At 35.9% G+C, this 72,089-nt stretch overlaps 2 protein-coding genes and 1 long non-coding RNA gene across 3 annotated transcripts; 2 read left to right on the top strand and 1 right to left on the bottom strand.

Moving 5' to 3' along the window:
* Nucleotides 1–32,804: 32,804 nt before the first annotated feature.
* LOC123546160 (solute carrier family 22 member 4-like) lies at nucleotides 32,805–51,692 on the bottom strand. Its single transcript, XM_053550539.1, has 7 exons — nucleotides 51,661–51,692; nucleotides 50,892–51,110; nucleotides 37,825–37,959; nucleotides 37,006–37,088; nucleotides 34,810–34,927; nucleotides 33,884–33,956; nucleotides 32,805–32,852 (listed from the first exon to the last, which is right to left on the bottom strand). Exons 1-7 carry the CDS (start codon nucleotides 51,690–51,692, stop codon nucleotides 32,805–32,807), a joined length of 708 nt encoding a protein of 235 aa, XP_053406514.1.
* LOC128559509 (uncharacterized) lies at nucleotides 41,974–43,300 on the top strand. The gene is made up of 3 exons (XR_008372417.1): nucleotides 41,974–42,128; nucleotides 42,817–42,916; nucleotides 43,278–43,300. It is a non-coding gene; the product is annotated as an uncharacterized LOC128559509 (long non-coding RNA).
* Nucleotides 45,330–46,817, top strand: LOC128559508 (uncharacterized). Its single transcript, XM_053551334.1, has 2 exons — nucleotides 45,330–45,490; nucleotides 45,825–46,817. The coding sequence occupies exons 1-2, from the start codon at nucleotides 45,435–45,437 to the stop codon at nucleotides 46,276–46,278; spliced, it is 510 nt and encodes a 169-aa protein (XP_053407309.1). The 5' UTR covers nucleotides 45,330–45,434; the 3' UTR covers nucleotides 46,279–46,817.
* Nucleotides 51,693–72,089: the final 20,397 nt, after the last annotated feature.

Below are 72,089 nucleotides of genomic sequence, written 5' to 3'. Positions count from 1 at the left end.
AGTGATTTGCCTGATCCCTGAAACTGTATAGCTCATAATAAGAAATCATTTACGAATCACTGGTACACGAATCATTTAGGCAAGATAGCCAGAGGAAAATTCTATATATGAGATATTTGGTCTCACAAGCTCTACGGTTTAACAAAGGACATTCTACATCGTTTGTCAGCTAGTCTAAGACATAGTCACCTTAGCGATTGGACCCAAACCATTGTTCAAGATACTAAAGACGTAGGCACTTCCCTGGGTCATATAACCAGTATCCTGACAGTTTTACTGTTCTTGATTGTATTTATATGTAAAGTTGACGCAAGTCCGAAAAAATACACGTAAATGTTGTTTTACGATTCATTCGTCCCCGTTCAGCTCGTTCCCATTTTTACAGTTGGTCCGAATCTCCATGTAGAAATTTACACATACTGCCTTTTAACATTGTCAGTTGGTCCGAATCTCCATGTAGAAATTTACACATACTGCCTTTTAAACATTGTTTTTTATACAATGTGAACAAATTAGTTAAAAACAAATAAATTGGCAATTTTTATTGACTATCCTAACTTTTCCGAGGAATACATGATCATTATTTGTAATTTAATATTCATTTATTTTCTGTTTCATTTTCAGCATACTATGAATTTGAAGAATAATTAAAGCTAAGTCATACTCACCAAAGCATTGGCATCACACCTAATAGTTAAGTCTTTTGATCAAGTCTGCTTTTTGAAAAAAAAAGAAGAACTTTTGAGATTTATAATTAGATGTGCGCCAACATTTACTCCAAATGATTTCAATATATCTTGTAATATCTAATTGATTTACAAAAAAAAACATCTGAAGAAATGTCAAATTGTCTGCTTTAAGATTTTTTTCAAGCGAAAACAAATTCTAAGTCAAACTTTTTTCTAGGGGCATCCGTGGCCGAGTGGTTAAGGTCGCTGACTTCAAATCACTTGCCCCTCATCAATGTGGGTTCGAACCTCACTCGGGGCGTTGAATTCTTCATGTGGGAAAGCCATCCAGCTGACTTACGGAAGGTCGGTGGTTCTACGCACGTGCCGGCTCGTGATGAAATAATGCACGGAGGAGCACCTATGGTCTTCCTCCACCATTAAAGCTGAAAGTCACCGTATGACCTATCATGTGTCGGTGCGATGTTAAATCCAACAAACTTTTTTCTAGAAGTCAGAAAATTTCAATGTCAAACTTTCATCTCTGACGAAGAAACAGAAATTCTAAGTCCAACTTTACGGCTCTGTTTGTCTTACATGAATTGGTTGCACCTGATATTTTAAAGATTATGCATGGTTTTCTTGCGATTTACGCCCGTAAGTATAATAGAATTACCTGTCCTGCACCTTTACGCCTGGTTCTTGTCACATAACAACCCATTACGCCTGGTTTACGCTTCAAAACCAGGTGTAGTACGTCTCATTATTTCATAAGGGTCACTGGGTGGTTTAAAACATAATTAGTTGGAGAAAAAAATGGATCTTAGAGTAAAATCAATTGAAATATGCCTCTTCTTTGAGCCTTTCACACAGCACCCACTTGATAAAAACAGCACAATTGCAACAACATCTACACCACACATCAAAAAAAGTATACACATTAGAAAAAAAATAGCCTTACTAAGGTATATCTAAATTTTTAGAGATATCTGTGATATCTAAACAAAGAAAAATATTCAAGTGACAAATCTTGTGTGCAACTGCTAGCCAGATTTTACAATAAATTTACACAAATGGTCCTTGTGTGTCTCTCTACCAAGATTGTTCAAAACATTTCCATTAGTCAGCAAACCAGTTAAATTTATGTCACAAAAGAGGTCCGCCAACATTTACTGCAAAAAATATCTTGTAATATTTAATTTATTTAAAAGAAAAATCAGAAAAAGTCAATTTGACTACTAAGTTTTTTCAAAGTATAATGTCTCTATCTCATGAAATAGTCAAGAGTCAAAATTTCCGCAAATGAAAATGTCTAAGTAGAACTTCTCCGCATTATGAAATTGTCAAGAGTCAGAATTTCCCTAACTGAGAAATGTTTAAGTGACATTATTCTGCATGTTTTCCGTAAAACCAAAAATTATTTTCCGCAAATTTTTTTTTTGACAGTATGGTGGTTTTTGTTGTCCAACTTTGTGTCATTTCTCTGATAACATGTATTTTACTAAATAGTAATTTGATCTTTCTGATTTATTATTTGATCACATGTTTATACTAAAAATACATGTAATGAAATAAACACGTCTGACATCCCCAGACATTGTCAATCAACTGTGCGTTTTGTGTTGAATTCAGTATTAGATCAACCAACTGACATTTGGTATGACACAAATTAACAAAGAAGGAACTTGATAGGCAAATATAAAATATAGAGTAAAACTTGACTAGATTTCAAAGTAATGTTTTTCATTATTCCTTTGTATCCATACTTCGTTTTACTCTTGTTTTGGGGCTTGTAGGAGTGTACAAATTTCTAAGTGGAAAAAGTCCGTGTTGTAAAAATTACTAAGTGCCAAAATTCCGTCTACAAAAGTCGAAAAAGTCGGTGTCTGCCAAAATGACGTGTGGTTTGCAGCTTGAAAATAATGAGAGTTCGCACGGAAGACTAAATTTATCCGCCCGGAAAAATGAAAGTCTCCGTACGGACTCCAGAAAAAAATCCGTGTCCGTGTCAATTTCACACGGAATATTGCAGTTCCTGCTCAGTTCCTGCCCAATGGCGTGCCTTTTCCAGACGGATTATACCTGGACTTTTCGTACAGGTTGGTTTGATTGTCTCTGCTGATGCGACGAAATGAAATTCACGCTCCTTGCACTTGCTTAAACAGTGTTCTATTATAGTAAAATTGAATGGATTGTTTAAAATTGTTTCAAATCAAATCTGTATCTAAGATATTGTCAAAATGTCTGAAAAATATGAACTGCACACAATTTGAGGCAGTTGTGTTACATGAATAACTTTCTGCACGTCTTGATTAAGATGTGATTTAAGATATTTTAATATAACCTACTATACAGCATATCTGCTCTCTTGTTGGTTAGCTGTTATGAATAATGTGTTGCTTTATAACCTAGTATTTATAAAATGGAAAGCAAGTGACAAAAGAAGATCATAGGCTATCAAAAATCACATTATTTTTTATGAATGGCATTTTATTACACTTTGATCTTGAAGCAATTTTGTTACATTTTATATTATTATAACTGCTCTCAAGTCTCTTGCTACAGTTTGGGATTTTGACTTCGATACCTAAACTAATTGACATTCAGACAGTACTTATTATGATCATATGGTTTCTGTTAGTGTTTCTCTTAATATTCCAGTATATCCAGGAATATTCTACCACATAGTACAATTTGGTCTTTCTCTGTGCAATTTTAAATGTTAAAAACATAATTTGTACATACTATCATGCTTTTAAACATTTTCAAAATGACTACAATAGTCTTCTTCATTTCATATTTATCAAGTTAAATGTATTTCTTACATTTCACAGTTTTGACAACCTGGTAAAAATTTTACATCTAAAGGTCTTACTTTAAATACTTACTTTAATTGTTTGTTAGCTTTGCAACAGAAGTTCAGTCATGTAACGATGAGCATTTAATCAGTGTTCCTGAAGTCTGTACCAGTACTAATCAGTTCTCTACAAATAAGTGCTAAGTTCTCCATATTAAAAAATAAAAGGTAAGAGGGGGTAGACAAATCGCAATAGAGAGCAAAGGCCTAACCGGATATCTTATTCAAGACCCTATGATTTTTAGATCTGTATTCTCACTATTGAGCTAATTGGGTTGGTTTTGTATATTTCCTTATAACGCCGCTATTTCAGAAATTCAAAAAGTACTTTTCATAAAACTTGCTTTTTATTTACAGGAATGACTGCCCATAAAAGCTTTATGATCGTAGGAATGTCAAGATGGCATCGTGTGTTTAATTGAAATCTCATCTAAAATAATAGTAACATAGAATATGTAATATATATTTTAGGCATTTTCTGAGTTAACAGAAGGAAAATATATTAAAACTTACCACTAACAGTTTATACAAATCAGTATGTTTCAATTTCTTCTTAGATACTTTGTAAAATCAATGGTAGTGGTAACGTATTTTAAAGTGTGTTACGGAAAAAAAATCACACTGTCTGACAAGTAAAGAAGCATATTGTATTCTTATAGCACCAAATAACTTATAGGGGATGAAAATCCCCGAGACGGTAACGTCCGTATATAGTTATTCGTCTTTGTTGTCTGCATATACTGAGGCAATTTTTTCGATGTTTTCCGGTTCCGGTTTATGCACACAACGCAGACTGGTTGTCTGCAAGAACATCCGAGCACCCCGAATCAGTCACAGAAATTCGTAAACCGCGCCAACATGATTCGTTTACTTCTTTTTCGTAATGAAAACTGTACTGGTTCGGGTCGTAAATTCGGCCACTTTTTGCAGTTTTTCATAAATATTTCTTTCGTTTTACAATTGATTTGTACAAAATTTCTACCATATGTGCTTTAATATAAGCAACATTGATTATTATCATTAACGGCCGTTTACAGTATGGTAAACAATACAACAGCGCTTAAAATAACAGACAGGTTTAGCCTCCACATTTTACCTTCTAGAGGTTGTAAATATTCGGCCACTTTTTAAACATTTTCATGGGAACATTTTTTTTTATTACAAAAGAGCTGGTCCTGCCAAACAATTTGTTACCTATGAAAAAATTCTAGGGGGCGGCGGATAGTAGAAGTTTTTGGCCCCTGTACTATATCTTATGTGGCTGACAGTCAAACAGACATACGGACAAACGAACAGACATGCAGACAGAGAGGTAGAGAATACATTGTAACATAATTTTCTGCTGATCTTGCCTTTTCATTAAAATGGTGTTCATCTTCTATTTACTTAAACTTGCATTTAATGCTTACTCTCTTGATAGCGGATTAACTGACGTACTATCATTGTTATAATTATAACGCATGAATCCAATGGCCGTTTGTTGTAAGTCTACATGTCGCTATTAATTTTTGAAAATAAAGCATAAAGATCACACATTTTTATGACTTGAAATGAATTTTGAAAGAGAATGTAAATAGTTTTGGTGTAAATCTAACACGAAGTATTTATAGATATATAAACGTCTACTTTATACATGTTTGCATCATTGTTGTGCAACAGTGAGCACATAAGAGGATAGAGGTGTAAATTGTAGAATTTGAGGGTTTGTTCAAGTTGCTATTAAACAGTAGTAGGAAGTGAGTTTAAAACAATAGAGAGTTTGAGATTTCAACCTTCGCCTTCCCCTTCAACGTCTCTTGCGAAGTTAACGTATGAAGTTGAAGTTCGATTAAAATTCCTTGAGATTTCAAACATTAGAATGAACCTTACTTCTTTTAATCCGCCCATTCAATTTATCCGTAATTATGATCGTTTTTTTCGTGCATTTTGATACCAATTGTCTGAAAGGGCAGGGATTTTACAAAAGGTTTTAAAAATGAAAATTAAATAATAAAAAAAAAACATTTCAATTAATATAATCATCGCATGGATATTAGAGCGGTTACCTACAAAAAAAAAAAAAAAAAAAAAAAAAAAAAAAAAAAAAAAAAAAAAAAAAACGATAAAACAATGTGAACAATGTAAAAACTCGTTAGTGTTGCTGCAAACATTTAGGTTTTATATAAAATTATGTCAGTATAGTCAGTATACAATGCACGATTGTAAATCATACACGAGAGGAAATAATGATTATTACATACCAAAAATTATTTTCCATTGGGTTTCAATGGACCGCGATCGTGCAATACTTTTCCATATTATGACGTTGAACGCTTTCATATCGAACTAGTCCCAATCCGTGACTCTAGTTACCTCCCCTGACGGTCCGTCCATTGCGAATCTCGTTTCTTTAGATTTTTGTTGCTATTGTGTGTTTGTTTAATTTGTAATTTATGCAACATTTTGTTTACTTTTACACTTTGATTAATCTGACCTATTAGATACTGGCACGTAGTAATTTATCAGACTGAAATGAAATGAAAGTTATAATTACGTCATGAGTTGGACTAATATAGGACGTGGAATGTTTTCTTAACGTTGTAATGGAAAGAATCGCGTGACGTCCATGGCGTCCACGCGCACGTTGCGACAACAAGTTGACGTCATTTTCGCGGAAAATATTAATGCGCGTCAGTTTGATTTGTTTATTGCGTTTTCGGAGATTTTTTTTCCGTATTTTTTCCTGTCTTTCGTGACAGAACGATAATTTAGATATAAATTAATCATTTGATAGTGGATATGTAATAAAAAGGTTATCAACTTTGTATGTGGATACATGCACTCGTTCTTTCGCGGACAATATTGCGCTCCTAAAATCGCGCAGTATTACCGCTGCAGAACTCGTGCATATATCCACATACAAAATTAATAACCTATAATGATCATATCAAAGTGATAATGTTACTCTGTATGACTCTGTATAATGCCAAACTCTCAGACAGCACAATATGATTTTAATATACTATTTTATAAGTAAAGCATCTGCGGATCCAGGACTTTTGGTTAGAGGGACACCAACATTAAAGAGGGGGTCACCCATTTCAGGGTGGGGGGGGGGGAGGGGGGTAGGGGTAGGGTAGGGTCACACCGAGTTTCAAGACCGACTTTCTTTGTAAAATGTAAGAATCAAAGGGGGAATTAACCCACAATGTCCCTCTGTCAGGCTCTGGTTCCGTGCATTTAAAGAATGGAGTTATCCCATACGGCTAACAGGAAACGTCTTTCATCATGATATCATAGATCTGAAATTGTCTGATACTTCAAAAGAATTTTCCGTCTTACTAGTACCATTTTATGTTTATAATTAAAACGCAATTGTCGTATTAAGTGTCCGACAGAAACAGATTGGTTTTATTTGGATGTGAAAATAAAATGTTCCACCAAATGATAATCGCGCGTAATTATTTATTTTTCAAGTAAAATGACTGTCATGCCATGTGCCTCCATCCAGATTTCAGTCTTTGATGCCGAGTATGTGGACAGAGAAGATGTAAAAAGAATGAAGTTTCGACTTTCGTGATATCACATCTTCGAACGTTCAAAACTTCACTTCATGCGACAAAAAGGCCCATCTGGTATAATCGATACCGCCTGGGGACACAAATATGCCGTAGAAGTTAAAGTTTGAACAAAATCTCAAAGTTTCTCAAAATCAGTTGATAACTTCATACTTCCAGGTTCAATTCAATGTATTTAGTTAAAATCATTAGCCATACAAAACTTCATTATTCTTATACCTATTGATAGTGTTTCGCATCAAATTTAGTCTAATTATATATATGGATAATCAAATAACTTAATAAGCAGAAATCCTGAAACTAAGCTTTTTATTTCGCATAGTAATAAAGAGAAGTCTTAGGCTTACGTGATATTACATGGAAAACTTTAGTAGCAACGTGTGATATAAATAAAATACACGCATGTCGGTGACGTTTTACCCAAAATATATACGAGAGGCGTTGAAGGGGAAGGCGAAGTTTGAAATCTCAAACTCTCTATTATCTTAGTCCTTACACCCGTACATCGATCTGTATAAAAAAAAATATTTTTGTGTTGATCAAAATTAGTTCGAGACTTTGTTATCGAAATAACGTGCAGAGCTCTACACAGAAGCTAGGTTACTTCAAAGAAGTGTGTGGGACACAAAAATTGCTAATTAGGAAGAAGCGTGTGGAACACAAAAATTACTAATTTTATCACAAAGTTACTGGCTAGAGGCTGTGATTCTGTTTGACCTTTAAGACGATTTAAGATACCTACATGGCAGAGCTCGAACCTGGGTAAGCCACGATACTGTGTGTAGTAAACGAATTCTGATTTTGTCAATGTAAACTAACAAAATTCATGCGTTAACATTGTAATTCCCGTATTAGACTTTCTTTAATACGATATTCCAAACACTGATTAATAATTAATATATGTTATGTTATATATGTTTTTCTATGTTTAAGAAATAATGAATAGACAATCGTGTTCAACTTTGTTAAAACACAGAAAAAAAGGATACACATCCGTGGAATAATTTCACGAGATCGAAGCCTCATTGAATTATATGGCAACGTATAACCGATGTTTTATTGTCCTAAAATAATTAAATAGGATTTTGCTATACATTTTTTCGATTTCGATCCAAAACAGAAGATATAATACAGTAGCACTCTTTCTTGGTCGCAACAAAAACATTGACGTCATCGCCCATTAACGTGGCGTTAATTAAGCTTGAGGCGTGTTTAACAGAAGCAAGTATATTAGAATAACATTTAAACAGTTGGACTGAATATAGTCCGTCAGCACCTTCCAAGTAAAGGGTAAAGCTGACTTGGCGGATCAATAGTCGCAAATTAAGGGGTATTGGTTGGATAAGATAATACATACTCGGCATTTTCACGAGCGGACGGGGTGACGAAGGGAATGGCAAACCGAATATAAGATTACGTCCGTATATTCCATATAGTCCCAATTTTCATAACAAAAATTCAATGTATCTTTAACTCTGTAAGTTATCGCAAAAGTTATAATTTGTCACATTTATCTTGTATTTTTTATCCTAGAATGTAGCATTTTTATCATATCAGCAAAATAAAAGGATGAGTATAGTCTTCGTATGTCCTATGTATACACCAAGTGATCGATCTTCTTAAGTTCTTGTAGGATCCACTTTTTTGACTGTCCAACAGACTGACGGACAGCCGGACGTGCGGGGGTTGACTTAGTGGCTAAACATGTCAGCCGGTTAAACACCAAAGGGCTTATGATCAGACATTTTGCAACTTAGTCTCCATTTACAAATTATGGCTCACAACTATTAGCCAAGTGTTGTATTGTCCTTTTACAATTTTTATTAATTCGTACTTTGTAGGCTGATTTTAAGATCCAGAAGACAGGGAGACAAATATATATCTTGCACAGTGAAAACTTTGAAGCATATTCATGTGATTTCATAGTGAACGCTTCAAGTGAATTGTTATATAATGTACTCACCGGAACAAAAGTATAGTGAACACGACTACAGGCTTATATTCTGAATATTATGATACAGCTGTTATTTCAGTCACCAACTCCAGGTCAGAGTCGAAAATAAAACTGGATGCTAAAATGGGCCTAAGTCACTCACCCGAAGAGGACATTAACCATCTAACTATATTTTTCTGCAACGGCCCAAAAGCGCGTTACCATTGAATAAACTTCAAGATAACATTTTTTGTTTTCTCTAGTTTTAGCCCAGCTGAAAAGGGATCAAGCAGAACCATTTGAACAAATTTGGGAGAAACCCTTAAAATGACGTTACAGACCAAGTTTGATGAAGATCCATTAAGCGCTTTATGAGATGTTATTCTACTTTTAAATCCAGCAGCCCCTTAGTGTGACCAAGTGCCCCATCTTGAACAAACTAAAATCGTGGAAGGGACTGTGCGTTAAAAAGGGGTAGAGAACTTTTGTTATGGCGGTGGGAGGAATAAAATGCGGGATAAGAGGTAGAAAAAATACAACCGTCATAAAAGTCAACATACTATATATGTTTCATATAAATAGGTACGGGTTTCAAGAAGCGGACTAATTGACCATAAGTGTCTTACTATGTCACGGCAAGAAATATATAACTCTTTATTGAGTTAGTGTATCTATGCTGGGGATTTCTCGGTAAAGAGAGGTCATTTGTCACCAAACTGACACCGAACTCAGACGGAATTTTCAATTTAGATTTAGACGTTTTTTTTTTTCTTTTTTTTTTTTCGGGAGTTCAACTTTAGATGGATTGTATTTTGAAAGTTGTGAAGCATCTTATCAATCAATGTGAAATATCACTAAGTGTTTCATAAACAAATATCAAAGGCCTGAAGGGCCTGAGAGTCGACTAATAAAACTTTGATTGACATTATACAAGTATTTAAACCCAATATATTTCTCTAAAATTGAAGAGTGGTTCGCAAAAATAAAAATGTTGAAAGTACAAACTACAATTTGACAGGTGACACTAAGATACTGCCCATGACTATAAATATTTTTCCAGTAAACATTTGCCTCCGGCATTACCAAAACAGGCAATTATCGGCTGGTATATATTCGCACATGATAAAATTTGAATATGAAAATTTATATATTGAAATTTTATAGCGCGGATTGCCACATACAATTTGTAACGGATGGACGAAAGAACTGTTCAGATATTTTACAGATAAGGGGCCTGGCAATAACCGTGTCACATGCTAGGTATTGTTCAATCATATTATAAGGGATGTAAATTTAAAGTATACTTACTTTTGCGTTTAAAGATATGTAAAGGTTGCTGAGTGTCAATATATATAGTGTCATGAATGTTTACACTGACAGGAAAATTGCGCATTCGAAACTAAGAGAAGTTACTCGGACTAGCTACCAATTTCGGAAAAGATAACCAATATTAATAAATGCAGTTCTTTTTTAGTTAAAACCATCATTTATTCTATTTCAGACCTGTTAACCCCTTCAAAAACCATGTCAGTAGTCCCCAAGTCTGTGTACTTTCAATTATCCGTTTTGATTCATGTAGACAGACAGGCCCAGACTGGGCTGAAAAAATGTTTGAGCCATTTTTACGTGGTCGGTAGCAGGGTGGGTTTGGGGAGGGGTGTTCCTTCCCACTTTGAACTGCAGTCAGATTTTGAAATGGGCATTGTGGCAGGTGGTAAAAGGGCAAATGTATCAAACTGTAAAGTGGCAATATGGGGGGAGGGTGTGGGAGGATACCCCCTCCTGCAATTAGGGTTTGGGGTATCACCACAAGGAAATTTTGAAAATGTAGACCCTTGATACAGCCTTTGGTGCGATTTCTAACTGAAAATTTTATGTTTCAATTTCTAAATATTACCTCTAGATTCTTTTTAGTATTACAATATTCAAAGTATGAATGACTGTCACTTCATATTTTTACTTTCAGGTCATGCCTCAGCACTAGAATATAAGTCTGATATTGATTCTATGTATGTATTATAAAAATAAATTCTAGAATCATTTCTGTTACAATAATATCTATCATGTCTGTTACTTTAATGTTTAAATTTCATAACACAGCTCGATATTTACCCAAAATATTATATCCGGATATGATTACACTTTCTTTTATACGGCCAAAATCTCCAGTTTCAACAATATGTTTTACAAATTGTGATGATATGAAGACAGTTTAGCAGCAATTGGCAGTATCTGACATTGAACTTTACGGTGAAATTATTTAAATCATTTCATAAAAAAAATTGTTTCATTTCGTCAAAGCACTCTAACATAGACGATCTACTTTCGATTTCAAAAACTACAAGAAAATACAATTTAATGTTTCGCCGATTTGTTTATTTCTCGAAAAATAAGAATTAAAATCATTTTTAATATCTGTAGTAACTAAACAAACCAGTAAGAGCTTCTTCTTCCGATAATTTATCCGTTTACTGACTGTTGTTGTTGTTTCAAACTGACTGCAAAATTCATGTGTGTGTGTAGAAACCCACGCAAAGTTTATAGAAATCATACGATGCGTGTATACGTTCAATGTGGGAGAATTAAGGCTGATCGGGATCGGCTATGTTACCTAACGCATCCAGACGATTCAGATTTTGTTTTTAAAAAAGCATTGTGTGCATTTCTGTAATTTTATATACGTTTTTATACGCTTAGAAATTATTAGACATGCGTATTTGCATTATTTCTATACGTAATTTACGCTAATACGCATCTTATCTGGAGCCCTGTGGAACTATTTTTTGTCTTTCGCTGGATGTTACGCAAGCTTTGTAAGCCTGCGCAATTCATAAAATGCACATTTATGCTTAATGAGTTACATTCGAGTATTGCACAATTACAAGTCATAAATATGACAGATTACATCGTATATTGGTCATAGCAAAGGGAATTCACACAACTTAACTTCATTCATGCAGTGAACTGTTTGAAGTTTGAGAAATCTAATGGAACTACATCCCTTCACTGTGTTATTTAGTCCATTTAGACTTAGAGAATCGCTGGATAGCAAGGACTCGTCAAAACGATTTCATCGTTTAGCCGACTCAAAAATGATGTCTTACAGCATAACGCTTCGTCCAGGCCGTCACTACACTCAACATTGCAGTCGCATTCTGTCGCAAGGGATCCATTCTTACATTGGTAAACTTGATCTGAATTATCTGAATGCAAACATAAATGTTCAATTATTTGTATGATTTCTAATTTTAGCCTCACGTCATTTCCTTCAAAATGGACAGAAAGAGCACATTAGAACATACACCCACATTGAATTCATTAAACTCGTTGAATAAAATCGATAATATGCTCGATAGAGCCTTGCATTTTACTATTTTATTAAACTTGTTTAATAAATTCAATATGAAAAGACACTCATAAAAATCCTCTATATATTAGGAATAAATATCACACATAATGGTTTGATACTGAAAATAAGACTTCCATACCGATCAGATGTACCATTGTGTAACGTTTTATTGAATGTTTAAGGAGTAAATGTCACATATAAACGTTTAGTGCTGCAACAGAGAACTCTTTAATCATTAGGTATATCATTGTGTCATATATCATTGTATTTTTGGAGTAGGAGACAAGCAAATTTGCTTAAATAATAAGACCCATGTAACTATCGGAGGTATAACGCTGTAATGCATCGCCTAATATATTTGGAGTAGGTGACAAGCACAAATGTAAAATTTCAGGAGGACCCAGTAACCATAAGTTGCGTATTCCCGTAATTGAACTGAAAAGCTTAAGACCAAAGAGGAAGCCCACATATGTGTGTCATTCTACAATGGATTATTGAATGTACTGTCGGTATGTTACAGTCAGAACTGTATAAGGCTATAACAACTATTAGAAACGTCTTATTATGACAAAAAAGACTTACAGTTATATGTATACTACAACCATGTTTGTTGAATATGCTCAAAACATTTAATTGACTCGCTATGAGCTATGTTGTAGCCATTTTATTTTTGAACACAGTGTCCCTCTTATAACGAAGGTATCCATATGAATCATACGGTTGGGGGAAAATGTTATTTTTAAAATCTGGCAAACGTGATATTTAGATCGGGTCACGTTCTTTTTAAAGATATATATCTTAAAATTTAACTTACAATAGCATCTCTTTACCGGAACTTCGGCGTTATCTTCTTTGCAAACATATCCATCCTCACATGACTGAAGATAAATAGATATTGTGTTTGATATTATTGCAGCTGCAGATACTGACTCTGTTGAAACGTTAAAAATAACACAGGTAGGAAAAATATAATTCAACCCTAGAACAGTATTTCTTTTTAAAAATATCTTGTCATGATTCCGCTTCGTTCGTATCTGCATTACTGATATTTTCGTTTCTCTTAAGTATAGTGAGTTGTGTCGTAATGTGTATTATTGGAGTAAATGTCTTCACGAACGCGTCAGAGAAAATCTGATTGGATAAGAAAATATGAAAGTTGCTGGAGAATTTTCAATAACAATCTGCTGAGTTTTTAAATGTATATAATTATCCTACGATCAGTTGTATGTTTGTAACACAAATGAAGAAAAAACAACAGCACTCAAGTCTTATTTCAACGCCCGATTCAAAACACATTTCGCGGATGAAGTACAACATTAATAGTTACTTCTGAAAGTGTTACGCCAAAATGGGACCCGGCCTTTCAAAACTGCTTAACTACAGTTATTCCTTAAACTTATTTCGTTTTCACGGTTTTTGCCTTCTTTGTGTATTAATTGTAAAAACTTGAGTGTGTCCTGGTAACTATGGATTGCATTACTCTTGCTAATAAATAAGAATTATCACGTTTTAACCTTTCATATGTAAAAAAGCAGACACAATCTACTTTGCTGTTTGATTGTTAGCTGATTCCAACGTACGGGTATTTTTTTGAAAAGAGAGCTAAAACGTTTAAGCGGGCGATCACCTGTTTGGTTTTCAGTTGAATTCTTTATAGTCCTTCTGTCTCGTGTAGGGCATTTTGTCTTGTCGCAAGTGTTAGACTAAGTGGGGCGTTTTGATAGCCATCTGTATATGTTATACAAGTAGGCTACTTTTAAAAAAGAAACCAACCTAGGAGAGGTCCAGTGTTTCTCCTTTTAAAGTTATATCAGGGACATAGATAACAATCTGTCTCTGGTTATATGATAGGTTGTGCTAACTAGTACACGAAAAAAAAACAACAGTTTCCCTGATGCAGATCACTGCTCCGCGAATCCGAGGACTGTAGACCCGAGCATTTCCTAATTATTAAATTCCATTGAAAAATGTTCAAAAGCTATCACTGCAATAATTGTACACCGAAGTCTTTAGCTCCAAGTCCGAACTTGGGCCTGGTGAAAGCTGCCAGATTGGCATCTTACCATTTTAGCGAGAACCTCACCAGACAAGTTTGTTTGTCAACTTCCCCGTTCGTTTAGGCCCAAGAGAATAGCTTCCGAGAAGCTTTAGAATAGCTTGGAAGAAAATTTCAATCGAAAGGACGTCTGTCGGAAGTGAAAAAATATATCATTCTTTTCTTTTTATTGTTAATGTGCTATTTGAAAAAGAAATTCTAAACATTTTATTTGTTCTAGTTTATTACTAAGAGTGTAAGTTTTATATGTCGAATTGCTGCCTTGTTTTGATCACGTGATTAAAATCTCTGCTACCTCTTCCGACTATCGGGTGGAAGACACAGAAGATCTTCACAATCGAACATCCCGGAAGAGCTCTTCTTATGCCGGCAGATCTTCCGTGGCCCAAACGAACGGGGCAAACGAACCGCCAGTTAAACAATATTTTTTTTTTAATTGAACGAAATATATTTTAACGTAATTCAATACATATGCATATCTTTGAATAATACGAACAAAGAATAGTAAATATCTATCTTTGTACTTTGCTATTAATTACTGAACCATTTCCTACATTTGTAACACTATTATGATAATATTTCTTTATTTTAAACGAACAATTATTTTCGTCTTGGAGGATGTCAAAACTTACTTGTGCGCAAGCGCATTGGGCCATTTAAGACTGGCTCACCGTAATTTGCGCTAGAAAGTGAAATTTAACGCCATAAAATTAGTAGCATAGTCTACATCCTCCTAGTTTGAAAGCCAAACACTATGGAGAGGTCTTGATAGACCTCTCCAATAATTCTCCAGTTTTTGTGGAAAAACAGCTTGCTCAGTTTCAAAATCAGCTACCCATAACGTATGCTATTTTAATTTAGGCAATGGCTTTTTGATTCGTGCATTAAACGATTCAAATTAAAATATAGATTGCACGTGCTTCCGCTTAATGAAAATAGTTTACTTGACACACGACCATTTGGAACAATATCTTACTTGACCATAAATCTGTAACGAGCTATTTTTATCCTAAAATGTCTGTATATTGTATAACTGAATTGAAATCATTACACTGTCTTAAACACAATGTATGTATTTCTACTTACAGAGTTGCGTTTTTAAGATTTTGCTGAAGGTTATTAAACAATTGAAACCCTATGCCACCATGACAGTAAGAATTAAAATTCGAACTTTATGCTAATGTATATTCATTTCCACAAACCTTTGGGTTATTTGCTCTGCAACGTTTCCTGCACGTGGTTAGTATGCCATTCAACCCGAACATCAGAATAAGAGAAAGAGAAATATACTTGCCGACTTGTTTGTATTATATTTGAAATAAGATTATATTGAATGAAAATTAACAACTTTATTTTATAAATGGATAAAATGTCTGTGAAAAATGCTTCATTTGACATTAAACCTAATAATGTAGGGATAACGCATGTTTTTTCGTGTTATAACATCTGCAGAATCCAGGGGGATTGGTTGGTACCCGAGCCCGTTAGGGCGAGGGTACCAACGTATCCCGAGGGATTCTGCAAATGTTATCACACGAAATGAACATGCGCTAACGCTATTCTAGCATAAAACGCGTAAAAACTGATAAATAGACACAATGTCTCTCAACTTCATTAATTTTTCACGAAATGCGCGGGAATGTCTGAGTTGTTTTTTACGTTGACGTCATTTCGTTTTGAATTATCCGTTTTGGGGCCGAATGGCGTTTACGCTTTGCCACGGAACGCGCATTTATAAAAAGGTGTTATAACAGCACGCGAGCGCGAGAATCTCTCTGTTAACACACGTTTTCTCTCCTGTTAAAACACCCCCGAAAAGTGACAAGAACAGCAGTTTTATGCTAGAATATGAATTAAAACAATTATCTTCAAAATCCTCTCTGCTTGTAACGAATATCTTATTCGCCTAAAATGACTAATCTATTAGTACCAAAAGAATAAAAAAAAGACTTTTGCTAAATGTATTGATACGTTTATTATCATTAAAAGTCATCATTTAATTTGAACGGATAAAATTTTATAAACTTTTCTACCCGTTCTTTTATCTCATTAACCCCCAGCTTGTCTTTTAACCAGACAACGAATAAAACGCTTACTATGTATAACCGCTATGTTCTAAGTTTTGTTCTCAAATTTCACACCGGAGGTGGGCTACCTTGCCGACTGACACAGTTTACTTGTGTGTTTTTTATATATCCGAGGGTACAAAAAGATCCTAGCGTTTTGCAGAAGCCCAAAGAATCGATGTATCTGCGATTTACACAAAGCGCGGGAAACCGACGTCCGTAAACAGGAAAGACGCCATGACGTTTCAAAGACAAATGAAAAAAGCTTAGGTCCGGTTTTGTTTTATTAGTTACATCGTAACGTTATGAATTTTTGATAAAATAACGGTTTTTTTTTAATCGAGAGATATACTATCAGCAATAAAGAGGCCAGCTAATGGATTTTTGTTCCGTTTTATGAAATAAAATGTAAATTACTACATAAGTCTTCTACATATATGTATTCAGTTCGTAATACGTCATTTACAGCACGAGAGGCATCTTACACCCCGGGCTTTTCAGCACCGGTACGACAATAGACGTCGGACAAAACACCTCTTTTTATTTTTATACTCTGTTATTTTATGAAACCTTTTAACATTATTTGATACTGTTGATAAATAGCAATGAAACTGGTGCTATTTTAGCGGCATTATAAAATATGTCCAGCGAGTATGCATTTCATGCCGGTGCGTACCCGATATTTATCAAGTCATAATTTATGGCTGATTAAACTTTTTAACTTGACGTTTCGGACAACGTGACTACGTACTCTTACAATCACCGCCATGTTTGATATCAGTGAAATGCGTTGCTGTTAACTATTTTCTAACAAATATAACACTCATTGACAGTCGAACAGTTTTCTGTCTTAATTTCATCCCCTATAAAGTTTATCAGCTATCGTTTCATTTGATTTCAATTATCCGATCAGACTGGTTAAGTAACCAAAACATGTCAGTATCTATTTAACATGTGACCTAGTGAAATCCAATACTTATAACAGCGCCTACGTGCATGCAAGCTTAACCTTGAGCCTGCTGGTGGCGAGTGATTCTGCCTTTGCGACCAGTCCAGACCAAGATCAGCCTGCACGTCATAGTACGCACTGTTCGCTATTCAGTCAGTAAATTTTCAGTGAACTCCCCTTCAAATAATAAATGGCATTGCTCAAATTGAATGTTCGACTAGTCCATTTTAGAAATTTAGCAGGCTAAAGGTTAAAGTTCTTCAGCAATAATCCAGTCATAACAGTTAATTACACATATAGGATTATATTTACTGAACCAAATAGCTAACCCGCCATTTGCTATTTTGCAAATAGTTTAAAAATTACCAAAAGTACATTTCTTAAATTCAGGACACAGTTAGATCGTTTTATCAAATAACATACCAAAATTTCAATAGTGTTAAATTAGCAACAATATCATTTTATTCATTTTACTACCAAAGCCCGTTTTTAAAAAGTTAATAAAATACACATAAGGATGCGTTGTTTTAGAAAATTACTAGGGTTATATACAGCTTATTGAAATGTTGAAGTGTAGATTTTGATTTTTACTAGGAAATGTTTAACTTTCACACACATATCAAACACTCGTTCACGACATTTCCTTTCCTTCATAACGTTTTCCGCTAGTTTGTAAATTCTAGATGTTTTAGTGTATTTTTATGACTTTTCAAAGATGGGTTGAATTTATATCACAGCATAATTTGACTTTTTTGAAACTGTGAAAACTTCTAAGTGTAGACTTAATTTCAAAATTGTACATTAGTAGTTTTTAAATTACTGACAAAAGAAACAAGTGAATGAAGTATTGCCATGCAATACAAAGTCCCCTACTGGAAGGCACGCCACCTAAGTTTCTCTACTGCAGAATAACACAATGAACTGATATCAGTCAATGATGTATAAACAATATTGTACAATGTGTTATAACAAAACACTTGGATTAAAATTTACATATACAGAAACAATCTATATAATATAAGTCCACACAAAACTCTTTACAAGGTATAGATATGTCAAAATTCATCTACAAATTGGATGTAACATGCATGTTGTACCACAAAAAAGTGGTCTCGATTTGTCACTACGGCAAGTAATAAAAAATTACAATATAAGCTATTTATATAAAAACAAAGGGAAGTAATTCTAAAAACAAAGGTGACACATGGAGGTGAACATCTGTGCTAAGTTACATCAAAATTTCTTCATGCATGAAGAAGAAATGCTCCGGACAAAGTCGTGCTTGTATCTGACATTTGGCCTCTAAGTGCGACCTTGAACTTTGACCTAGGGACCTTATTCCTGCGCATGACACTCCTACTCATGGTGGTGTATATTTGTGCCAAGTAATACTAGAATCACTTTAAAGCTTGTTGAGTTACAGGCTGGACAGAAAAAAAAAACCTTTTGCCCTTTGACTTCCAAGTGTGATCTTGACCTTTCAGCTAAGGACCCGGATTTAGCGTGTTTTTATTTGTTTATCATACGCAACACTTTTGATGTATAAATAAGGAATCAAAGTTATTTTTCTAATAGCTTTTCATAATTTGATTTTTATACTGTCTCTACAATATATTTGTCTTGCATTGATATCAATAGTCTTTCTGAAACAGACAAATACCAACCGGCCACAATTATGTCGTTCATATTACAGCCAAGAATGACAAAGTAGTGAAAATTTAATTTTTCTATTATATATACATGAATATTAACTGCAGACATGTACCTATCTAACAGCACAGAGTCAAACAACTTTTATATTATAGCCAGCGTATGTAGAGACCTGATATTGATATATTAACTATAAAACAAATGAGCCGTGCCATGAGAAAAGCAACATAGTGGGTTTGCGACCAGCATAGATCCAGACCAGCCTGCGCTTCCGCGCAGTCTGGTCAGGATCCATGCTGTTCGCTTTTAAAGCCTATTGGAATTGGAGAAACTGTTAGTGAACAGCATGGATCCTGACCAGACTGCGCGGATGCGCAGGCTGGTCTGGATCCATGCTGGTCGCAAACCCACTATGTTGCTTTTCTCATGGCACGGCTCAAATATTGTTTGCCGACAAGACCATACAAATGGTAATGGAAAAATGGTAATTAATCTTATATACAGGTAAATTTTACAGATGACAGCTGGTCTTACTGACAGTGTTTTTATCATATTGTGCAGTTTGCAGTTCTCATGATCAATGGAATCAATATTATTGTAACTTAAATAGCGCAAAAGTGAACAAACCTCAAACAGTGGGTACGAACATAACAACTGGTGTCGATAATACTTTATAAATTATTTCAAATATCGTAGATTTTCAACTTGTAAATATTTTAACAACCATGTGACTCATATGATCTTGATAACACATGTGTATATTGGGCATCCCTTAATTAAAGTTTTCTATTGAAGAAATTTCGCATTGATATGTCTCAAAAGAACCAAAATGCCCATGTGACAAACTTAAGTAGAAACATTTGAACAATGTAAGTGCAGAAAGTGTTTTAATGTCATGGGAAAGATGCAGGTAAATCCTGAAACGCTTAGAAAGTTTAGTATAATATGATCAATTAACGTAAACTAGCAATATTTTACAAGTTCGTGTTTGTGTCTCAAAAGAAGCTTTTGAAGTGTTCTTTAATGTTGGGAGGAAGTCACAGGGCGCCTACTTCGGTCATAACTTTAGCCATGAACTTGTACCTGGATAAAGCCATGGATTTTTTACAAAGCAAGCATGATCGCTTACTCTTAATTAAAAAATATAAACATCGTGAGGGGTTTTGAACTACAAAGATACGAGCGGATACGAGCTACCGACCACATCTCAAAAGTATATTAGATCCAAAATTTTAAATTACACCATATAGTCTATTTAACAATACAATTAACAGTGCATTTGCAGTAGGTTTAAAACAAGACAAAATGCATGTATAACTAAAACAGTATAAATATTTATTACTAGTACAAGAAGTCTAGCCAATTATTTACATTTAATATACATGTATATAAATTGGATGTTTTTTTTTATTTAGAGCACCACATCAGAGTGCTACAAAAGCCAAATTGCGATACTCTGTAAAAAGAAGAGATTCTATTGTGCAAATCATGTGAGGAAGCCCTCCAGCTGGTTTACGGAAGGTCAGTGGTTCTACCTAGGTGGCCACCCGTGATGAAATAATGCATGGAGGGACACCTTGGATCTTCCTCCATCATCAAAGCTAGAAACTGGACTACTGTTCCCATATGACCGAAATTTGTGTCGGTCATAGTTATACCCAACAAATCTACTGCACATGCAAGTTTCTACGGCAACGTCCGAGCGCTCGTTTTCTACAAACATACCAACATAACACTATGTATGCCCACTGAACCTCGATGTACTTAATTAGGGCACGTCAGAAATTCTTATTGCACAAAAACAGAACACCCGTCTCACTTTGCTGTTCAAGTTTCAAATGACATGCGTTTTATTGGTAAATCAGAACAAATATGATCATCCGATGTTTTTTTAGTAAGAAACCGTGAGAAAACTTGAACAGTTACGCTAAAGATGATAACCTTAGCGTGATATTAAACATCTTTTAATGGTTGCAATTAAATTTATTAATCTATATCCAAATCTGGAAACCGAAATACCATTTAGCAATTTACGCAGTTTGAATTTGTGTTTGCCTTTACATTTACTAGAAAAAAGCTACGTTTCGCGTGAGAAAACTTGAAACAGTTTTAACAAATTTGAAGTTGCAACGTGTGGGTAGATAAATTATAAGAAAAACTGTCAAAATGCAGACGCAGGATTCATGCATTAAATTAAACATTGAAGAAGATTTCAAAACGATAACAACAAAAAAACTAGCTTCACACGGTTTGAATATGTGATTTGTTCACATGTGAAGCAGTTGGGATTAGTTAAGTGTTTAGATGCAGTTACCCTAACAGACACATTGTAAGATCCCTTTGGCGATACACAATATGCCTGTGCGGGCATTTTGCACAATAAAATATTTATCCTACCACTATGCATTTATCAGGCCGATATCTGCCTGCCGTGTAAGTTTGAGGTTTATTCAGTCAATAGAGGTTTATACCGTCAATGCAACTGATGGACTACTTTTTCAAGTATATATACCATAGGCAGTGTAAACTGGGTCACGAGTTTCATCATTTTATGAGGACAGCCACGGTAAAAAAAAAATAAATAAAAAAAATAGTTGACTCTATCCTAGTAAAGCTCAATACGGAACGGTACGGTGATGGTTTTCAAGTCTGTGTGAATTGACCCTGACTTTGTGTATTGTGGCGTTTTCACTTTTAGTTAGAAATTTGCACAAATTACCAGATTTAAGCAGTCTTTTATTGTAATTATTGGATCTAAACCATCCATGGTGGAAGGAATTTCATTTACCTCACATTGTCTTGCACGGAAATGGAGTACTGAATTTAAGGTATTGTAATAGACGTGGAACCCGTCCATTCCATGAATACACGAAAACAGTCCAACGCGGGAGTTGTTGCATGCTGGGATCGCGCACACAGAGAGACAGTCAGCCATTACGGACTACTATCGAATTCAGCTGAGTGCATTATTCACAAGTTATTACTACAAAGTGTCATCCAACCTGAGTTAGACTCGGTAAGTTACCTGACAATTACTGGGTGTCACTTTAATGGTGTCAGAAGTTAGCGAGAACGGACATTTCGCCTGAAATCTTCGTCAATTGAGGAGAAAGCTGCGAGCACCTGCTCCGTGACGGTCACTGACCCAACGTTGAGAAATCCTTTGTGCAGCTTTGACAGTAGCTGATTTCGATTCAAATCGATCGGTAAAGGGAATAAGGTGCCCTTTATCGATATATTTTGCAAAAATAAGGTGTAGTTTCCTTATATTTTGCAGCAGAAGTCAGCGTGGAAAACAGACAACTGCGCATGCGCTAGGCCGGACGTACAACAAGTAAACATTGCAGGAGCGGATCATCGTGACCTCTACCAGGCTGTTGTGCATCCCCCCTGGTCCTCGCCCATTTTTAAATTAAATTTGGGAACATTCTTGATTTATTAAAGGGGAGAGGGTCTGTGACCTGTATAGTTGTTTGTTTATTTTTGTTTTTCAGGTATATTTCAGAATTTCCAAAAGATGGATTTTTCTGAAATCAGTATGTTTGAGAGCAGCTGGCCAAAGAAGGTGCGCATTAATTTTGCGACACCTACAGAATTGATGCAGATCCCTGGGATAAAAGCTAGGCTTGCCCAGGTGATTGTACAAATAAGGGAAAGCAGTGGGAACATAACACCGGAGATTTTAGTAAGTATCTCTAGGGGTTCAGTGAAAACAAATGCCTTGGATAGAGTTGACTTTCGCCCAAATAAGGCACTTACATCTGGTCTTGACGATGAGGTAAGTCCACCTGCGGTAGGGAGTTTGACTTCCTTCCGTCTGTTCGAAAGACAACTGATATAACAGACACATGGGAACCTTTGAACACTTTGGTGAAGCCCCATGTAGGTGAAGAAGCTTCACCGGCAGCCAAACCAAAGGTGTTTTCATCATTCGCCGGTTTGCCTGAGCCTAAAATAAGTGTAGGCTATTTTCCCACCCTGTCTAACCTTGCGATGAGTGGAAGCGGTGGTGTTGGACTTTCCACTGCGGCTGGCACTTACACTGTGGGACAGCACAGTGTGCGTGCTTCCATGGTGGGCGGCTCAACACCAGTATTTAGCACGGCTACCAGTGGTGTGCCTTCCACAGCGGTGCATCGTACATATATAGTACACACTCCTGTGAGGGACAACACACCGAAGCAGCTTAGATTCAGATATGGTGAATCGAGTTATTCGGACAGTGTAAGCAGCTCTGATGATGAAGTTAGTATACGGCCAGGCCGTAGTTCTAGCTCAAACACACACACAGATGAGGGTCTTCTAGCGCGACGGAAGCCAAGAAATCTTTGTTATGATGGTAAGGGTAACTGGGCTGCATTTAAGCAAAAATTTGTTCTTTACGCAGAAGCTTGCGAATGGACAAAAAAAGAGCGCTTAAATTGTCTGTGTTGGAGCCTCACAGGTACGGCTGCTGATTTCTATGCAGTCCTTACTAATCGTAGAGAGCATCTGTCTTACCACAGGTTGATGCGCAAGCTGGAAAGTAGATTTGGTGCGAAAGAGCTTCCGGCTACAGCACAGGTGCGGTTTAAGCAAGCGTCACAGTCCCAGGGGGAGTCCCTGGAGGACTGGTCAGATAGAATTTTAACCTTGGCAACAAAGGCGTTCCGTGATTTGCCGGAACACTACTCATATCAGCAAGCAGTAACTCGCTTCTGTCAGGGTTTGAGTGATAGGGAAGCTGGCCACCATGTATGTATGTCAGAGCCTATGATCATGGAACAGGCAATAAATAGCGTCTGCCGTTATCAACAGGTTCACCAGGCCATATTCGGCAAGTTGAAACGCGATAAGCGCAAGGTTGATACTGACGAGGACCGCCATGCAGTGTATACGGTGGAGGACAGATCAGCCTCGCACAATAGAGGGGGTACAGGAAGTGCAGGCACTCCTAATATATCCTGTCTTGAAAGCATAATGGGCAAGTTGCAACAGCAATTAGAAAAGAAGTTGCAGCTGGGACTGGAGAAGGTATCTTCTGAAATGAAACAGCAGACTAACAGGCGAAAGTCACCTGTTAGACGCCGACCAATGTCTGGAGCATGTTATGGTTGTGGCGAAAAGGGGCATTCCATAAGAAATTGTCCAAAGGGAGCAGACAATAATAATAATAATAACTTTATTTAAAGAAGGTAACACATAAAGATATATAACAGTATTAGAACATGTTAAACATCTTAAGTTTCAATGTGGCCTTCTATAATATTAATGAAACAGTTCAACACACAAAAATAGATAAAAACTGATTATATAATTATAATACAAGACATAATTTGAACGATAAACATCTAAATACAACATTCATTCTTGACAAACACTCCATTTAATTAGAAAAAAAAATATGTTTACAATCATAAAAAAGTAAAATCACCCAGATATTCATTCAACCGTTAAAAGAAAATAAATAAATAGCTATTGCAGAAAAAAAAAGTTGTAGGTTATTCAGATTCTAATAAGTATTTTTTGTATTTACTTTCGAAAGCAGTAAGTGAATCTACAAAACGAATATTCTGTGGAATGATATTCCATACTTTAGCACTATTATAGCCAAATGATCTTTTCATATAATTTGTACGACATTTAGGTATTAAAATATCATTATGTACAACTGATCTAAGAATGACAAGGGTGCGGCCAACCAGCCGTTAAACAAGAAAGGGTCGAGTTCGAAGGCCGACACTCGATCCGGAAAGGACCAGGCCTAAATGAGGCAATTGAAAAGGACCAGGGTGTTGGGGTGTCACATTGCCAGGCAGTGCACCCTTCCACTCTGGATCCGCTAGTGGCAGATGACACCATGGTGAATAGTCTGCCGGACGATGATGCATTGGTGCAAGACGCATCTGAGTTGACAGTGCTTGGTGAGCCTAGACTACTGGATAGTCCAGTGCCAGGTATCACTGAAGCAGTGTTGGAACCGTTACGCTTAGTGAATTCACAGGTAGCGGCGCTGAAGCGGTTGTGCAAGGGACAATTGACAATGGTCCGCCTGAAGTAGTGTTGACTAAGGATTCTGACATGAAGGGTGCTGAACAGGGTGAGGGACCGAAGGAGACTGGCAGTGGTGAACTTGAGGAGTTCAAGGTTTGCAAGCTGACATCAGCCTCGCAGTTTAGCATGAAGGTTCAAGTTGGGGACCAAGCGGTTACAGCGGTTGTAGATACCGCAGCGCAGGTGACCATTATTTCAGATAAGGTGTACGACACCCTGCAAAGGAAACCTAAGAGGCTACGCACAGCGCAGCTCATGACAGCAGGCCGCAAGATGGGCATGAAGGGTTTTGTAGTGGGCCCAGTTAAACCGAAAATAGGGGAGCAATGGTACAGGGAGCAATTATATGTAGCTCCGATTGAACAAGAAAAGCTTCTTGGTTTCGATTTACTTCGTCGATGGTCTGCCATGTTAAACATGGGCCGGGGCATATTGACATTTGACAGCCAGGTTATCAACTTAAATGTTGTGGAGCGTGGTGAGGTACCAGATGTTGCTCGGGTTACAGTTGTTAAGCGTCAAGTCATTCCGCCAAATTCAGTCATGAGGGTTAAATGTAGCCTGGATCAGAAAATGCCAGACTATGTTGTAGAGCCCGTTGATAATGTGAAAGTCCTTGTTCCACGGGTAGTCCGTGGTGCAGGGGCGGAACCATTAATGTGTGTTATGAACACCAGTGATAGATACCGGTTGCTTCGGAAGGGTATGGAAATTGGTAGAGCCTACCCAGTTGATGGTTTCCTAGATAGCAACCATGATAGCTGTGATGAAACACTGGGGGCGTTTGAGGTCACGGAGGGTTCACCGGATAGTCCGGATGAATCCGATACATTGACAAATGGTATTTCAGACCATTTGCAGCAGGTGTATTTGGACTCAAGCAAGCACTTGAATGAAGATCAGAAAATTCAGTTAACTCAGCTGCTAATTGAGTTTCAAGTTGTATTTGCAAGGGATGGGTTCGACTTAGGGAAGTTCACTAAGATCGAACATAGCATTGACACAGGTGATGCAAAGGCTGTTAGACAGCGTATGCGTCGTACCCCAGCTACCTTTGTACGGGAGGAAGAGGCCCACCTTGAGAAAATGCTCAAGGCAGGTGTCATACAGGAATCAACTTCAGAGTGGGCTTCAGCACCGGTCCTGATCCGGAAGCGTGACGGATCTGTCAGGTGGTGCATCGATTATCGTTCCTTAAATGACGTCACGATTAAGGACGTATTTCCGTTGCCCTTGGTAGATGACTGCCTTGATACTTTGGCTGGCAGGGTGTGGTTTTCTAAGTTAGATGCCAACTCCGCATACTGGCAGGTAAATATCAAGGAGGAAGATAGGAAAAAGACTGTCTTTATCACAAAGTACGGACTGTACGAGCATGTGAAAATGGGCTTTTGGACTCTGTAATGCACCAGCAACCTATGCAAGAGTGATGAATCTGGTCCTAAGGGGGCTAAACTGGAAGACAGTCTTAGCTTTCCTTGATGATGTGCTAGTGCTAGGTAAGACGTTCTAGGAACATCTTACTAATCTAGCGGATGCTCTTGGGCGGTTCAGAGATAATGGTCTGAAGTGGAAGCCAAAGAAGTGCTTACTTTTCCAAAAGGAAGTAGATTTCTTTGGAAGAGTTGTAAGTAGCAATAGTTTGGCGATGTCTGATGTTGATGTGGCGGTAGTGCGAGTTGGCAGAACCACTGTACCGTGTCGTGGGTAAAAAGAAGTTTCGGTGGGACACAGAGCAACAAGAGGCATTTGATGCTTTGAAACAGGCACTCACTGAACCACCAGTGCTGGCATTACCAAACCAGACAGACAAATTTATCTTGGACACGGATGCCTCAGACAAAGCGGTAGGTGCTGAGCTAATTCAGGTTCAAGATGGCGTTGAACGGGTTATTGCGTATGGTAGTTTCGTGCTTAACCGCGAACAACGCAGGTATTGTGTCATTAGGAAAGAACTGTTGGCTGTTGTGAGATTCACATGTCAATATAGACCCTATCTGTTGGGTAGAAGATTCACGGTCAGGACTGACAATCTAGCCTAACTTGGTTAATGCGGTTCAGAGACCACAAGGGCAACTCGCAAGGTGGCTCGAGGAGCTATCGCAGTATGATATGGTGTTGAAGCACCGTCCAGGCCAGAAGCACGGGAACGCAGATGCCTTGTCCAGGATGCCGGCAAGTGATGGACAGTGTGCAGCGTTTGTTGCTGGGGTAGAGCCTGGAGATTTGCCTTGTGGAGGTTGTGACATCTGCGTTAGTGCACATAACAAAATCTGGGGATCGTTTGTCGATCAGGTGGACACTGCAGTTCCATTGGCTTCGCAAGGGGTGCAGGGATTAGCTGCTGACAATGGCAATGTCAGTCAGGGAATCCGCATCGGGGGCGACCTCGATGGTAACTTGGCAGCCCACCACTCTGAGGGTTTGAGGCAAACTGCAAAAAATCAGTTAAGCAACAGTGGCAAGACGGTTCAGACCGAGGGGTCGGACAGCTCAATGGGAGAATCGAAGCAGGAGGTGGCACAAGCCTGTTACGTTGAGGTTGAGCAGGGTGCTTGCGGCAGTGCAGATGACGAGGGGTATCTGTACCTACCCTGGGATCCAGGCGGTGCAGATGGTTATTCCATCCCGGTAGACCAGCATAAGCAGGCGTGTGGTATCAAGGATACCGCTCAGCCTGTGAATACCGACCAGGCAACATCTTGGGGTTTCACTTTGTCAGACCTTAGTGAAGCTCAAGGAGAAGATGTCGATTTCCTCTATATCCTGCGTTGGTTGGAAAGTTTAACCAAGCCTGGTGAGGCCGAATTGTTCCTTGCTAGTCCAGCTGCGAAGTCGTATTGGCTAAACAAGGAACATTTCATGTTGATTGATGCTGTGTTGTACCAGGAAGATGCGAGTTCTCGTGATAAAAAACGCATGGTTCCTGGTTACTTGCGTGAGAAGGCTTTGCAGTTAAACCATGATCTGCCCTTGGCAGGGCATCAAGGCGTGTCTAGGACCACTGAGCGTGTGAAAGAGAAGTTTGCTTGGTATGGGATAAGCCGAGACGTAGCAAATTATGTTGCGAGTTGTGAAGTATGCAATCGCAATAAAAGGTCTGAGCGTCAAGGGTGCTGTCCAATGACGGAATACTATGCGGGTGACCCAATGGAAAGGGTGCACATTGACTTCTTGGGTTCACTTCCGAAAACTCCTAGGGGAAATCAGCATGTCTTGATGGTTGTGGATCAGTTCACAAAACGGGTGGAGTGCACACCATTGCCATCACAGACTGCTGACGTTACTGCAAAGGCCTTGGTAGATCATGTTTTCTCTCGTTTCGGAGTCCCATTTCAGATTTATTCAGACCAGGGTAGAAACTTTGAGTCAAAGCTCTTTAGTGAGATGTGTAAGACACTTCACATTCATAAAGCTAGGACTACACCGTACAGACCATCTTCAAATGGACAGGTTGAGAGGTACAACAGAACCCTGATGGATACCGTGCGTTGTTTCATTGGGAAACATCAGAACGAGTGGGACTTGTACATCCAGCAGATAGCAGGTGCGCTAAGGGCTTCTGTGAACCGTAACACAGGGTTTACGGCCAACAAGCTCATGTTGGGTAGAGAAGTAAACACACCAGCTGATATGATGTTCCCTAAACCGGAACAGTCACATCAAGATGAGGAGTTATGTGGCAAAGCTAACTGCGAAGCTGCAGGAAGCTCATACCACAGCGAGGGCAACGCTTAAGACTAGCTCTAAGCGTATGAAGCAGAACTACGACCTTCGTATCCTGGAAAGGAACTACGAGGTTGGAGATATCGTGTATCTGTTGGACACATCGGTACTCAAGGGGAAATGTAAGAAACTATGTCCACCATGGAAAGGTCCTGGTGTCATAGTTACCAAGGTTTCAGCATACATTTTCCGTGTCAAGCTCAGAAATTCGGTGTTCGTGGTGAATCATAATAGGTTAAAGCCTTGTAGGGATCGAACCCCACCAGCATGGATTGTGCAGTGGAAGGCCAATCCTCGAAGTGTAGACATTTCCGGTGATGACAGCGAGGTGTACTGTTTTTGCAGAAAGCCATGGCAGGGTCGATTCATGATTCAGTGTGACTATTGTGATGAATGGTATCACGGGTCATGTGTAAATGTTACAGCCACTGAAGCCCTTGATATCGATAAGTACCGCTGAAAAAATGTACTGTATAAGGTAGAAATGTTTTCTGTTTTATATTTTCAGGAAAACATGGCAGATCTACAGTTGGAGGAAGTCAGGGATGCTTTCCTAAAGGACACACAGGAGTGTACGACTAGGGGAGAATTGCTGGACCCTAGGACTGTGGTGGATGGTTTGAACCGTTGTGGTCGGTCTAGGACCGCACAGCGGGTTGAAGCTTTGTTGGGACAGGTAGGCATAGCAAAGGCCAGGAGTAATAGGAAGTGGCTCCACGAAGCAGCGGTACATGCAGACGCCCTGGAGTTTCACTCTAGAAACTCGATTAGGGAGAATATCTGGGATATTGGTAAGGGGAAGTTTCCGAAACCACAGACCTTGACTGGTACTGGTCGTCGGGACGTTCGTCTGAAGACAGACCCGCAGCTGGAGCGCCGTGGAGAATTCCTAGAAGACCTAGGACTGAGGAGGAGGAAAAACTTCTGGCTTCAGGAGATGAAGCTTGTATGGACTGGGCGGCAGGAGCAAACGTAGAGCTGGACTACATGGATGTAGATCCTGGGGAAGAAGCCAGGACTCCTTCCATTGAGCCAAAGTCTGAGGGGACGGAAAGTGGCCTTCAACACGAGAGTCCAGGGGCGTTTAAACATGATGCTTCTGGGCAGCTGCCCGGCTCTTCTCGTGGAATGCCTGCCAGTAGGGAAGGCGACAGAAATCAGGAAAGGAGCAAGCATGGCCATGGTAAGAAGGACAGACAGTGGGCATCATCGTCGATCCCCAGGGTCCGAGAACATAGGCGTGATCGTACCCAAAGCCGGGATCCGCACGGTTCTGGTAATCAGAAACAGGGAGGGGGGTGCATTCTTCTCTGTTGAAGGACGCCGGTGCAGGGATCAACAACAAGGACATAGACACCATCATTCCCACAGCCGGGACCGACATGCCTCTTGTGTTCGGAAACAGAGTGGGATAGAGTCACCTCGGTTGAAGGCCGCTAGAGGTACTTGTCGAACGACCGACAGAAGAGACCGGAACGAGACAGCCGACACGCTGGTAGTCAGAGTAGCGGATATGAGCAAGAAAGGGATAGAAGGAAGTACAGGCCAGGTGAACCTAAGGTCACTGGCAAGGGGAGTACTGGTGTAGAACCAGGAAAGCGTCGTCGAGTGGAAGAGAGGCCCTTGTTACCGGTTGGCAGAGGAATGACTGTGGAAGTTTTACTCGGAATACTTTCTGGCAATCAGCGCTAGTATAGGGGTCAAGATGACAAAGTACTTGCTAACTTTACGATATGATAGAATAGACTAGCGGACGGCATTCCCTCTTGCAGTCATTTTACTTTGGTAAAAATTCATCCCAGTTTGTATTTTACTAGTCTCGCAAGTGGCTCTCCTGGGCCTTCTGATTTGTACAAATACACATGAAAGGTATCACAACGTAGCTTGGTACATGCATTTTCCAAAGCAATAAAATTAATCCTTTTGAAATGTGAAACTGAACAGATGAAGGACAGAACACTAATCATACTGCCAACAACGACATTTGTATGAAAATAAATTATAGGTTAGGTTGACACTAGATGATCAAGCACTTACTTACTTTGCGATATTACAGTATAATAGCATAGAATACCCTTTAACAACAATCAGAGATCATTATTATTGCTTTAGCCATCTGTGGCAATCATCGGTCTAGCGATTCGTAGAAATACAAATGCATGGTATCTTGTTTCAACTTTTCAACACCACTAAGCTTTTTGAAATGAGATATTAAACGGTCTATAATTCAGTACAGAGTCAAACATTGAACAAAATGCTGAAATTGTTTTCTGATGCTATTTAATTAATAGGATACTTACGGAACGGCTTTTGATTGGCAAATCATTCATGAATTGTAAACTATGTACATTTGGTCTTCCAAGCAGTAATATCATGTGTGATATAATTATTATGATACAATCAGTGTCATCAGTGCAAGCTATAGATGAAGCTCCAGAATCACCGAAACAAAATATCAGTATCAGAGTGCAAATTGTCATACTTTGACATAATCTTTAATGGATAATAGAGGACATGTTTAAAATAAAGGCGAGACTCAGGAAAGTGTCATAACTGTTGAAAAATGGACTATCAAAAATATAATAAAGATTAATTGTATAGTCTGCAGTCGCTTCAGAAATAAATCAGTACATATCTCGAAATGTACTGTAATAAAAATGCGAAAGATTAGCAATAGTGAGAAAAAAAAATATGCATTGACCTAGATAGATGCAAGAGAGCAAATACAGAGTAATGTTTTTAAACGTCAAGGTATAATAATATGCAGTTAATTGTAAAAGATGCCTTTATTTCGCCGTTATAGACTTATTTTATTAAGCCATCACTTCTTGGCGCTGTGAGATTTGTAAATGATACCTAATGGAATAAACCATATTTCGAATTTTTACACAAGTGTGTAAATATTTGCCAAGGACAAAATGATTTCGTTACCAAGCCATCACTTCCGCACGCTGTGAGATTTGTAGATATATTACGAAACTAGATTAGCCATATTATAAATACTCCCCGACTTATGTAACTGCTTGTTGATAACAAAAATAATAAATCTTTTAATCAATGTCACCTTTCAGGTTTTCATTATTTCAATTAAATAAAACGGAATGTGTTAATCGGCCTCGTAATTTGACATTATGCTGCACTCATAAAAAATGCTGCACGCATCGCAGCGGTTAAAATAAGCTCTATTGATAGTAAATATTACTTTTTAATGTATGACGAACATGTATTTGTTGCAAATATTTCTGCATTTCTTTCAATATGTTACAAAACATTTTTATGTAATAAATTTCTTAGGAAGTGATTAATATTTGCACTAATATTCCCCGTCTCGTCCATAATTGAGCCGTGCCATGAGAAAACCAACATAGTGGGTATGCGACCAGCATGGATCCAGACCAGCCTGCGCATCCCCGCAGTCTGGTCAGGCTCCATGCTGCTCGCTTTTAAAGCCTATTGGAATTGGAGAAACTGTTAGCGAACAGCATGGATCCAGACCAGCCTGCGCATCCCCACTATGTTGGTTTTCCCATGGCATGGCTCATATGATGTTTGCAAGTGAACGGCTCTGAATCCGTTCCACATGTTGATGTAATTTAAAAATGATGTAAGTGCCACAGATACTTCACAAAGATAAAATAGCTGAAATGTTTTCGAAAATCTTCCAACAACTGGAAGGAAGTTTTAATGATTATGTAACAATCTTCCCACAAACTCGAAGGAAGTTCAGATAAATAAGTAACAATAATATAGGATTGATGAAACTTATTTTTTTTTTCTTTGTTGCCCTTTAAAATTGCCCACTTTTATTGTAAAGATGAAATGAATAAGGAAAAACATTATAATACTACATATTGTCGCTTAAAAATCAATTATTTAGATGTGGCCTATTCACACTAATTCTATCCTGCTGTAGCTCTGAAATTCATTTGAGACTGTATTACTGGTGTATCAAAGTGTATTTTAATCCAGAAGGTTATTTTCTTTTGAGTCTCTGGAGCAGCGATGTACCTATCAACACAGAACAAAGTCCACCACAAGATACAGCATATCCTGGCACATGTGTACCTGACCAAACACGTTAGTCGTAAAGGATAGTAAAGCATTAATCCATCAGTAATAAACATGACGCATCAACTTTTATTAAAACAATATGAAGGTTTGTATCATTTGAAAAGTCATATGGAATATGAACATATAAGGAAAGGTTCTTTACATTTCTAAACAGTAAAGGCAAATCTGATCAGACAAGATTTTGATCATTAAAATAGGTCACAAAAGGGAGTAAGTATTTTCCCTTCACATTCTGCGTAGACTTGTAGCATATGAGTTTCCTTTGCCGTACATTTATATATACATTAAAATATGTATTGCAACTTTCTATTATAATTTTTTGTGGTTGATAGAATGTAACTACATGTCTTTAAAAATGAAGACAAACATTATATTCAAAAAGTATATATACAAAGAAAACGTTCGACATTTAAGAAAAAATGTTTCTCAAATGCATTAGATTCAAGACAGTACACTACAGTATAAAAGTAACTTAACCTTTCCCTGCTTAATTTCTAAAATGAATTGGTTCAACATTCAATTTGGGCAGTACTATTTGTTATTCAAACGGGTGTTCAGTGCAAATGTACTAACTGAATAGCGAACAGTGCAGACAAATATCAGCCTGCACTGATCGTAGAGGCAGAATCACTTGCCGCAAGCAGGCGAAAAGTTAGGTTATTAGAATTTCTTTAACAAACAACTTCTATTGTACGACATTTGATAAATTCAGCTTTACATTTACAATAAGTTTGAAGTGAAGTTTTATGCATTTGATAGGGATTTTCTACATCCGCAGTTAATTTCAACATACATGTTTGGGATAACTTTAGTGCTCACAGATTCATTTTCAAGTAGAACTTGTCTAAAGTTAAAATTACAGATGCATATGTACATGTATTACCTGTCGCGTAATGTATTGTTGAAACATCTTGCTTTATTTGTTACTTGTTGACTTCGTTCTTAAATAAAATATTTTAATAACTTACAAGATATACAAATTGTGGCCCGATCACAGAACCAATTCCTCCAATGAAACTTAGCATCCCAAATCCAATGTTCCTAGAACAAGATAAGAAGAACAATCCGGATATGCAACAAAGCAGTGAAACAGTTCATTTCATCTTTTGCACGCTAACACACCAACAAGAACTTTGTGTCGATGGCGAGAGCTCCATCATGGAATATGAAATATCAATTTGATAATCGCGTTCTGTGTTTCGTTCTGGTGTGTTGTCAGTTTCGTCACGTCGCGTTTGTGCACGTTCCAAAACGCCACACAAAACTTTCAACATTTCGCTATGATGCATTAGCGCGCGCAAAGAGGACACAACAAAAAGTGTTACAAAAACTGCGCGCACGCCAATGCGACAAAACAGATTGTCCTAAATCAACCACCATGTGAAATAGTTCAAATTCGTTAACTGAATAACAGTTGAAGGGTGGAATATTTATGCCAATATAGCTCGACTAAATGTACTTACATGAATCTTTACACAAAAAAACAGCAGCAGCATGTATAGTTTGCAATATAAGAAAATACAAGCGAAGTAAAATACAAGAAATGATAGTGAATGTGTTAAATGCAACTCAAAAAGCGAATTCCATTTTTGTTAGAATTTGAACTTTATGTAGATCTTATATTGAATAACATAGACAAATATCGCTTGCAATCCAAAATATACCAAAATATGTTGATTATTAGCTATTACACTTTTCACCTCCGCAGAGGTAGCTAGATAAGCCATCCTACTTTTTCCAATCGTTACAGTTTCACTGTATTCTTGAATTGACTATGTTACATGTCTGATGTATGCATTCTTTTAATAGAATCTTTTTAAGCAGGAACTAGGAAGAGACCAAAGATTGACATGGCAAATGTTCCATTACATACCACATCCTACAAATTGACTACCTTATGACAGTTGGATAAAGTTCTACTGTCATTGTCTGTACTGTTCCCCACGCTGCCGATGTACTTGAGTTTGCCATAATGGCTAGCACTGTGGTAAATTGATCCTTGTATTTTACATCTGTTTAAAAACAAAACAATTAATTTGTCTGATGTCTGCAAAATAATGACCGATATATCGAAGCAAACCTATAGTTTTAAGTTATATTATTACGTAATAGCATCATGATATAGTCTATAACTGACAAAGTAAAACTGTATGTACATTTTTCTTAAAGGCACTGACCTCAAGATTTTTGCTAAATAATGTTCATTTTTTTCAATTGAAGTTTGGTATATTATAAACATTAGAATACAAGTTTTTGTTTCTAAACTATTTTTAAAATGCCAAACCAAGAGAAAAGATGACCGCGTCGGAAATCTAACCCGGAACGCCGCGGCAATAAAGACGTTTTGTCCGCTGTCGTTACCAATAACGCTTTAAAGGATTTAGTGTTCTTTAAGGTGTTTCGCGGGTTTCCTACCAAAATTTCGAAGTATGAGATATAAGACTGATATTAAGTCTGTATGTACTAGCATATCCCGTCTTTCATTTGGAGAAAAAAGAAAATCGTTCCGAGTCCACATTTCCTTTGAAGAGCGCCACCTAGCGGCACATGTATTTTTCAAGGGAAACGCCGTTTTACTGTAATATTCTCATTAGAATTAATGTGATTACATTTTTTCAAACTCAGGAATATAGCTAAATTCAATGTTATTGTTTACATGTTGCGTTTTGTAAATTATGTCATTTGGAAAATGCTTAGATAAAGAGATATCCGTAGTAGGGTGGGGAAAAATAGCGAAAATATTCAATGTATTTCATGGCCGTTTAGCCGAAATGAAATAAAAAGGAAGGGTCAAAGTTCTTGATTTTTAAATATATTCTTCTTTAATCATTTCTGAACAAGAAAATAAAATAAAAATAAGGGGTCTTCACGGCCGATTTTTTGCAAATTTACTTTTTATTTGTTTTGGTAATGTAAATTTTGTGACGTTGATACACAATGACGGCGTTAACGTCGCGCAAACGCTGATTTCATTATGTCTTTCATTGATATAAACAGGACCTTCAGAGTTCACAAAAATCTTTAGAATCTTTTTTATTTGAATATATGCGCATGATATACATTGTTGCGTATTTTGCAGTCAAAGTATATTATTTAGTAATATATATCAGAGTCAGTTAAGTGTAGAAGGCGTTAATCAGATTGATTTAGACTTTAATGGGAAAATAAAGAAGACGTTTTGAAGTTTCAGCAGTAAAGATAAACATGTGATAAACAAAATATTACATTTTTGTCTTTCAACATTTAACTTATTAAACACTTTGAATAAAAATGACAAAATGCACGACTAGCATTTTATTATTTTATTCAGCTCAATTACTGATTTCAATATGAAAGGACACGCATGTAATATCTTCTGTTAGATAAAAGACAATTTGTCTCTGAATGAAAACCAAATCTTACATTTTCATAGCGTGTACAAACATTGTAGACAGTTTCAGTCTGACACAGAAACAAACTAATACTAAGTACTCATTCTGTCTTCAGGTCTTCACTCAAACAATTCTGCTTTCGTATGGATTAAAAAGGTTCGTGCATTTGAATATATACCCAGACGTGCAAATTATGAGATAATAGTCAGCGTTATGTTGTAAAAGGAATCGTTACTGGCTCGCATCACATAAATGAACTGAACCTCAAACCTAACCAGTCAAGTGACTGAATTGCGCGACTTTTCTAGCACTATTGGATATATTTGATCTTTTTAACCTCAAAGTTTTACACTTTAACATGGTAATATTTGGACCAAAATCATTTTCAGATTTGACGTTTTTGCCGAAGATAAAATATTTAAACACAAGGGTAATTTTGGCTAAGATGCTTAGATTGATGGACATAGGTATGGCGTTTGCAGATTTGATAGATTTGAATGGAATAGTAATTAATCAGAAATGCCAACTTTCTGACTATTACGATTGCGAAGCAGAGACACTTTTAGGAAGAATACATTTTTCAGGGTAAAAGTGCGTGAAAAAGATCTGCCAGTACAGTATTAAAGTGGAGCTGTAAACACAACGATTTTTTAAAGAACTGAAATACACGTCATATTCATTTACTCAAAAGTAAGGGGACAATGTTCAGGTAAAATTACCTAATGTTTGCAAAACGCCACCTGTAAGACCTGCAATTCCAACAACGATGAAACAAATGCTTGTTGCCTTTCTTCGACCAGTTCTGTAAATTGTAAATTTTGCATTTCAAGATGTTTATTCTTTATCAAACGTACATGCTTATAAAATACTCATTGTATATAACTACATAGTTTTTTATCATGTAAATTGCATTCTAGAATGTTAATTCTTTATCAAACGTACATGCATATAAAATACTTATTGTAGACAACTACATAGTTTATTTATCATTGTAAATTGCATTCTAGAATGTTAATTCTTTATCAAACGTACATGCATATAAAATACTCATTGTAGATAACTACATAATTTATTTATCATTGTACATTGCATTCTAGAATGGTAAATTCTTTATCAAACGTACATGCATATAAAATACTCATTGTAGATAACTACATAGTTTAGTTATCATTGTAAATTGCATTCTAGAATGTTAATTCTTTATCAAACGTACATGCTTATAAAATACTCATTGTAAATAACTACAATATTTATTTGTTATTGGAAATTTAAAGAAGCAGTAACGCAATTTATATAACAGCAAATAAACATTTAAATTATATCTGCCAATTTCCAGAAATTTAAGTGTCTTCAGTTACAATAGAGCGGTTGCTAGTCACATCAATATAAATTATTTCAGTTATCACTTCCAAGGACGATCAATCATCTCAAAGATGGGGAAACTAAATGAAACTATATAATGACAAGACAACAGTAAAACTGTATTGATCAGAGATAAACACCAAGTCTCTTCGCTACCACAAAATCTTAACGTTTACCTGTGACTTAGCCACGTGGCGATTGCTTTCGAAGGAATCGTGGTTAAACTAAACAAAAAAGTATTCAAGTATAAGTATCCTGAGAGATTCTGTATCCCAAATAATAACCCGAATACTACGACTCCCAGTGTTATCCTGAAATATGTACAAGTTGATATTTGTGAAAACATATATGAGCCGTGCCATGAGAAAACCAACATAGTGGCTTTGCGACCAGCATGGATCAAGACCGGTCAGGCTCCATGCTGTTCGCTTTCAAAGCCTATTGGAATTAGAGAAACTGTTAGCGAACAGCATGGATCCTGACCAGACTGCGCGGATGCGCATGCTGGTCTGGATCCATGCTGGTCGCAAAGCCACGTTGGTTTTCCCATGACACGGCTCATATACCAAAAATTGATTATTTTCATTCATGACATGATTACACAAAATCAACTAAAACGAATAGAATTGCACACTTCCACAAAAATAGCCAAAGATTTTCAAAGAAGTAAAGTTCTTGTGTGAATAGTTATTCTTGTAATATAATCAAGAAATTTTAAATTGTAGGAAAATTGTTTGTTGTGTTAATATTGTCTACGAGATAAAAATACAATTTATAGTCTCGTTTTGGTTATCTGAAATTGTTGTTTTGCAAACATCCACGAACAGCGTGACTCGTGATTGTATAACAGGAGTGCATTCGTATTAGCAAATATTACTTCGAAAACATTATCACTTACGATTCGAGAATTCGTAAGATATTACTGCTTACGAGCAAATCTCGATAAAGTTCACATATTTTAAACAATTACACTTTGCAAAACATTTTTCATGTACTTCCAGGTCTCATAGACTTATATACTGTCACGTTGTTTACATTCTTCGCGTGGAACAGACTGTTCGCTAACGCTGCTATATAACGCCTGGCCAAATTCAGTTGTGTTCTTTAATTTTTGGTACATATTATTATTCATATAGCTATATTAACTTATTAATAGGCCCCTCGTAATATTTCAAAATAAATAGCCCATCTTCACGGGTGAGAAACTGTTACACGAGGCTCTGTTATGGAGGATATCATGATACAGTTTTCCAGAGTAATGTAACAGCCGCATTTGAAAGATCATAATCGCTGACGGTGGTTTGTTCGCAAAAGAAAGTGTAAATATTTACCTCTTTTTTGCAAAAATATAAATTATATTTCTTGATCAATGTTATGTACGTCATTTGAGACATGGCTAAACATGCGAAAGACAGTTAGTTAAAGTCTATCTAGCGTTTAATGACAGAATTCGACGTTTTGATATTAAGGTATCAAAAAGAAATTGGTTCAAAAATATTTCAACTATGTTTTATGCTAATTTGCATCGATAAAAATCCCCGTCTGGCATGCACTTATAATTCGATGTAGAAAAAGTACTGCGAGTCTTTTTAATGGGTTTATAAAGTGTTACAGTTTAGCATGATATGTCACAGTTTTGAGGTGCTACTTCTGGATGTGTAACTCAGTTAGGATGATACCTTTTGGAATATGTTTAAAAACTATACAAAACCAGAATAGTAAATGAAATTTAAACATTATTAATAATGCTTTCATTTTGATAAGATGCAACACATGTATTATACCAAGTGCATTTCTTTTTCGAAATTCCAAATATACATCTGATGTACTTAAAGGATATGAACATTTTCAACTGAAAGCTGGTGTTCTTTATCCAATGTAAATGATACCATAATCACCAATTCGAATTGAATCGTTGTTTGCACTTAAATCATCTGATCCTTTATAAATAGTACCTGTTTAGGCTACCAAGCAATTGTTTTTGTTGTGAAGTAATCGCTTAAAGAAAATGACTGTGTTGTTGAGTTTGTTTATATATAGTTCATGGGTATATCCTTTCGGCTACCATAGCAGACAAATACGTACCATAAAAACGGGTGTCGCTATTACCGCTATCATACACCGACTGACTACCGCAGACGCCTAAAACGTACCATCAAAACGAGGGTCCAGATTACCGACATCGTACAGCGTAGGACTACCGGAATTTTTTTAATTCTTCTTTGTATCTGGGGGGGATTTGAATGCTTTTTATTTATTGCTGAATTTGATCTGAAGTGTAAACTTTCATTTATGTTATTAACAAAACGGTATAAAATCAGTTAAACTAATAAGTTAAATCATTCATATGACATACTAAATAATATTACGCAACAAATGATAGGTCTCCATAAAATTTGAAAACAAAACCAAACGTCTCATGCGCAATAATGTTCTAAAATCATTGTTATCGCAATTTGTTGATAAGAAAATCCTTTTCAGACAATTAAGGGATCATTACTCTCCAAAAATACCCGTTAGTTTTGATGGTTGCTCGTCGCGGTAATTACCAAACTCAGTTTTTAAAACTTAATTAATTACTCATTTCTACGCTACGGTATTTAAAGCTATTTTACTACGTCTGCATTATGCGGCTCCGGCATTCTAGAAGTCTGAAAACCACGGGTCTGCCACTGATGCGTTTTGTAGACTTTTCACCAGTTACTTTCACAGTGGCACTACGGTAGTTCTGAACTTTTTTCCATGAAATACAAAATTTCACTGTGGTAATCAGAAATAATGTACATTTATACACTACGGCAGTAACATTTTAAATTGTTATTGCACACGGAGCATACATATATACACTGTGGTAATTCTCTACAGAACGCTTCATCGTTTTTACGCCGCAACGGTAATACATATGCACACATCACTTCTTCCATTTGCATACTAGACGTATGTAAATGTATACACTATGGAAGTATTGTACTTTTCAAATTTAAATCTCAAACTTTAGGTAAGAATGCATTTAAATTATCCCAATGTACACAATGGTAATTTTGACTTTGAGCTCCATGCATTATGCATTATAATGCATGGATACTCTGGAATGCTTTATAAACGGTACAGTATTCAGTATTTCACATGTGCTTTTGTATACTCATTATATTAATTTATAGTCCGGGTCCGTAATGTAGGAGAAACATTCGTGCACTTGTAATCTCTGAATCCTCTCACTGACGGAGGGTCTCAGGTTCGAGCTGTGCTACCGACTAGGATTTTTTATTTGAGAAAGTAGGCAGCTGCTTACGGACTTTGGCGTCTAGTACTGGTCTTTCCCAGGAACGATGGTTAGTTGAACTGGCTGCCTGATATAACTAGAATAATGTTGAAAATGGCCGTAAATTCAAACAAAAACAGACTCTAAAATGATCTGTTTCCAAAACCGTACATGAATGTGCTTTCGGTGAAATGAGATTTTATAATTCTTCATTATATGATTAAACAATTGATACCTTAATTGTGACTTTAAAGAAAAGTATCAACGGGATACAGCTCGCAACTGGGGATACTCTCTAATTTAGATATAATGCTATTAATAAATTCAGTTATTTTAAAATCTGTTTGAAAGTCAGTAAGGCATAACAGACAGAAAAAGACACTTTTAGCTACTATTATAAGTTTTACCACGAAGTGTTATTCGACATTTTTGAGTTTTGTTTTGGCACTTGCATCGTATACACCACAAAAACAGATTATGAATATGAATAAATTTAAATGAACCTTGATATCGTATAGTTTACGCGTTTACATGGTCCGATCCGCTGACATAACTGGTAGGTGACTAAAAGTAAAATGCAACAAAAACATTTTTAATAACAGAAAATAATAAGACAAAACAATAAAATTAACAACTGAATGAATGTACAGGCAATCTCCTATGAACGGGTATGAGTAAGAAGAATCGTATATCAAATGTTACACATCCTGAACAACGTATTTTGGACTAAATGTCATGATAGACAGTCTACTTATAGTCCGATCAGGAGAAACGGGTAGGAGACTATAAGTAAAACATTAAAAGCAAACAAAAACATTTGACAGAAAATAAAAAAAAAATATATTTAAACGAAAGCAAGTTGTGAAAGCTATAACAGATGAGGATCATTCATTACTTACAAATCATCGCAAAAGGTAACATAGAGCATATGTAGGCCCTAATGTTACACAAAAAGTTCACTAAAAGTCATGAAATAATTCCTGTTTTTTGTTGAATTTGTACTGTAGTCCGTTTAAACTGAGTAAGAATGAAACAATTTTGTCAACAATTTATGACAATAACCGTTAATCTATGAACCGCGCCAAGCAGAAATATGTCTTAACGTACATTATGACGAAATCGAGAAACGACGTCACAAGTTGCAGGTGCGATTTCAAAATGGCGACGCCCATGCTTTGACATGTTTACAATTTAATATTTGACATGGATACGTTTGAGGTATGTTTCAGTCTATAATATTACATGTTGATAATGTTGTAACATATATTTGAAAATTTATTCAGTATTATAAGCAGTTTTATTATGAAAATATGAGAAATCCCTTGCTATAAAAATTGGTGAAGGTCAAGTGTGTCGTCACTGCCGAATCGATTGTTGTGATGTCATCAAGCTATATTTTGCATTGAATGAAATAATGAAACAGAATCTAGATCTACATGTAACAATTTTGAAACGACATTTGTTCTCGTAAATTATTAATCAAGATAAGCCCTGCAGTATTGCAATTATCGATTCAGTTGTATGCGAATGTTTCTGGCAATGTTTGTAGATTTAGATCTATTTTGTCCAATTTTTATTATTTATTTATTTATTTAAGTCAAGAAGCTTGCACTCTCGGCTACATCACATTTCTTTTTGTACATAAACATATATGTAAAAATATCTCCACCGATGACATCATTGTACAATTTTTAAAGATGGTATGTGTTAGTTTCATAGGGGTAATTATTTATACAATAAATGCAACCAGTAAAATTGTCTTGGGCGGAATTGCGCAGCGCTAGCGTACCCGATTTGCAATCTCAAGACTCGCGTTCGAATCTGTCTCACGTCGTGTTTTTTTTTTAACTATTCATTTTATTTATTATTCAACCTCCACACATTCCATTCTTTTTTCTCCATTCAGGATTTAGAAGATTTACTTGAAGTGTTTGGATTGGGAAGTAAATCTAGTACATCAAATAGCCAATGTACACAGGAACTTGCAGAAGCTGGAACTACAAATGGTAGTGACTATTAAACTATTATTGACTTTTTAAATGTTTTTATGTATAGCTAAGATGCAGGTTATAATAACGACACATACGTTTTTAAAGTTCACTTAAACAATGTTTTTTTAATTTTCTTTATAGCTCTATATACATACACACTATGTATGTGCGCGCGTTTGTGTGCATCATGATCATCATCAGTATTTACCTTAGCTAATAATACCAATAAATTAAATCTTACTTAGGTGAAAATGATATATTTAGAAGAAAGAATTAAAATAAACGTCTTAATTATCTCCGATATTTTTCTGTTATGAAATTACATCACTAAGATATAAGTAAGCTTTAACATTCTATTTTCCATGATTACTTTAAGATGATGCTGATGATGAAATGTCCACGAAAAACCTGGTGGAAAACTTCATGGCAGCTAGAGTTCAAACCGATACAGCTGGCGATGAACACAGCGATGATACACATCTAAACCAAACAGATGAGTTTGACGAAGATGATCCCCAAAGAATTCTCGCAACTATCAAACATAAACTTCAAGAGGGGTGTGGCTGTAAACTTTGTTGTTTCAAAGGTGTTACAATAGGAGTTGTTCTAGACAATATTCTTAGAATGAGAGAGATGTCAAAAGACAATAAAGAGTTATTTGTCATGGGAAACTTGCGTGAAAAACTTGGTACTGACCGGTGCAAGGAGGGAGAACGACAGCGAGTGCGCTTTGAATACAATTTCCAAGGAAAAACGGTTTGCCAGAAAGCATTTTGTTTGATATTTGACATGGGGAAAAGCACTGTGAAGCGTATTCAGAAACCCATTTCCACAAAGGGTGTAGGACCGCGGGTTCATGGTCTAGTAGGAAGAAGACCGTCAAATGCATTTTCCACTGACGTCATCAAAGATGCAGTGCAGTACTTAATAAACTATGCAATCGAAGAAGGACTTCCACAGCCATCACCACCAAGAGGCCGAGATGATACACCGCCCATTTATCTACCCGCATCAAAAACTAAGATCATGATTCATCAAGAATATATGGAAGCTTGTGTAGAAAGTGGTAAGACTCACGTTGGAAAGTCAACATTTAAAAATGTATGGAATCAGTGTGTCCCTCATATAAAAATCATGAATCCGCGAGACGATGTATGCAAGACATGTGAGGACTTTCGCGATACCATATCTATGGCTAGAAGTGAAGATGACAAACTAGACGCCACTGCTAGCTATCACCAGCATGTTTTGTCTGCACGTGCAGAGCGAGAGGTGTATCAGCAATGTGTACAAGAATCTACGGCTCTTTTCCGAGGTAGCTCACAAGATCACAGCAAGGTCCATTATACATTTGATTTTAGTGAATATGTAAAATTACCTCATCACGCAAGAGAGAAAGGACCTACCTTCTTTATACAGCCACGCAAGGTGCAGATGTTTGGCTTCAGAATAGATGGATATCGCCAGTACAACTATTTAATAGATGAAGACCAGACAGTAGGTGTGTAAGTTCAAATTAACATGATTAAGTACTAGTAACATTTGTTTTGTTTGTTAATAAAACGTAATCCATGTTTCTTGATTGACAAGTATTTCTCACTTCTCCGCATGTAACTGACAACTTCCAAACAAACGGTTACTTTTAAGTGTAATGCATGCAATTAAAAAATCAGGCAAAAAATATATGCTTTGTTCGGGATTCGAGTCATTTATCTGTGTGGTTGTTAAAAGTATTTTATTCTTCCTACCAGACGAACCGGGCAGGCTCATTACATGTTACTAGTATATATGCTCGTGATGACTAGGTCCTGCGCATGCGTTTCATATTGATTTTAACATTATAGACATATTGTAAATTTGTTACAACTTGTTTTAAATATGATAAATATAATAGTTATAATGTAACTTTGCATTACAAGTTTCCATTTCATTTTCAAGGTGTAGACGGACAATTGGCACATGGACCCGATTCTGTGATCTCCATGTTGGACCACGCCTTTGGAACGTTTTGTCACCAGGGAGGAGATTGCACAATACATGCTGATAACTGTTTTGGTACGTGTCTATTACTGTTCAGATAATAAAAAATAAAGATCGAAAACAGGACACCCGTTTCATTGAAATATTATAAATTTGGAAATTGTAATTGTTTCTCATTCTCTGACCGCTAATAGTAAAAGTAACCTTTTTCTTTTTGTGTAGGTATTAGGTTAAAGCATAAATTAACTGGCAGTTGCAAGTTAAATAAACAATGGTTATGAATGGAACAATGCAAATAATAATAATGATAAAAATAGTTATAATGATAATTATTCATAATGTTATATAAGTCATACTGATGAGATTATAATGATGGTGATCATAATGATAATGTTGATGATAATGATCATAATCATGATGATGATGATAATGATGATTTTGATGATTTGATAATGCGGGTGATGATTGATTTGATGTGGATAATAATTGTGAAAATTGTATTTCAGGTCAAAATAAAAACCGCTACGTGATTGCCTACCTTTCATGGAGAACTATGACGAACAGACACGATAATATCAAATATATGATGCAGTTACCTGGCCATACTAGGTAGTACAATTTACAGATTACCTAAAAACTTAGTCAAAGTGACATTCCTTTATACTTAGGGTGATATTCTTTAATAGTGCATAGGAATTCATAAACAGATTTTAACAAAGAAATACTATTTAAGTTTAAAAAGACGGCTATCTAAATGTATTTACAAAAGAATTTTATTCATTATAAATATACATTTTGGGATTATCCTTGTTACCTTATTAGCTTGATCCGTTGTACATACCCTAAACGGCCTGTTGGTTTATAATGATACATTTTATGATGTATGTATGATATGTTTAAAGATTAAAGCAGTAACTGAATGATTAACTGTCGCAATTTTCAGATGTTTGATTGACGCCGGTTTTGGCAGAATTAAACAGAGGTATCGTAGGGAGGATGTTGATACGCTTCAACACGTAGCGGATGTTGTTGATCTGTCATCCTGTAGCAACGTCTCAGTTGTGTATGGCAGGGATACATGGAAATGGAGGCAGTGGAAGGCTTTCTTCGGCGACAGATATAAAAAAGTTCCGAATATATCCAAGTACCACTACTTCCGGTTCACTTCAACAGACCCCGGAGCCGTATTTATGAAAATATCTGCGGTTGACACAGAGGAGACAAGGTTTGTCGTCTGTAAAACAAACCTTCTTGCTATGGATTCATATGACATTCCCCAAGAAATAATGCCAGCTGGACTTAGCCGAGAGCGACAGCGCTACCTTTACAGCCAGGTTTGCCCGCTTGTGAGACTTCAGTTTCAGGAAGAATTCTGTGCAGTACCAGCTCAAGAATAGTGGACATGTGAAAAGCAATGTCTTTAAATGGGAGCTTTTTAACGCTAGACGTTTGTCGTCTCGTGAACTAAGTGTTTACAAATGTGTAAAAATGAGATTTTTAATTTGGTTATATATCGTCATGGTAATAAACAGTGTAAACTTGAAAATTGAAGTACATACTGAAATACCGATGACAGACTTCTTTCACTGCTGTTACCATGGGAACGGATAAATATGTGTGCTATTTCAGATATGTTGCTTGTTATAAGGGACGGCATTTAATGATTTATTGTTCTAAACAAAAATGTTTTGAATCTGATTTCTATATGTTGCTTTAAATTTTATGTAAATAATTCCTTTTCACTACCGTTGTATGCTACTTATGTTACTAAGTTTACATAGAAAACTACTTTTCTTTTAATCATAACAAATTTGTAATAAGTGAAATTTCGTAGGATATTTTTGTAAAAGTGGAAAAAATATTTAAAACTGTAATGTTGTAAGTATACCGGTGTAAAAAGTACTTAAAATGTCTTGAAAACCGCATAATTCTATTCGCAAGTCACTCGTTTCCATGACAACAAATATTTGTATAAAAATGAATACTTATATTTTAGAGAAAGTGTTTGTCTTTACATATGATATCAAATGACCGTTGTAAAATCACTATAATACAGTAGATAAACATATAAATCCAATACTTCTTTTTAATTGTTTGACATTTTTGTTAACGTTTTCTTGACGTTAATTGTGTAATTTTTTATTCAAGATGACGTCTTTGGACTGAAATGCTCAAAAATGTACGTAATATACCTATAGAAAGGTTTACATTTTTATAAACAGTAAAACGTGCAGAATAATAATCAATGAAAACCTAAAAATGTCACAAAATTACGTTAAGACATATTTCTGCTTGGCGCGGTTCCTATATATACATGTATTTTTTGAATAGCCGCCTAAAGGCAAGGGGGTGGGGGTAGAGTAATTAGCATTGTTAATGACGCATAGAAAGATAAAATGTCCAAAATTCACAGTGATAAACGTGTCACCGGCAGAACTGTTTAATAAGTTAGTTATGTGTCTATATTTAATATGCCCGGTTGTATGATTATTATTTCTATTCCATATTACAATGTATCAAAATTCACAAGAAATCAAACTTTATGAAACATGTTTTTCTTGAATTTCAAAACTTTAACTCTAAACACCTTTTCCCTTGAGACAGCTCATATTAGAAAAGTATATTGCATGTGAAAATTAATTATCAAAAGATGAATCAATCAAACTTTCTCGTTCATACTAAAAACATAACGTACATATACACACGACACATAGTAAAAATGTGTACACCATGTAATGTTGTCACTAATCTTAGACACTGTCTGTTTCTTTCTCCAGTTTGTGCTTAATGTCCGCTAGTCAGGCAGTCATTTCTTCTTCGTCGATTTCCAAGATAATTTTGTTGGCATTTTACGGGGTGTTTCTATTTTAATATGTACCTTCCTGGGTGATTTTTTGCAACCGTTATGTAGCTAAATTGAAGGAAGGGATTTCTTATTAAAATGTAGTAATAATGAGCAATGATAAAACATATCAAATTATAACATTTAGTGATTTGCAATGGATATATACACTAAAATCGATTTTCTGGAGTTTCTAATTTTGCTCTTGTTGCCATAAGTTTTACGGACGTTTTCGGATTGGAGGTCTGTATGTACTTGTCCTTTAGTTAGCCAATCCCAGTTCTGGAGGCATGATACGGAAGAAAGCATTCCCTGAAAGTATTATTTAAAAGATCACGGGGATTAACCCTGAAATAGATGACAAATATTTTTATGTAACTTTAAAGCAAGACATTTTGATTTTCAACTACAATTATTGCACAACTTCTCTGGAACTGGCTTTTGTATTTAAGGGCTGGATTTCTCGAAACATTTTATCCTGTGCTAAGAAGATTAACCTGTTAAGAGCAGTCGAATATATAATGCAATAACATACTTTTCCTCTTCTGACATGATTAAATATTTCGAGAAATTTGACCCAGAGCGATAATTTGAGTAATTTTTGGATTTGAGCGACTTGTTGACTCGGACCCAATTTATATACATGGAGTAAAAGAAAGTACGTTCACGTAACATAGCAATGACTCAATAATACCATGAAATCTTTAAAACTACTCATTAGATCAATATAACTTTTTAATAAGAAGAGTATTGTTATACCTGTGTAAATTGTCTTTACACTGCTTACAACCAAATGATGACGTTGGTGTTCGGAGACCACCAGCGGTCTTTAGTTTCTTCATACTGCAAAACTGACAAGCATTTGTTCGCCCTGACATTGAGATAATTTCATGTGAGTCTGCATACTCTCGGTCAATGGTATCAACTACCTGCGTCTGTTTGGTTTTCCTAATTCCTGAACGGTAACCTTCCATACTCTAGCTACCATGTTTCCATCTTTGATCTGACGTGTCATATGCTGTCCTTTGTTCATTGTACTAACCGAAACCAGGACTTATAATGTATTACATGTATTACATTATTCCTGCCGAAACATCCTTCTGTCGGAATAATTTCTGTGGTTTCAGATCATATGGCAAGAATTTTCGCCCTAATTAAAAGACCCACAAAGATGGGTTGAGCTGGTAAAGAACGCCTGCGCCAAAAGGGATGTGTCTAGAAGCGCTATACGGTTCAACCAGATGTTCAACAACCTTCCTCGTTAGTTCTACTTCCTTTTTTCCTCTAATATAAACTTTAAACTTCCAAAGATATGCAGAAACTGCATCTGCTAAAACGAATATTTTAAAGTCTCTCTTTAATACATACTATTAACAAAATGTTTATCTATTTATCTTTAAATAATGCATCACTCCTCTTTACGAGTATTACGTGCAGCTGAGCGCCTGTACAAGAATTTTAAAAGTAGAATGGACAGGAGAATAAAATGCATGAATACAGTTGATAGTGTTAAAAACAAGATGGATTTACAGATAAAAGCAGTTTAAAGAAACAGGTATATCATGTTAAGCATTGTGTGCAAGTTTGGTTACACCCTGTCTAAACTGGTTCAGGGTTGGGGCTTGCACAAGTTGTACTGGAAGGGAATTCCAAAGCACTATGGTGCCTGAAAAAAAAAGAGTACTTATAGTAATTACAGGGAGTGAGGATCTAGGTATAGGAGTGCGGATGCATATGTCTTGTTAGACGGGACTGGGGAGGGGGTGGGGGTGGGGGGGGGGGGGGCGAGGTCTGACATAGGGAGGAAGTGGTACAGCAACAAAACCTCTCTGCAAATAATTACCACGGTAGACGTTTGCAGGAAGAACGAATTTCAATGTAGTACCGCAGTGTAGTTTTACTCGTCCTGTTACTAAGAACTATAGTAGACTTTTGTGAGAAACTTGAATTTTAAGGCAGTGCCATAGTGTAGTTATACATATTAAATGAAATTAAGTGCACTTTCACAGTGCTGAGAAAGTTACCCTGCGAAAGGATTATACTAGTAATCAAAACTTATCCTGTAGGCATTATTTTATTCCCCCGATTACCACAGTAGTTTAATGCAGGGCATGCGAAACCAAAGAGAGTGCCGCAGCGTATTAATACATATTCACACAAAATAGCATGTACTGCCACAGTGATGCAGTGGCCGTTTAAATATGTGACTTTTAATAAATAACATTAACTGTTTGTTTTATCTGCATATAAATACCATAGTAGACTACTGCAGGAAACAAGAAATTATAAGTTGTGCCACAGTGTAGTTATATCAATAACCACACAATGGACATAACTACCATAGAGTAGCAACTGTTTTACATAAAAATTACCGCAGCATAAAAATGTAGTATATTTTTGTTAATTCCTTCTATTTTCAATTGCGAAAAAATACAATTTTTACCCAAATACTGCATTATGCGCTATGGAAATGAGCACCCCCATTTTCTGGTACGTATTAGTCGTCTGCGGTAGCCCGCCTGCAAAACAGTAGCGGTAATGGAGAACCCCAAAAATATAGTCTGCATTTGGCGTCTCAGGTAGTGCGTCGGTGTACGATAGCGGTAGTCGAAAGGATATTGAAACGTTAAAATGCAGCAGTACGTAAAAATATGAAACATTCTTTCCAATAATTTTTGTTTTGACTGAGCTTTTAGCTGTCGTTAAATATTTACTCTGCATGGAAATGTTTTAATGTTTACTTAACTGTTGTTCATCATTTCTGATAAGGGGTAAGACTAAGATAAAGTGTTCAAATCACCTGTTGTCTTCATTTTTCAACGACTTCCATTGAAAAACGATACCTTCATTTTTCGACCTATTAACCTATTTAGGGGGAAACTTGTTGTTACAGACCTGCAGTGTTCCTTCTTGCAATTCGTTTTAAAACATAGTTCCTTTAAAAGTTCAGTTGTTGTAGGACTATTCATTTTTGTACATCTGAAACACAATTTCAAAAGTAGAAATTGGCGACTTTGGAGGAGGCTATCATGTATCTTTAGGATTGCTGTATGAAATGTGTTGTCGATTTCTTTGTTCAATGCAACGTTTTGTTAGGGTTTTTCTAATATTTGTTTTAAAGGTAAAAAAATGTAAACAAGTAATATAATAGTAGAAGTAACAACTTACCAATTAAGGGTTAACAACAATGTTACTTTCACCAGTGTCCGTGTTTGAAACAGATTTAGTAACGAATATCGCAATTTGGTTGGAGAGTCGGGCCTTCTCAGGTCAATTGCCGTGTTGAAATCATAATTGCGATTGAACTTGGCAATTGATGTGATGATGTATTTTGCTTTGTCAAACTTCTCATGTGCTATATACCAGCGGAAACTTTCAGGAACTATACTAAAATAACAAATAACATTATACGAGATATTATTATTATTATTTTATTATTATCATTATTCAAAGGTGAAACTCAAATGAAATTCTATGTACGTAACGTTTTCCTCAGCTAATCATGCGCTCGTCAAAAGGAAATTACCTAAAAGGTATGATAAGGGGTTAGGAGGCAGATGCTTCTCTTGTAGAATGAACTTTTAGTCAAACCTAAAACCAACAAAGCAGCTTGGTTCATTTTATTCTTTCAAAGAACGTTTCCATAGATTCTATTCACTACCACAATAATAGTCTTTAAGTGCCGTTTGGCGGCCCTAAAATGAGCCGCGCCATGAGAAAATCCACATAGTGGCTTTGCGACCAGCATGGATCCAGACCAGTCTGGTCAGGATCCATGCTGTTCGCTTTCAAAGCCTATTACAATTAGGGAAACTGTTAGCGAACAGCATGGATCCTGACCACACTGCGCGGATGCGCAGGCTGGTCTGGATCCATGCTGGTCGCAAAGCCACTATGTTGGTTTTCTCATGGCGCGGCTCAAATGTCTTTCTCGTACTTGGACTGAGTGTCTTTATATTTTCTGGCCATTTTGGATCATTGAACCTATTCAATTACGATGTAATTGAACTAATCTGAAGCCAGTCCTAGAGGGCATGAGTGGTGATGGATGGATGTTGATATATTTCATAGAATACATAAAAAGTATTTCGGGAAACATATTTTAATCAATATTCTTACTGTATTTTTTGCGTATTTCTAAAATGAAAAAATGTAACAGAAGATGTGCAAATAAACCGAATCGGCGGTGAAACCCCTCTAATTGTAGACCAGAATATTAATTTCACAGATATATCTTCAATAATAGAGAGACACAAACATATAGGCTACAGCAGCCCGATATCAAAACAGGCTTGTAATGCGATTTGCACGCGGACCGATTTCCTGCCATTTGCTTAGTAAATATCAAATTTTATTCAAACTGATATCATCACCCTAGCCTAACCGAATCGGCGGTGAAACTCCTCAAATTGTACATCACAATATTAATTTCACAGATATATCTTCAATAGTAGTGAGACACAGACATACAAGTCACAACAACCCGATATTAAAACAGGCTTGTAATGCGATTTGCACGCCGTTTCCTACTACTTGATCTGTAAATATTAGATTTTACTCAAGCTGATACAGTCACCCTGTTCTAACCAAAAAACAGAATCGGCGGTGAAACCCCTCAAATTATAAATCACAATAATATTTTCACAGATATAGCTTCAATAATAGGGAGACGCAAACATATAAGTCACAATATCCCGATATTAAAACATGCTTGTAATTTTAATTTGCTCACGGTTTGCTACTATTTGCTTAATTTGTAAATATCAAATTTTATTCAAATTGATATAGTCACCCTGCCCGAAAAGAATCGGCGGTGAAACCCCTCAAATTGTAGATCACAATATTAATTTCACGGATATATCTTCAATAGTAGTGAGACACAGACATACAAGTTACAACAGCCCGATATTAAAACAGGCATGTAATGCGATTTGCATACCGGTTCCTACTACTTGATCTGTAAATATTAAATTATACTCAAACTGATACAGTTACCCTGTCCTAACCAATAAACCGAATCGGCGGTAAAACCCCTCAAATAGTAGGTCACAATAATAATTTCACAAATATATCTTCAATAGTAGTGAGACACAGACATATACATGTACGTCAAAACAGCCCGATATAAAAACAGGCTTGTAATGTGATTTGCACACCGTTTCCTACTACTTCTATGTAAATATTAATTTTTACTCAAAATGAAACGGTCACCCTGTCCTAACCAATAGAACCGAATCGGCGGTGAAATCCCTCAAATTATAGATCACAATAATATTTTCACAGTTATAGCTTCAATAATAATAGGGAGACGCAAACATATAAGTCACAATAGCCCGATATTGAAACATGCATGTAATTTGATTTGTACACAGTTTGCTACTATTTGCTTAATTTGTAAATATCAAATTTTACTCAAATTGATATAGTCACCATGTCCGAACAAATGAACCGAATCGGCTGTGAAACCCTCAAATTGTAGATCAGAATATTAATTTCACAGATATATCTTAAATCATAGAGAGACACAGCAGCCCGATATTGAAACAGGTTTGTAACGCGATATGTACGTGGTTTCCATTACTGCTCATGAACAGACTCAATCAAACCGAGTCTGCAGTTTTCACTGTTTGCATTGTTTTCAGTGCTTCCGAGGGATCTACTTTCCAGATTTTATTTACTTCACAACAGCGGGTGTTAAGTGCTGTGTGGCGGCCGTAAAAAGTCGCCCCGACTTCATCTCAGTGTTGTTATAATTTCTGGTCCTTCGGGATCATTGATTTCAACTCATTTAGATTTGAAGATTGAATACTGCTTAAGCCGGTGCTAGTGGGCGTGGGCAGTGTTGCATTTTCCATTACTGCTCATGAACAGACTCAATCAAACCGAGTCTGCAGTTTTCACTGTTTGCATTGTTTTCGGTGCTTCCGAGGGATCTACTGTCCAGATTTTATTTACTTCACGACAGCGGGTGTTAAGTGCTGTGTGGCGGCCGTAAAAAGTCGCCCCGACTTCATCTCAGTGTTGTTATATTTTCTGGTCCTTCGGGATCATTGATTTCATCTCATTTAGATTTGAAGATTGAATACTGCTTAAGCCGGTGCTAGGGGGCGTGGGCAGTGTTGCATTTTCCATTACTGCTCATGAACAGACTCAATCAAACCGAGTCTGCAGTTTTCACTGTTTGCATTGTTTTCGGTGCTTCCGAGGGATCTACTTTCCAGATTTTATTTACTTCACAACAGCGGGTGTTAAGTGCTGTGTGGCGGCCGTAAAAAGTCGCCCCGACTTCATCTCAGTGTTGTTCTATTTTCTGGTCCTTCGGGATCATTGATTTCAACTCATTTAGATTTGAAGATTGAATACTGCTTAAGCCGGTGCTAGGGGGCGTGGGCAGTGTTGCATTTTCCATTACTGCTCATGAACAGACTCAATCAAACCGAGTCTGCAGTTTTCACTGTTTGCATTTTTATCGATGCTTCCGAGGGATCTACTTTCCAGATTTTATTTACTTCACAACAGCGGGTGTTAAGTGCTGTGTGGCGGCCGTAAAAAGTCGCCCCGACTTCATCTCAGTGTTGTTCTATTTTCTGGTCCTTCGGGATCATTGATTTCAACTCATTTAGATTTGAAGATTGAATAATACTTAAGCCGGTGCTAGGGGGCGTGGGCAGTGTTGCATTTTCCATTACTGCTCATGAACAGACTCAATCAAACCGAGTCTGCAGTTTTCACTGTTTGCATTGTTTTCGGTGCTTCCGAGGATCTACTTTCCAGCTTTTTTTAACTTCACAACAGCGGGTGTTAAGTGCTGTGTGGCGGCCGTAAAAAGTCGCCCCGACTTCATCTCAGTGTTGTTATATTTTCTGGTCCTTCGGGATCATTGATTTCAACTCATTTAGATTTGAAGATTGAATACTGCTTAAGCCGTGCTAGGGGGGCGTGGGCAGTATTGCATTTTCCATTACTGCTCATGAACAGACTCAATCAAACCGAGTCTGCAGTTTTCACTGTTTGCATTGTTTTCGGTGCTTCCGAGGGATCTACTTTCCAGATTTTATTTCCTACTATTTGCTTTGAAAATATCAAATTTTACTCAAATTGATATCGTCACCCAGCCCTAACAAATGAACCGAATCGGCGGAGAAACCCCTCAAATTGTAGATCACAGTATTTATTTCACAGATATATCTTCAACAGTAGTAAGATACAGACATATAAGTCACAACAGCCCGATATTAAAACAGGCTTGTAATGCGATTTGCACGCCTGTTCCTACTACTTGCTCTGTAAATATCAAATTTTACTCAAATTGATATCGTCACCCTGTCCGAACCAATGAACCCAATCGGCGGTGAAACCCCTCAAATTGTAGATCACAATATTTACTTCACAGATATAGCTTCAATAATAGGGAGACGCAAACATATAAGTCACAATAGCCCGATATTAAAACATGCTTGTAATTTTAATTTGCTCACGGTTTCCTACTATTTGCTTAATTTGTAAATATCAAATTTTACTAAAACTGATATAGTCACCCTGCCCGAAAAGAATCGGCGGTGAAACCCCTCAAATTGTACATCATAATATTAATTTCACAGATATATCTTCAATAGCAGTGAGACACAGACATGCAAGTCACAACAGCCCTATATTAAAACAGGCTTGTAATGCGATTTGCACGCAGTTTCCTACTACCTGATCTGTAAATATTAAATTATACTCAAACTGATACAGTCACCCTGTCCTAAACAATAAACCGGATCGCTGTTGAAACCCCTCAAATTGTAGGTCACAATAATAATTTTACAAATATATCTTCAGTAGTAGTGAGACACAGACATATACGTCAAAACAGCCCGATATAAAAACAGGCTTGTAATGCGATTTGCACGCTGTTTCCTACTACTTGCTCTGTAAATATTAAATTTTACTCAAAATGAAACAGTCACCCTGTCCTAACCAACAGAACCGAATCGGCGGTGAAACCCCTCAAATTATAGATCACAATAATATTTTCTCCACAGATATAGCTTCAATAATAGGGAGACGCAAACATATAAGTCACAATAGCCCGATATTAAAACATGCTTGTAATTTGATTTGCACACGGTTTGCTACTATTTGCTTAATTTGTAAATATCAAATTTTACTCAAATTGATATATTCACCATGTCCGAACCAATGAACCGAATCGGCTGTGAAACCCTCAAATTGTAGGTCAGAATATTAATTTCACAGATATATCTTAAATAATAGAGAGACACAAACATGTAAGTCACAGCAGCCCGATATTGAAACAGGTTTATAACGCGATATGTACGTAGTGTCCTACTATTTGCTTTGTAAATATCAAATTTTACTTAAATTTGTATCGTTACCCTGTCCTAACCAATAGAACCGAATCGGCGGTGAAACCCCTCAGATTATAGATCACAATCATATTTTCACAGATATATCTTCAATTGTAGTAAGACACAGACTTATAAGTCACAACAGCCCGATATTAAAACAGGCTTGCAATGCGATTTACACGCCTGTTCCTACTACTTGTTCTGTAAATATCAAATTTTACTCAAATTGATTTCGTCACCCTGTCCGAACCAATCAACCCCCCAAATTGTAGATCACAATATTTACTCCACAGATATAGCTTCAATAATAGGGAGACACAAACATATAAGTCACATCAGCCCGATATTAAAACAGTCTTGTAATGCAATTTACACAGGGTTTGCTACTCTTTGCTTTGTAAATATCAAACTTTACTCAGATTGATATCGCCACCCTGCCCTAACAAATAAAACAAATCGGCGGTGAAACCCCTCTAACTGTAGATCACAATATTAATTTCACAGATATATCTTCAATAGTAGTTTGACACGGACATATATGTTACAGCAGCCCCATATTTAAACAGGTTTATAATGCGATTTGCACGCGGTATCCTACTATTTGCTTTGTAAATACAGTACAACCGCGATCCTACGAAAAGCCAAGGGACCGGCTGTTGTTTTCGTAATATTGCATTTTCGTTCGAGCGTAGCATAGGAGCACTTTAATACCTACACGTCATAATCCGTGATATCTTAACATGTAACTTTCGTATCGGAGTACATCTGGACCAATTTTTTATGTATATCTGGGTTTACTGCAAATCTTATTCGAATCTGAACTCAGATGGTATCTAGAATGTAAAATGTTTTTTTTTTTTCTTCACTTTTTATTCCCCTGTACATAAAACATTTACAGGGTACATTGTTGGACGAGAAAAAAAAGTCGAAATTGCATATTCCGATACCCTCAGCTACCCTTTACTGAATTGTTTGGTATAATAAAACGACAATATACAGACGATCAGGAACTAAATATTTCTTTTATTTTTTTATGCAGTGACTTTTTGAGACGTATATATCAAAGCAAGTGCGGCTGGTATGCCATCCGATCTGATAGTTTTATGAGAAAAAAATTAAACAATAACTTGTGTCACAGTGTACAGCGTATGTGTTTCGAATTTAATTACAAAGTTTTCACACTTTATTTACTGTTTACGCTCAGCTAAATAATACTGACACTTTCCACTCTTAAAACGTTTTCACGCCGTATGGAAGGTGTGAAAACTTAGACGATACAGGTATTCGTAAAATCGCAACTAAAACAAGTTGAAAACAGGCTTTAAGGGCATAACAATACATTCGTAGGAGCGCATTTTTCGTACAGTTGCATTTTCGTAAAACCGCGACTTTGTTACATAGAAATAAGAAGGAAAGCAGCCGGGACCACAACATCTTTTCGTAGTATACGGGTATTTCGTTAAATTGCGATTCGTAGAATTGCGAATGCACTGTATCAAACTTTACTCAAATTGATATCGTCACCCTGCCCTAACTAATGAACCGAATCGGTGGTGAAACCCTTAAATAGTACATCACAATATTAATTTTACAGATATATCTTCAAAAGTAGTGAGACAAAAACATAAACGTCACTGCAGCCTGATATTTAAACAGGTTTGTAATGCGATTTGCATGCCGTTTCCTACTACTTGCTCTGTAAACATTAAAATTTACTCAAACTGATACAGTCACACTGACCTTACCAATAAACAGAATCGGCGGTGAAAGCCCTAACATTTTAGATCACAATATTAATTTCACAGATATAGCTTCAATAATAGGGAGACGCAAACATATAAGTCACAACAGCCCGATATTAAAGCAGGCATGTAATGCGGTTTGCTACTATTTGCTTAATTTGTAAATATCAAATTGTACTCAAATTGATACCGTCACCATGTCCGAACCAATGAACCGAATCGGCGATGAAACCCCTCAAATTGTAGATCACAATATTAATTTTACAGATATACCTTCTATAGCAGTGAGACACAGATATGTAAGTGACAACAGCCCGAGATTAATATAGGCTTGTAATGCGATTCGCACGCCGTTTCCTACTACTTGCTCTGTAAATATCAAATTTTACACAAACCGATACAGTCACCCTCTCCTAAACAATAAACTGAATCGACGGAGAAACTCCTCAAAATTTAGATCGGAATATTAATTTCACAGATATAGCTTCAATAATAGAGAGACACAAACACATAAGTCACAGCTGCCCGATATCAAAACAGGTATGTGATGCGATTTACATGCAATTTCCTACTATTTGCTTTGTAAATATCAAATTTTTCTCAAATTGATATCGTTACCCTGCCCAAATAAATGAACAGAATCGGCGGTGAAACCCCTCAAATAGTAGATCACAATATTAGTTTCACAGATAAAGCTTCAATAATAGGGAGACGCAAACATAAATGTCACAACAGTTACATATTAAAACAGGATTCTAATGCGATTTGCCCACGGTTTGCTACTATTTGCTTAATTTGTAAGTATCAAATTTTACTTCAATTGATACAGTCACCATGTCCGAACCGATGATCCGAATCGGCGGTGAAACCCATCAAATTGTAGACCAGAAAATTATTTTCACAGATATAATTTCAATAATAGAGAGACTCAGATATATAAGTCACAGCCGCCCGATATTTAAACAGGTTTGTAATGCGATTTGCACGCCGTTTCCTACTACTGTAAAAGCATTTAATTTCGTGGGCATAAATTTTCGTGGTTTTGGTCAAAACGGCGATTTCGTGGGGATATGAATTCGTGGTTTTCAACTTTTGAACATAGAATTAATGGGAATTTTACTTGTTCGTTGGGATTAAATTTCGTGGATTTATTCAACCACGAAATCCACGAAAATTAGTCCCCCACGAATATTAATGATTTCACAGTATTTGCTTTGTATATATCAAAATTACTCAAATTGATATCGTCACCCAGCCCTAACAAATGAACCGAATCGGCGGTGAAAGCCCTCAAATTGTAGATCACAATATTTATTTCACAGATATATCTTCAATAGTAGTGAGGAACAGACATAAAAGTCACAATAGCCTGATATTAGAACAGGCTACTAATGCGAATAGCACTCCGTTTCCTACTACTTGCTCTGTAAATATTAAATTATGCTCAAAGTGATACAGTCACCCTGTCCTAACTAATAAACCGAATCGGCGGTGAAACCCCTCAAATTGTAGATCACCATATTTATTTTACAGATATAGCTTCAATAATAGGGTCACGCGTATATATAAGTCACAACAGCCCCATATTAAAATAGGCTTGTAATGCGATTTTCACAAGGTGTGCCACTAATTGCTTAATTTGTTAAAATCAAATTTTACTCAAATTGATATCGTCACCATGTCCGAACTAATGAACCGAATTGGCGGTGACACCCCTCAAATTGTAGATCGGAATATTAATTACAGCGATATATCTTCAATAATAGAGAGACAAAAACATATAAGTCACAACAGCCCGATTTTAAAACAAGTTTGTAATGTGATTTACACGCGGTTTCCTACTATTTGCACTGTAAATATCAAATTTCCTCAAATTGATATCGTCACCCTGCACTAACCAATCAACCGAATCGGCAGTGAAACCCCTCAAATTGTAGATCACAATATTAGTTTCACAGATATATCTTCGATAGCAGTGAGACACAGACATATAAGTCACAACAACCTGACATTATTTACCAGATTTTACAGTATTAAAACACGCTTGTCATGCGATTTGCACTCCGTTTCCTACTACTTGCTCTGTAACTATTATATTATATTGAAACTGATACAGTCACCCTGTCCTAACCAATAAACCGAATCGGCGGTGAAACCCCTCAAATTGTAGATCACAGTATTAATTTTACAGATATAGCTTCAATAATAGGGAGACGCAAATATATTTGTCCCAGCAGGCCGATATTGAAACAGATTTGTAATGCGATTTGCCCACAGTTTCCTGCTATTTGCTGTGTAAATATCAAATTTTACTCAAATTGATATCGTCACCATGCCCTAACCAATGAACCGAATCGGTGATGAAACCCCTCAAATTGTAGATCACAACATTAATTTCACAGATAATGCTTCAAAAGTATTGACCCGTAGACATATGTCACAACAGCCCGATATTGAAACAGACTTGTAATGCGATTTGCACACCGTTTCTTACTACTTGCTCTGTAAATAATAAATTTTACTCAAACTGATACAGTCACCCTTTCCTAAAGAAAGAACCGAATCGGCGGTGAAAATCCTCAAATTGTAGATCACAATATTAATTTTACAGAAAAGGTGGCTTCAATAATAGGGAGACGCAAACATATATGTCACAACAGCCCGATATTAAAACAGGCTTGTAATGCGATTTGCCCACGGTTTCCTACTTTTCGCTTTGTAAATATCAAATTTCACTCAAACTGATATCGTCACCCTGCCCTAACCAATGAACCGGATTTGCGATGAAACACCTCAAATTGTACATCACAATATTATTTTCACAGGTATATCTTCAATAGCAGTGACACACAGACATATACGTCACAACAACCCGATATTAAAACAGACTTGTCATGCGATTTGTATGCCTTTTCCTACTACTTGTTCTGTAAATATTAAATTTTACTCAAACTGACACAGTCACCCTGTCCTAATGAATGAACTGAATCGGCGGTGAAACCCCTCAAATTGTACATCACAGTATTAATTCCACAGATATATCTTCAATAGCAGTGAGACATAGACATAGAAATCACAACAACCTGATATTAAAACAGGCTTGTAATGCGATTTGCACCCCGTTTCCTATTACTTGCTCTGTAAATATTAAATTTTACTCAAACTGATACAGTCACCCTGTCCTAACCAATAAACCGAATCGGCGGTGAAACCCCTCATGTTGTAGATCACAATATTAATTTCACAGATATAGCTTCAATAATAGGGAGGCGCAAACATACAAGTCACAACAGCCCGACATTGAAACAGGCTTGTAATGCGATTTTCACACAGTTTGCTACTTTTTGCTTAATTTGTAAATATCAAATTTTACTCATATTGATATTGTCACCATGTCCGAAGAAATGAACCGAATCGGCGGTGAAACATCTCAAATTGTAGATATTAATTTCATAGATATATCTTCAATAATACAGAGACACAAACATATATGTCACAGCAGCCCGATAATAAACCAAGGTTTTAATGCAATTTGCACGCGGTTTCCTACTATTTGCTCTGTAAATATCAAATTTCATCAAATTGATATCGTCACCATGCACTAAGCAATGAACCGAATCGGCAGTGAAACCCCTCAAATTGTAGATCACTATATTAGTTTCACAGATATGTCTTCAAGAGTAGTGAGACACAGACATATAAGTCACAACAGCCTGATATTAAAACAGGCTTGTAATGCGATTTGCACTCCGTTTCCTACTACTTGCTTTGTAAATATTAAATTTTACTCAAACTGATACAGTCACCCTGTCCTAACAAATAAAACCGAATCGGCGGTGAAACCCCTCAAGTTGTAGATCACAAAATTAATTTCATAGATACAGCTTCAATGATAGGGAGACCTAAACATATATATATAAACATACAATGTCAAAACAGCCCGATATTAAAGCAGGTTTGTAATGCGATTTACACACGGTTTGCTACTATTTGCTTAATTTGTAAATATCAAATTTTACTCATATTGATACAGTCACCATGTCAAAACCAATGAAATGAATCGGCGGTGAAACTCCTCAAACTGTAGATCAGAATATGAATTTCACAGATATATTATCAATAATAGATAGACGCAAAAATATGAGTCATAGCAGCCCGATATTAAAACAGGTTTTTAATGCGATTTGCACGCTTTTACCTACTGTTACCTTTTTAAAAATTTACTCAAATGAATATCGTCACCCTGCACTAACCAATGGACCGAATTGGCGGTAAAACCCCTTAAATTTTAGATCACAATATTAATTTCACAGATATATCTTCAATAGTAGTGAGACACAGACATAAAAGTCACTACAGCCCGATATTAAAACAGGCTTGTAATGCGATTTGCACGCCGTTTCCTACTACTGGCTGTGTCAAAATTAAATGTTATTCAAACTGATGCAGTCATTCTGTCCTAACAAATAAACCGAATCGGCGGTGAAACCCCTCAAATTGCAGATCACAATATTAATTTCACAGATATAGCTTTAATAATAGAGAGGCACAAACATATTTGTCCCAACAGCCCGATTTTAAAACAGGTTTGTAATGCAATTTGCACACGGTTTGCTACTATTTGCTTAATTTGTAAATATCAAATTTCACTCAGATTGATACAGTCACCCTGTCCCAACAAATAAACCGAATCGGTGGTGAAACACCTCAAATTGTAGATCACAACATTAATTTCACAGATATAGCTTCAATAATAGGGAGACGCAAACATATTTGTCACAGCAGCCCTATATTAAAACAGGTTTGTAATGCGATTTGCACACGGTTTCCTTCTATTTGCTTTGTAAATATCGTCTTCATGCCCTAACCAATGAATCGAATCGGTGATGAAACCCCTCAAATTGTAGATCACAATATTAATTTCACAGATATATGATCTTTTTTCAATAGCAGTTACACACAGATATATAAGTCACAATAGACTGATATTAAAACAAACTTGTAATGCGATTTGCACGCAGTTTCCTACTACTTGCTCTGTTAATATTAAATTTTACTCAAACTGATACAGTCACCCTGTCCTAACCAATGAACCGAATCGGCGATAATACACCTCAAATTGTAGATCACAAAATTGATTTCACAGATAGAGCTTCAATAGTAGAGAGACACAAACATATAAGTCATAGCAGCCCGATGCTAAAACAAGTCTGTAATGCGATTTGCACGCGGTTTCCTACTATTTGCTCTGTAAATATCAAATTTCATCAAATTGATATAGTCACCCCGTGCTAACCAATGAACCGAATCGGCAGTAAAAACCCCTCAAATTGTAGATCACAATATTAATTTCACAGATAAATCTTCAATAATAGTGAGACACAGACATATAAGTCACAACAGCCTGATATTAAAACAGGCTTGTAATGCGATTTGCACACGGTTTGCCACTATTTGCTTTGTAAATATCAAATTTTACTCAAATTGATATCGTCACCATGTCCGAACCAATAAACCAAACCGGGGCTGAAACCCCTGAAATTGTAGATAACAATATGACTTTCACAGATATAGCTTCAATAATAGAGAGACGCAAACATATAAGTCACAACAGCTCGATATTAAAACAGGCTTGTAATGCGATTTGCACGCCGTTTCCTACTACTTTCTCTGTAAATATTAAATTTTACTCAAACTGATACAGTCACCCTGTCGTAACCAATAATAAGGGAGACCCAAACATAAAAGTCAAAACAGCCCGAAAATTAAAAACGGGGCTTGTAATGCTTTTTACACAGGGTTTTTGCTACAACTTTGCTTAATTTGAAATTTTTAAAAAATTTTATATCGCCCACCAGGCCCAAACCCCAATAAAACTGAATCGGTGGTAAAAACCCCCCTTTCCAATTGAAATCAGAATTTTATTTTTTCACGATAAAATCTTAAATAATAGAGAGGCACAAACAAATAAGTCACAACCCCGATACAAAAACCGGGTTTTTTTTGGAAAAAAAAAAATGAATTTCACCCCGGTTTCCTACTTTTTGTTTGTAAATATAAAATTTTTTCTCAAATTGTTTACCCTTTCACCCGGCCCTAAACAGTTAACCGAATGGGCGGTAAAAACCCCACAAATTGAGTTTCACAATATTTATTTAAAAGAATATCTTTAAAATAGTGACAACAAGACATATAATCAAAACACCCCAAAATTTTAAAAAACAGGCTTGAAAGGGCGTTTTTTGCGCCCCGGGTTTCCTCAAATTGCTCTGTAAATAGGAATTTTCCTCAAACTGATACAGTAAATCCGTCCTAAAAAATTTAACCGAATGGGCCCGGAAAAACCCCCTAAAAAAATTTTTGCAGATAAAAACATTAATTGAAACAGATATAGCTTTAATAATAGGGAAAAACGCAAACAAAAAAAATAAAAACCCCCCAAATATTTGCTTGTAAATTTTAAATTTTTTAAACTCATTTTGATACCCCCCCGGGCCTGCCCTAAACCCCAATGAACCGAAACGTTTAAATCATAAAAATTTGTAGATCGCAAAAAATTAAAATTCCCCGAATACCCTTCAATAAAAGAGAGACAAAAAACATATAATTTCACAGAAACCCCGATATTTAAACGGGTTTTTGTAATGCGTTTTGCACACGGTTTCCTGCTATATTTTTTTTGTAAAATCAAATTTTACTAAAATTGAAATCTTTAAACCCTGCCCTAATCAATGAAACCCCCAAATTGTAGATCACAAAAATTTAATTTTTCCCAGATATTGCTTCAATAATAGGGGCGCAAACATAAAAGCCCAAAACTTTCCGATTTTAAAACAGGCCGGGTAATGGGGGATTGAAAATATTAAAAATTTAAATTTGTAATGTTTTTTAAAATGCGTTTTGTTAACGGGGAACTCCCTTTTTAAACGAAAAGTGCCACAATAATTAATCGATAAGATAAAACTTTAAAAGCACAAAAGCTATCCTTTTAAAATACAAACAAAATTTTTAAATTAAATTTTTTTTTTTTTTAAATTTTTAATGAAATATGTAACCCCTTTTCAAGCCTCGAAAAACCCCCGTTTCCCCTAGCATTTGGTTTATGCGCAACAAATTTTATACGGTACTTCTCCACATTTCCGGGATGAAAATATAAAAAACAACAAGCATTAAAAACCAATAAGTCCAAGTATGTTTTACGCCAACCCCAAAATTGCATTTAAAAGATTGAAATTTTAACAGTAATACAATCTATAAGAAGATTTTTCGAAGCATTTTCCCGGGAACCTAAAATAATTATCCCCAGACCGGGTTTTGTATTGAGTCACCCATTAGGGGAAAATCAAAGCTTTTTGGAAATTTTTTCGATTAATTTTTTTTTGCAATCTAAAAATTAACTGTAAGATTTTGAAATGGACTTTTTTCCAGGGAAGAAAAATAAAAACTACTTAAAAGGTAACCGAAAGGGAACAGGGCTTTCCTAAATTGATGTCATTAGTAAGAGGTAACGCCATTCTCGAATCCGCCCGAAATTTAAAGTATAAAAAAACATTGTTTGTAACAAATGAGGGGAAACCCCTTTTACGAAGCCTCTCCCCCCTTGCTGGTATATTCAGAAAATTAAATTATAGTGGTAGTAAAGAAGCCCCATACCCAAAACCCCTAAAGAAAGCTAACACGGGCGAACATTTCCAAAGAGACTGAAAAAAAAACCCCGACAAACGGGATAAATAACAAAAATATTTTATTGATACCCAGAAATTGGGTTTTTCCGCCCAAAAACCCGGGCTGCTAGGTCCCAAAAAAACATTCCCGGCCATAGCCCCCTGCCATTTTGAAGGGGAATTTATTGTTTTGGAAATAAATTTCGTTTCGACAGATCAGTTTAAACTAAAAGAAAAGCAAAAAATGGGGTTTACATAAAACTTTTTTATATAGGAATAAAAAATAAATCCAGTTATAAAGAAATTTTTTCCCTTCTCAAATCTGAATATCAGAAAACATTTTTTAAATTTTGTCTTTACCCCCTGCTTCCGTCCTACGTTTTAACCTTGAATTGTCACTGAAAAAGCATGAAAATCCTGACTAAAAGCAGTGACGCCTGCAAAAAAGAGTCAAATTAAAAAAAATTCTATATAAAAATCCCAAATATTTTTTTGCTTCTAAAGTTGGCACAGGGCCTTTAAACTGTTACCTATTGTAATCATGGTTTGCATACACAAAAAAAGAATTTTGAATGCCGCGGAGAGGGTTTTAAGGGACAACCTGTTTTTTCCCTTCGGTACAAAAAATTGCGTTGTTTTTTTCCCCCTTTGGGCGGGACAGTTTAAAACTTTTTTTTTACTTACTAAAAATAAAAAAAGGGACAACTTCTCACCTCGCTTACTATAGTGTTGGTCTCTTTTTCAAATGAAAATGAATGACATTCTGTACCATTTATTGTTGAACACGTTTGTTTCCAGGGTGGTTCCAGAAAAGTACCATTATTAACGTTGTCATTACACCCTCCATGCTGGAAATGAAGTTATTAAATTTTCAGGGTTTTCAAAACTGAAACTGAACATTGTTTTTTACAAAAGGGGGAAAAGGATACACAGGGCCCAAACTGATTTCCCGCCCCAAACCTCCCCAAATCTTTAATTTTTCTCCTCTGGCAGTGTTTTTTCCCACCGCAGTTGACATTTTGGGCTTCCCTTGTAAAATGTAAAAATTTAGAAAAGAACAGGATCTTTTATACCCCCTAAAAAAAATGAAAAAAATTTTGGGAAAACATTTTTTTGTAGGGCCCTTAAAGTAAATTAAAAAAGGCTATTTCGCATAAAAATTTTAAAATTTTTTTAAAAATCCGATGAAGCCTGATCAAGGATTCTGTTTTTTTTTTTTTTTTTTCTTTTCAGTTGTATGTTCGTTTGGTACTGGGGGGGTTCGTTTTTTAGCTTTGTTGTTCCTTTTTTGTAAAAAAATATTCTTTACAATTTGTGATAGCTTTTTTCAAACTAAGTGTGTTTTTAAAACAACAATAAAAGCAATTAAAGGGAATTCCCATAGTTTTTTTTTTGCGCATCTTTCTGCCCCAGCGACCCTTTTTTATGGAAAAAAGAACTGAAGTCCCAAAATTTTGGTTTTAAAAAGTTTTCAGACAATTTTTAGATATGAGGAAAACTTGAATGAAAAAAACATTTTTGATAAGTTTTATCAGTAATCCCAAAAGTTGATACGGTTATGTTTTTATTGGCAAGAAACATGCCGAAAAGGGAAACTTGCTATTTTTTTGGTTGTGTTTTTAATTTGCCCCTTTTAGTACAAAAACAGTGTTTTCAAAAAAATGAAGAAAATTTTCTTAGTCTAAAAAAACAATATCAAACCCTTTTTCATTATTTTTCATTCAATTAAGAAAAAATTTAAAAATTTTGAAACTTTTTTTTAAATTCTAGCAGACATAAAATTAAATTTAATTTGCCCGGGACCCCGCCATTTTTCCCTTGAACAGGTGTTTTAAATTTCCCCAGCGGCTTAACCCTAAAAAATTTAAACCTGGTGACCCCTATATTTTTACCGTTTTTTTTTTGCTCACAATTTCAATTACTATAAAACAAAAAAACAGGGGAAAAAATTTTATGAAAGAGTTTTTTTTTTAAAATTTAAAAAAAAAAAATTTTACTAGGGGGATTTTTTATTGAAAAAAAGTAAATTTTGAAACAGGATTTTTTTTTTTCCAATTTTTAAACCCCTAATTTTAAGGGGGGGAAGGAAAATTTTCAAGTATGAACCCATGATTTCCAAAAAAGTATATAAAAAACCCTCTGTAAAAAGAAAAAAAACCGTATTGTGCTGTCTTGATGTTTTTTTTGGTTGGGAATTTTAAAAAAAAACAGAAAATTAAAAGAAAATTTTAAAAATCGCGGCAGTTTCAGAAAAGTGGGTGTGGTTTTAAACAATTTTTTTACAAAAACAAGCCTGGTGACCTATTGGGTTTTTTTTTTGTTCATTGTTTCATAACAAATTTTTTCCCATCATATACAGGGTGAATTAAAAAAAAAAAATTTTTATGAAAGGAAAAAACTATAGGAATTCTCTTTAATTTAAAAAAAAGTTTGTGGAAATGTAAAATCAAACTCAATGTTTGTTTGTGTTTAAATGATAACACAGACATGTACTATATGGACAGTGAGTGTGTTAGCATACTTCAAACAATTAGAATTCATACTTTTTCTAGATTTAACCCTCAAACCAAAATAATTTTAGGGGGGGGTTTTATATGGCGACTTTTTTTGGCCCGGGGGGACAACAATTGTTTTTAAAAACCACGGTCAAAATCTCGACAGCCCTGAGGGGGAAGTGTTTTGAAGCCAAAAAACCCTTAAACCCCCGGCCCCCTAAAATTTTCGGATACATTTGTTGTTTTCTAGCTTTCTCACGAAAAATTATTCGTACGTTTTTTTTAAAAAATTCCCCCTTTTTTTTAAAAAAAAAATTTTAAATTTAATTTTGGCTGGTCATGAACGACTTTTACAGCTATGCATTGGGTTTTATCAAAGGCCCCAAAAACTTTTATTTTTAAACCCCGTTTTTTACCCCTAAAGGGCTTTCACGAGAGCTAAACAAACTCATATATCAGAGATGAATCACCATCTTGATACTCTTACATGTAATTTTTCTACCTTCATGCAAATAAAGGCAAAGACAAGGGATATGATACATTTTGATTTATCAGGTCAGAGATTTGATGAAGCTTGTCAGATAACTTTTTTATTTTTAGCACGACCATATGAAGTACCGAGAGCTGTCCTACCCGACCCGGCGTTTTTCCCACTTTGGTTAAATCTTGAGCCCCTTTCAATTTACTTTTGTAATTACTTTTGGATTTGGGGTTTTAAACTTAAAATAGTTATTTTTTTATCATCACCCCCCGTATTTAAAACAAGGGTCATAAATCCCCACCCCCAATATTTCATAAGTTTCCTCTTTTTTTCTTAGAATTTTAGGTTTAAAAAATTTTCAATTTTCCTTTTTTAATCCCTTAAACTTTAATTATAACTTTTTCGATTTTTTTCAAACCCTTTTCATAGTTATTCAAAACATCATCAAAATATTATAAGAAAACAAGGGGCAAAAACTCAAAGCAACAATATTTTTTTCAATCACCACCACCCCCACTTAAACCCTTTACTTTGAATTTCAAGTTTTAAGGTTTTTATGCACTTTTTACGCTATATCAAATTTTTAATAAATGGGGTTTTTATTCAAACTTGAAATAGTTTTTCCCCCTTATCATCCACACATATGACGAAAGGTTTCCAAAAAATTTTGGGACTAAAAATTTTTAAGAATTTTTTTACCCCCCCCCCCCCCCCCCCAACACAAAACCCCCCATCCCATTTTACTTTAAACCTTTAGGTTTAATTTTTTATACATTTTCACTCTTCCCCCAGTTTTTTACAATTGGATTTTATTCAAAAATTATTTTCCCCATCAAAACCCACATCATTTGCACAAGGGGAAAAAAAGTCACTCTGACACCAGTATTTCGTAAAATATCTCCCTGCTTGTTCAGAATTATACTGATTTTGTGTTCTTCATCTCTCCTATTACTTGATCTTTTGACACTGACTTCCCAAACTATTGTCCCCAAAATCTTGGAAAAAAAAAAATGGCCGGGCCCTTTTTTTTCCCCTTTAGAACCTTCTGAATTTTTTTAAAGAAAAAAGTGTTTTTTAAAAACGTATACAGTAACGGATAACATGTCATTAAACAAGGCAATGGGCCTTTACAAATGTTTATATTTACACTTTCTCAGAACAATTATACTTAATTTATTTTACCTGTTTAATTTGTACCACATCCACTTACTTTGCAATGCATGTTTACACGTCGTTTCTACCTCTTAAAATTAATTAATCTCAACTATTTTTATGGTGTTAAATTTGAAATATGATTATTTGAAAGTAACAAGAAATACAACATACATGAAATAAGTATATAGAAGGAAAGGAATTTGACGAAAATGCAGTACAAATCAATTTCGGCACAAGCAGTTGTCTATGCTCTAATTATAACATTATGTGCAAGTTACAAACATAGTTTTAAATTTTATCCGGATCAGATTAAAGCGTGATCAAGACAGTTATGTCAGTAGATGTTGAACAGAATGTTTTAAATGAATGTAAGTGTTAGATTCATGATAGTCCTTTGAATAACTCAACATTACTGGTTAATTACATTCATTAATTTTACTTGACAGATAAAAGAATTTAGAGTATGTATAAAAGTAATTATAGTGTACTAGAATGGAATGTCACCTTTTATTGTACTTAATAGTTTTGTCTTAAGAATGGCTATGTGCAATGCGGTATTTTATTTAAACTTATTTGCTTACATGAGGCTACATAAATAAATATAAATTGAAAGCATAAGGTCAATAGTGATTTTATGTACTCACTTGCTTATTTACTCATCATCGATACACTTGTGTACTCACTCGGTCACTCAACAGTTGTACACTCGTATGTTCATTCGGTCACTTACTCAACATCTGTTTATTTATGTATTCCTTTGGTCACTTACTCAACATTCATACACTCGTATACTCTTGGTCACTTACTCGGCATCAGTAAACTTGTGCAATCCTTTGGTTAGCTACTCAGCATTTGGATAGGTAGTCACTTACTCAACATCCGTACAGTCATGTACCCACTCTGTTAGATACTCACTATTCTTGCATTCATGTATTCACTTAACGTATGTACACGCATGTACTCATTCTGTCAGTTACTCCACATGTGTACACTCAATATCCGTACACTTGTGTCATTTGTATGTGTATTCATGTACCCACTTAGTCGCTTACTCAACATCCGAACAGTCATGTATCCACATCCGTACATTTATGTACTTGCTCAGTAAGTAAATTCATGTACTCGCTCTACATTAGTATATGTATACATGTAGTCGCTGTCAACATTTATGTAGTTTTATGCGGGTGATATTCTATTCATAAATCATGTTGAATATAATACACATGTTTTATATTCTAATTCTTAATTTGAATTTGTAAGTTTTATCTAGTGTGTTCAATTTGATTAAGTATATTGTCTCTTGTAGTTCTATTTAGAACGGTCATTTACAATTGTTTTTATGTTATCTGTAAAGTTTTACATGTGTAAATGAATGAGACATAAATAAAATAAAGTATATTCAAACTTGACATCAATACTGAGAGTGTTTTACTGAATTACTCAAAATTACTGGTTAATTAGATTCATTCAAACTTGACGTCAGCACTAAGAATGTATTACTTAATTCATCTTCAGCCCATGATAGCAAAGCTATCTACACACAGAATTATTTATTACCCCTGCATTCAAAAGTTTAAGGGCATCAGGGGCAGGTGGTAATGTTGTCATAACTGGAGCAAAACAACCACTTCAATTTCATTATTTCTTCTCTGCAACTGAAAGTATTTCTCATCAGATATGATGTGTGATATACTGTGATTAATGGTATTGCAACGTTCCATCAAAACAGCCTCTTTGAACTTTAACACTGCTCTAAAGTATGAATAGATTAGAACATGTGATAGAACAGTATACATAAACTTAAGCCCACACAGCTAAATGTGTTATTCATGCAAAGAGAACTAAAGGCACGTTATGTGAAACACAAAATTGATGGGGTAAATAATTTTGATTATGAAAAGCCTCTGGTCCATTAGTATTAAATTTGCATTTGATATAATCCAAAGAGAATTCCGCTTTAGCTGGTGGTAGAGGGCGTAATGGGTATTTCACCTTTTACAGGTTCACATGGAAAAAAAGTAAGGCAATCTTACGAGGAAAAAAGGCTAAACTAAAATTTAAGTAACAAAATGTGCGTTTAAATAAAACATTTCCTTTGTCATTAATCAGATTATTTGGTAAATAGGTATAAAGAGTAAATCGTATAAAAACACAAAAAAAAAAACAACAACAAAAAAAACAATGTAACAGTAAACCTTGTTATTGCTGGATTTTAATATTTCTAGCATTTTGCAAGATTTTATACTGACTACAAATGTTTATGCCAGAGTTTGCATTTACTTTGTCGCAATAGTTCTTCACGTGGGGTACAATAGCAGTTAAACATGAAGTTATACGATTTAAAATATTAGTATTGGTACATGTTTTAGGGGTTAAATTATCGATAGAATAAGTTTAATAAGTTTGTACATACAATTAAGGAATCCAACATAGTCGTGCACATCATCTGTGCGAACTTTGAAAATACACACTTCA

The sequence above is a fragment of the Mercenaria mercenaria genome, chromosome 9, assembly GCF_021730395.1.
Source record: "Mercenaria mercenaria strain notata chromosome 9, MADL_Memer_1, whole genome shotgun sequence".
Lineage (NCBI taxonomy): Eukaryota > Metazoa > Mollusca > Bivalvia > Venerida > Veneridae > Mercenaria > Mercenaria mercenaria.
This window is presented reverse-complemented; position numbering and strand designations above follow the sequence as displayed.

What these genes read in the sequence shown, in the direction of transcription:
- LOC123546160 (XM_053550539.1), bottom strand. Translation starts at nt 51,692, where the DNA reads ATGGCCAGAAAATATAAAGACACTCAGTCCAA. An exon ending in TTGTTGTTAACCCTTAATTG is followed by an intron (nt 37,960 to 50,891) that starts GTAAGTTGTTAC and finishes TACATATTTCAG; the next exon opens with GATAACACTGGGAGTCGTAG. An exon ending in TGGCGTTTTGCAAACATTAG is followed by an intron (nt 34,928 to 37,005) that starts GTAATTTTACCT and finishes GTTTTTAAACAG; the next exon opens with ATGTAAAATACAAGGATCAA.
- LOC128559508 (XM_053551334.1), top strand. Translation starts at nt 45,435, where the DNA reads ATGACGAACAGACACGATAATATCAAATATATGATGCAGTTACCTGGC. An exon ending in CAGTTACCTGGCCATACTAG is followed by an intron (nt 45,491 to 45,824) that starts GTAGTACAATTT and finishes CGCAATTTTCAG; the next exon opens with ATGTTTGATTGACGCCGGTT.